This window comes from Bidens hawaiensis, unplaced genomic scaffold (assembly GCF_021521415.1).
Source record: "Bidens hawaiensis isolate Kalapana, Puna unplaced genomic scaffold, B.hawaiensis_p1.1 tig00009543_1, whole genome shotgun sequence".
Classification (NCBI taxonomy): domain Eukaryota; kingdom Viridiplantae; phylum Streptophyta; class Magnoliopsida; order Asterales; family Asteraceae; genus Bidens; species Bidens hawaiensis.
This window is the reverse complement of record NW_027491711.1, coordinates 425524-497612: the sequence shown is the minus strand read 5'-3', so window position 1 is coordinate 497612 and position 72089 is coordinate 425524. Positions and strand designations below refer to the sequence as shown.

At 36.9% G+C, this 72089-nt stretch overlaps 3 protein-coding genes and 1 pseudogene across 4 annotated transcripts; 1 reads left to right on the top strand and 3 right to left on the bottom strand.

Annotated features, from left to right (window-relative positions):
• Positions 1-5508: 5508 nt before the first annotated feature.
• Positions 5509-7560, bottom strand: LOC143532804 (3-ketoacyl-CoA synthase 5-like). The gene is made up of 3 exons (XM_077027748.1): positions 7114-7560; positions 6325-6668; positions 5509-6166 (listed from the first exon to the last, which is right to left on the bottom strand). Exons 1-3 carry the CDS (start codon positions 7317-7319, stop codon positions 6054-6056), a joined length of 663 nt encoding a protein of 220 aa, XP_076883863.1. The 5' UTR covers positions 7320-7560; the 3' UTR covers positions 5509-6053.
• Positions 7561-20428: 12868 nt separating this feature from the next.
• Positions 20429-21849, bottom strand: LOC143532779 (3-ketoacyl-CoA synthase 5 pseudogene; annotated as a pseudogene). The gene is made up of 2 exons (XR_013135245.1): positions 21018-21849; positions 20429-20949 (listed from the first exon to the last, which is right to left on the bottom strand). The product of XR_013135245.1 is annotated as a 3-ketoacyl-CoA synthase 5 pseudogene (transcript).
• A 37414-nt stretch (positions 21850-59263) lies between these two features.
• On the top strand, positions 59264-65529 carry LOC143532803 (alpha-L-fucosidase 1-like). The gene is made up of 3 exons (XM_077027747.1): positions 59264-59963; positions 60047-60286; positions 64812-65529. The coding sequence occupies exons 1-3, from the start codon at positions 59422-59424 to the stop codon at positions 65515-65517; spliced, it is 1488 nt and encodes a 495-aa protein (XP_076883862.1). The 5' UTR covers positions 59264-59421; the 3' UTR covers positions 65518-65529.
• A 487-nt stretch (positions 65530-66016) lies between these two features.
• LOC143532827 (cytochrome P450 704C1-like) lies at positions 66017-69058 on the bottom strand. The gene is made up of 5 exons (XM_077027763.1): positions 68708-69058; positions 67656-68156; positions 66611-66946; positions 66336-66536; positions 66017-66243 (listed from the first exon to the last, which is right to left on the bottom strand). The coding sequence occupies exons 1-5, from the start codon at positions 69056-69058 to the stop codon at positions 66061-66063; spliced, it is 1572 nt and encodes a 523-aa protein (XP_076883878.1). The 3' UTR covers positions 66017-66060.
• Positions 69059-72089: the final 3031 nt, after the last annotated feature.

The following is a 72089-nucleotide window of genomic DNA, read 5'->3' as shown; positions in this document are numbered from 1 at the left end:
AGAAGTATGTGTGTACAGAGGTGAACTCATGCTCAACATACACATTCATTAACTGATTAAAAGCTCCAATATACTTAGCAAATCCCCTAACATCATCATCACTTCCCAAAGCTCTAAGCCCCCAATCCAATTCTGAACCCGGTACTACATAATAGTAGAATCTAACCTTATCTGTATGATAGGATAATTCAAGCAAGATTCGATCAAGCTCGTGAACTGAAAACTTGTCAATATCTAGCATGTCAACAAAATGGACAACGGCTCTGTTATAAACCCGTCCAGGAAATTTAGTGAAACTGCCACCATGGTGCATCTTGATCGTGAACAAATGTGGATTATTTACTACACAAACAAGATTAAATAGCTGTTAGTTAAATAAACCCAATTATAAACCCTAAAGTTTTAACTTACCATAAAACGCATCAGCATTTGATTGTTCATCAGCTTCACGAATGTAGAATCGAGGAGGAGGATCATCCATCTTACGTGTTTAAGTTTTGAGAATGATGTGCAATTTAAGGTATTAACTGTCGGGTTGTTGAGTCGAGTCGGATACGAGGGTTTTTAATCGCCGGGAATTGAATCGATTGAAAGGGAGGGGGAAGACTGATAAAGGGTTTAGTTGCAGAGATATATGAAAGGACAAAACTACCCTCACATGCGCCTCACGTGATGGGATTTAACTGACTTTTTCTAACCCAGTTAGCGTAAAGGACAAAACTTGTAGGAAAAAAAAGTTTAAAGTACACCGCCTGCAAGGAAACTTAGAAAAGGACACGAACCGTAATTCGTCTTATTTTAAAGGACAAAATTTGTAATTCTGTCGTTAAAATAAGAAGTTACGAAGGAAATGTGGGAAAGCTTGAGATAAAACACAATCATCCTACCAATTTTGATAACTAAGGAGCTTTTAATAAAACACACATATCCCTTTCAACACCATTATTGTGTGTATGTGTTAGTATATATACGGACACACATTCATGTATATAGTGTGTATAGACTTTGCATGTAGACTTGAATTCACTTGAAGATATGAAGTCTAAAGTGGTCATCTCAACATATGAAATGAACATTTTTTTGGTTTCCTAAACGAGTTGGCATTTATTGTTTAAAACTCGAACATCATAGATGGTGTTAATGCTTAGTATTCGTATTAAAAGAAAATATTTTTATGGATATTTAAGCTATGTGAAGTTGGTGAGTGATATGTATGTGAAATTATGAATACTTGGCTGGCTATGTTAGTTGGTTTTTTCAACTAACCCATTTAAACTAAGACGTTAAAGCATTCACTACTTGGACAACGGATAACCACATGCGACACGATTTTTGTTTAATAGCTCCAAGTCCACCTTTCACTTTTGAGCACCGACTTACTCTCTAATCATATTTTATTCATAAAACTTGTGCGGGCTAATGGCAACACATGGTATTATTAAGTATTTAGGTCTTGGTTCTGGTTTGACAAAATTGAATTTGATGAGTTAAAGATTTCAAGAAATAAATGACAATAGATTATTATCATTTTATATATAGCAATTAACACATATTGTTGGCAAAATAACCCCTAACAAAAACACAAACACAAATTAAAATATCAATGTATGGGAGGAAAAATAGTACTATTTTTAATACATAAGCATCAAATCAACATATGAATTGTTGGCATCCATTATCACATATTTGGCATTGGAAGTTCATGAAATAGGTCATCAAAAAAGTTAGCAGGTTGGTTTAGAAAGAAAATGAAAAAGGGTATTTCGAAAGAGTTTAGTTAAATTGGATTTTTAGGATAATTATCGACTTAGTTTTTGAATATTTTGCTAGTTTATCTAGCTATTTAGTCTAGTATGTTTAGGAAGTTAATTAATATAAATAGATACATTTGGGTTTCTGGCCCCTGAGGCTGTGAATTTTTTGAGCAGTGTTCAGCGTGTCGTACATGTTACTTGTTCGGCTTCTACGGCCCAACGCTTCGTTTTTAGTAGGATTGGTTTTGCTATTCAAAAGAGGGCTGCGGCGTAGCTTGTTGCCCGTTTGCCTGCCACTTTATAATCGTTTGATTTTAATGAGAAATACATATATGAATATGAAAAAAAAATGTTAGGGACTTAGGGTATGTAATTGGTGTGTTAAGATTATAATAAACAAAAATAAAACAGTAATAGTTTATTTTTCCCGCCTGTTATTATATCAATCATATAAGATGATTTCAATTAAATTCCTAACAAATAAAAAGTTATGCTTTTCAACTTTTTCTAACCACGAAAAGATAACTAGTTCCAGAAATCACAAATAACAGACTTTTAAAGTAAAAATCCATTGATTCAAAAGCTAGTTTGGTATATGAAACAAAATGAAATGAAATCTTAAGACATTTTTTACCAAATATCAGCTTCATGCTTGTGATTTTTCATATGCATATCTTTTGACGATGATTAGTGAAGACATATGTTTTAAATACTCCCAAACATAATTAATCTGAATGTTAAATCGGTAGAAGTTAGACGTGTTTGACTTTTAAATGCTCCCAAGTCTAATAACTAGGATTAAATTAAATACCAATTCATTTTAATGGGCCAAATATCTAGCAACCCACATATTTCTCAATACTATTGGGCCGAATACCTTGCATCTACATCAGTACATCACTGATCACTACATGTAATGTGGTCATCCATAAACACAAAAATCTAGCACCCATGATTTAACCACCTATGCTTAGAGGTGCACACAGAACCGTTAATCGGTTCCTAACCGAAAAACTAACCGGTTACTAACCGGTCGGATCCTAACCGGTTATTAACTAATCCTAACCGTCGGTTAGTAACCGCCTAACCGGTTTATATTCTTGATTTCAAAACTGGTTAGTACCCGACTAACCAGTCTAACCGGTTATTTCCCAAAAAAAAAAACCTGGTTGGTAAAAAAACCGGTTTTCAGTTAACCGGAAAGTGCACCTCTACCTATGCTACCTGTTAAAAGAGTATCAAAACAAAAATAAATGATGCCTATCCTTAATACTTACTATACAGACATAAGAATTTATTTTTATACATGAGTAATGCTTGATAAATAGGTATTATATTTGAGGGTAAAGTTAAAATATAAAGGCCAACAAAAATAAGAAAGGTGAGAAGGAATCTAATTTGTTATTCTTAGATTTGAATTGTGGATATTAATTTAAAAAAATAAATTGATGAGAAGGTCATAAAGGTAATAACCTACTTTTATTGACTTTCTCTTTCCACATGCAAGTCACATGTCAATTCCTTCATTATTTTAAAACGTTCATAACTTTTTCATGCAACATTATTTTTTTTAAATAATTTCACCAGAGTAACAAGCGTTTTTTATATTTAATATGAGTATCATATTTTTATATAAAAATAAAAAAAATAGTGTTTTTTATATTGTGTTATTGGTTGTTTATTATGATTTTCTATGCATTGTATTATAGATTTTGGTCATTGTGTTATCAATTGATACTCAGATTAAAGATAGCAATTAAAACAAAAATTACGTCATTGTGTCTTTTTGTTTGTCATTGTGTCTTTGTGCTCATCATTTGTCTTTCTACTTATCATTGTGTTTTAGTTATTGTGTATTATGTTCATGTCATTGTGTACGTAATATGTAGTTTCCATTGTGTTTTACGTTTCAGGTCATTGTGTTATATGGATTCACCATTGTGTATTACGTTTCATGTAATTGCGTAATATGTATTCATCATTGTGTTAATGTATTAGATAATTTGTTGTTATTTTATCATTACATTTACATATTATTATTACACAACCGTATTTTTAGCATTTAAAAAAACACAATGATGATTTGAAAGACACAATGACGAAAAAACACAATAACAAACAGAAACAATGACGAAAAGACACAATAACAAACAGAAAGACACAATGACGTAATTTTTTTTTAATTTTCATATAACAAAGTCATACTCATATTAAAGATTAAAAAAACGTTTGTTAATATGGTGATTTTTGTTTTAAAAACTCATATCATATTAAAAAGTTATAGACGTTTTAAATGATAAGGAATTGACATGTGGCTTGCATGTGGATATTACTTTTATACACTTTTACCTTTGGTCCTCACTTGACACATGCCAATCAAGGCTTCTCAAACTTCTCATTTTTGTTGATTTTTGTAGAATAACCCAACCCTATAATTTGAACTCTCTTTTGAAGATAAAACACAAGTAAAAGGGATTACACATAAAACTGGTCTTTATGTGAAGTCTATATTATTATTATCAATCGGACCATCTAAACCCGTGGCTTATAGTGGTGACTGCCACATTATTAAAACATGGCTTCTCTCTATTTACACCATCTTTCCAAATCAAAGCTCCAAACTCGGGTTCTGTTCCTTTTGGTGAATCCTAGGACCGACGGCTCCACCTTCACATCAACACCTTTGAACTGTGAAACCCATAACTTGGTAATTTGAGGTGTGCAGTCGGGGTTGACTTTGAAACCATCTTCCCAAATCAAAGGTCCAAACTCGGGTCTAGTGACTGTTCTACGGCATTGTCACAACTGAAACTGTTTTATCTTCCGGAAACACAGCTGATCATAGATCCGGGGAGTTCAAGTTACCTAAATGCTGGTACGTTCGGTTCTTGAATTTGGCAAAAAAACGTTAGTTGTGTACGGGTCAAACCCTGTGTGCATAGAAAATCAAAGTAATCATGTGGTCCAATATCATAAATCAAACCAGGATCAAACACTTGAACAGGCCTAATGTGATCATACTGGTTGGACGATCATCAGTTGAAGAATCTTTTAAAGGTTTATGAGTGTTATTTTGTATAGGATTTGGATCAAATACAAATAAGTTTTATCGTAAAAAATGTACAAATAACTAGAGTAATTATATTAACAATAGAGCATTTATTATTACACCATAACTTTTGAACTATGATTAGAATAATTATTATTACACTACATTATTTTTTATAACACAATTGCATTTGTTCAAAATTGTAACTACCCTAGTTATTTTAGCATGTTAATTTTCTTTGTACTGGATCCCACCTCATTGTGTATATATGCGGTTGTCATCAATGCAGAGTTCCATGCTTTATAGCGGCTGGACTCCAATAGGGTTTCATGATCTCCAGAGAGATTCAATTAGGTGCTCGGGACGAAAAAGGTCACAACCATCGGTGACGGTCTTATTCCTAACTTGTTCCCGTAAAATGCTAGGTTTGTCGTCGGGTTTGGGTTTGTCACAGCGTGTTGTTTTATTGGCTTGCCTTGTTTTTCCCTAATAGCTACTGTTGGGAGACGGTGGCAGTCTGCCACGAGCTCCTCTCCTGTACCGTCAGCTACTTTCGCCACTAACATCTTTTGAACATGAGGACTAATGTCGTGGTCGCGTAGAACGATTTTTAGGTTAAAATAGTACAGATGGACTAATACTAATAGTATCTAATTAAAAAGTTTATCCTAAGACAATTAAATACTTATAGAACAAGGTGGTTAACTTAAGTAGATTAATATCATTCTATTATTTTCATACACCATAACCTTAAATAGTTTAATAATACCATAAATAATGTACGACTATACATTAGCAAACTAAAAACACAACATAACAAGAATGGTAGTAGCATTTACGTACTATCATCAATTAATTTAGACAGGATAGCAATTGATACTGTCAGCCCATGGGCCCTTATGGGCCTCATTAACAATAGGTCTATTACACTCCCATATCAAACTTGTACACTTGGGCCCAGTCCCCATCCCAAGCTGCAACACTCTCTCTCCAACCTTAACTCTCTCTTTTCCTTCCATGTAAGCTAACTCATACCACAATGAAGAAGATGATTGGTTCCCAAACCTATGCAATGTCATCAATGCAGCCTCTATCTCCTCTTCCTTTAACTTCATCTTCTTCCCGATTTCCATTATCACCGACTTCCCGGATGTTGGTAGACAATAATGTTGTACCACCTTCCTAAAATTAGGCACGTACAGTTCAACCGATTTATCAATAAATTTCCTTCGAATGATTGAAAACCCGTATCAAATTTTCTCTTCTAAGGGAAGTATATAAGACCCGAGTATTTGAAAGTTTGACCGTAGCAATTCTCCCGCGACATGCAACACATCTTTTCTAAGAGTAACCCCGGTGATACCTACATAGAGAACAAAATGGTTTGTAAATAACTTGTTATTTTAGAAAAAAAATTCAATGTTTAGATTTCATCGAAACAGAAGGCAAGCGGGCAACAAAATGAAAACCTAAAGGGCATGTCGGCTAATAATAATAAACTTATTATATATCCAATAATACCTTCGTCATCTTCTTCACGAATTGCGGAGTTATAAGCTTTGTCATCGAAGGCACCTTGTGTTCTTAAAGAGTATATTAATCGGTATTTGGATATCTTTTTAGCGGATGGGTTGTTAGTAAGGAGAACGGCTGCACTGCCTGATCGGAAGAGGCAATTTAAGACCATCATCGTTCGATTTTTTCCTGCATACCAGCCGTTGGATAAAAGTTCTGTGCTGAGGATTACGGCGTTGGAGTTTTTATGGACTTTTAAAAGGTTTGGCGCCATGTTAACTGCCATGGCACTCGCGCCACACCCCATACCGCTTATGCTGTAGCTCTTTACATCTTCTCGCATCGAGTACCTGAGTTAGCATAATCAAAAAATAATTATTTTAATATTTTTTTAACCAATTGTCTATCTGAGTATTATTATAAAAGTATAATGAGCCCTACAATCCATTTTTCTAGTTCTTGGACAAGAATTAGACATCAAGACAGCTACGAAAAACAATAGCCACAATGGTCATGTAATGACGTGGCATTTTTGAAGGCTAAAACCGGCTTATTGGTCTAATCAGCTAAAGGTAATGACAAACAAACGTAGCGAACGCAATCTCACTCATTGAGGTGAGATATATAGGGCAAGGCTTTTCTTTTTCCAAGAAGATAGAGAGGTCGCTCAAACTAAAAGTCTAGCAAAGCGAGTCATAACAACAATAAAACGATAAATACTAATAATAAAAGTGGTACCATATCAGTAACATAGAGTAATGCAAAAGGACACATGATAACCTCGGTTAACAGTACCTGTTGACAATGATAGCCGATAGCGACGGAGAAGGACAAAAGCCGCTGCAGTTGACTATGATAATGTCGATATCTCGAGGGTGGAGTTTGGTTTTGGTTTGAAGATCTTCAAAAACTGTGAAGAGAACTGTTTGAGCTTCTTGAATGGCGTCTTTATGAGTTGATCTTGGAGGTATATAGTGCAAAGCTGAAGGAATATATGTCATTTGACTTTGGCCCGAAGACACCAACACTTTAGACAAGAAATCAACACTTTCTTGATCAAGAGAGTGAACGATGCGTGAGTGTTCAAGGAAAGACGAAAAGGGTACTCTCCAATAGTTTGGTGGCTTAAAACATGAGTAGTCTACAAGATAGATTGGTGGAGAAGAAGACAAGAAGTATGTTTTGAACACAATCAATAAGATAATAGTGAAGAGTGCCAAAAATATTGGTTCTTGTAGTGGATTTGTGTTATGAAAAGTGTGGTTGAATAAGTTGACAAGGTGTTCCATTTGTTTTGTGACTTGTGAGATGATAACTATGAGTAAAGGTGGAATTATATAGAGTTATGCATGGGAGCAGAAGGATGAGAAAGGTGACCCATTATCAATGCTAGTTATGGCTTTATTATCTGGATAGTATCATCATCGATTATCCCCAAAAAGAGATAGATTTTATCTTAGAGTAACTGGACTCGTTATTATCTATTATTACTATTATCGTAATTGGCAATTCTGGTCCAATGACACATAAGTAATGGTTGAAGTATTAGATTTTTATGGTCTCAAGTTCAAAACTTGAATTAAAGGGGTTTTCTCATGGTGACGGGGCCCTCTTTATAGTGTTCCTAGGTAATCAGATATGGAACGTTAAAATCAGTATATATGGACGTTTGACATCATGTTTCAGGAGTCCCACTCGAAGAGGTATTTTCAAACGTTATAAAAAAATATATAGTATCTATTATGCATTTCTTTCTTAAAAAAAAGAAACAATATTTACTAAAATGGGTAAATCTGAAAAATATTTATTAAAAGGAGTTGTGTTAATCCTTTATTTTAAGTAGTATATTATAAATCGTTTTGTTTTTTATTGATATTTTGTTCTCTTTCTTCAATCTGTTCATTATTACTCTTTCTTAAATTTTTGGTAACATTTTTTTCTCGAGTAGCTCATGAAAAAGTTATAAATAAAAGAAATTATGATAGGTTAGTAAAAAAAAACATAAGAAGAAGAAGATTAAAGTAAAAAAATGATAATAGGTTGATTGAACAAAACAAATAAAAAGAAAATAATTATAATAAAGAAAAAGTTAATTTTAATAAATGTTTTTCAAATCACTCTTTCCTAAACATATTTGTTTCACCAGCATACATTAGAAAAAAAAAAGGAAAAAAAAAGAGCTCGCGTGGTTATTATCTTATCGAGTTATCGTTCATCTATCTCATGCAAGTGTTAATCATTTGTTGGTGTTTATGGACGGCAAGCTGGTCTATCTCATGCAAGTGTTAGATCATTTGTTGGTGTTTATGGACAACAAGCTGGTCTGTCTTCAACAACAAAAAGGCACCCATTAACAAGTTATTTTGGATGAGATCAAAGTCACGAGCTTTTAACGGGTCAAATTCAAAGCAAAATTGGAGTCTGTAACTAGAATGGACAGACTGTATATCTTTGATAATAGTTTATATATGAATTTGAAATTGTGTAAAGATTCACACTTATCATTTCAACCTCAAAGATGATTCTAGTGAAAAAAATCGTCTAGATTTAAAAAAAAATGGGGAAATGATAATGCTAAAAGCATGCATTAAATTGACTGATAGTAAATGAAAGCAGTTGGTAGCTTCTTTCAATTATGGCAGGCAGGGGTCAAGTCAATCGGTGCAGCAGCATTCATGATCAAGATTTGGGTAACTGGAAATCGACATTTCCCACACGTACTCTGAATCTTCCTGCTTTCAGTTTTCTAGAACAAGAAACAACTGTTTCAATTCTAAATTTTTATTCATGTGATGCAGATATAAAACATGTAAATGGTTTGCTTTGCTCTATAGTTATATGTTAATTGTTAAATGTTCTTTAATTTAGAGCACTTCTCAATTAAGTAGTCAATTGTCGACTGAAAGTCTGAGACCTTGTGCTTAAGCAGTGGAAGAGGTGCGAGTTTGGTTTATTCTAGCAGTTGTAGTTTGTTGGTTTTGTTTTCCCTGATATGGTCATGCATGGAACTACGCCTCTAAATATTAAAGCATTTATTAAAAACATCGAAAGTCAACTTTTAGTAATTAGAAAAAAGGTTGATAGATTTTACAATAACATCTACCAATCTTATTAAAGCAACACAATTTTCACATGTCATGTGCAAATTTTCATTTTTATAATTTATCCTTCATGAAGGATAAAATAAAAATTATGTTGTTAGCAAGAATCGAATTCACTACCTCGCTATTAAAATTTAAGTGGATTACCAACTCAACTATAATGAATTGACAACAATTTTTTTTTCTTAATTGATATAGATTCACAACCTTTCATTTTGATATCTTTTAAAATATAAATACAAGTAATTCTTACTAATCTATGGATTATAAGATATGTTATTATGCATATTATTAGATTTAACTTTTTTGTTTTATTTTTTTAACCACCTGTGTATCACACAGGCTATATCCTAGTTTATTAAATTAAATACACAAAAGTACAAATATTGTCTTATGTTTGTACGTAATTTCGCTCATTGTTCTTTATCTTCATAATTGATTTGTTTTATCCTTTACGTTTACAAATCCAATAGTGTATGCCCTTTAGCCCTAACCCAGTTAGTTTTTCTCGTCAAGTTAGGTCATATGCCTTGCACACGAGGGCAAATTATAAATTTTACCCACATTTTACAATTAAAATTAACTATATATATTATATATGTAAAAAGATAAACACCCCCTTCTTCTTCTTCTTCTTCTTCTTCTTCTTCTGCTTCTTGATGTAGATGTCGTGCTTTAATAATAAACAAGTATTTATTAAGTTTAAAAACCTATAACTAGTACGGGTAAGTAAGGTCATCTCCACAGAGAATCGGTAGAAAGCGCTAATCAAACTCATGACTTATTAATTATTAAACTAGGGCGGAGAAACGATTTCAAGCAAGCTTTTGAAAATGATTTAATTGTGAAATACTTTGGAAAACAAGTAACTTAATTTGTAAACACTTATGAGAAAAATAACCAACTCCATGTTTCAGGTTGCAAATCATATTGGATAAGTTAATTAAACCTATTCGGAAATCACTTTGTTTAAATAAATAATCAGAAGATTAAATATTTGACCTTACTGATTGTTAGAACTTAATCCGAACAATTGGTTTGGATGAATAAAAATCTAATTGATTGCCAAATTTAAGGTTTGATAAGTGCAATCGGCTTAATGGTTAAAGATAAACAGGTCAATGACTTTAAGAACCTAATCCTAAAAGTTGATGACCACAATCAATTAACTGATAAAACTTATAGCATTTAATTACGAAAAACTGTTCAACCACATAAACAAACATAAAGATTCAACTAACTGAATGATTAAACAAATCCAAATCCAAAGTAAAGGTTTAAATCAATAAACTCCAACTACAAACACAACCCTGCGCCCGGAGATGGTCACGCGCGGTTTAGCCTTGCATCTTGATCAAGGATGTCTCGATTCTTGGGTGGAAGGATGATAGCATGGTTGATTATGATGATTGAAAGGTGTTATGATCGTGGAGAATTGCTTCAGAATCATCCTTGGTGGCTATGGTATGAATAATCATCGTTATAGGGTTTAATCGGGCTTAAATATAGAAGAAAAACAAGAAAATTTGGTTTTCTCATTAGTTCTTTGAAGCCTAAGCCCTTTCTTTTCTAGTGTGCACTTTAGTTTTATTGCAGCTAGCGCACTTGACTTAGAAGATATAAAGGCCTTTCTCACCTGGTTAGTAAAGTCAAGTTTTTGGTCTTATCTTGCAGGTGACGACGACGTCGGGTTGACGGCAGAGAAGGATTGGGCATTCAGGCGAGCCGCCCAGTGGTGTGGTACATAGTGGGTTTAGTAGCCTACGGTTAGCCACTGTAGCTTATGGTGGGACCGTAGGCTACAGTGGTGTCTCACTACCTTATAGTGGCTACAGTGCTAAAATAACGTTTTCTTCGTAAAACCTTCGTTCCAACTCAGTTTTCTTCCCCGTTTTTGGCCACGTCTTTGTATTTTAATTCTCTATCACATCATATATCTTACTTTCATTTTCACTCCATCCTAAATGCTCCAAATTAGTTTCTTTAAGCTCTAATCACTTACAATCATAAAAGCAATGAAAGTACTTGCGTTCGATACGTATAAACAATTAAAGCACACCATATTGAGCACTTAGAACACGTTCTTTCACCCACACATCATCTCTCTCCCTACGTCCCTTCCTCACACCACCTCTCCCCCGACCCTCGCTAACCTCCCTCTCTGCCAGAGTCTATTGTTAAATCCAACCACCCGATTTTGTTTGGAGTGGTCGTAGTGTACTATCAAGCGGCTCGAGACAACCGTTCATGAGTCCTTCGTATTGGATTCTTCCTAAAGGCACCCGATTTTGGTGTCCTAAAGGCACCAATGGTTACAGTCGAAAGTATCCCTCATAGTTGTCGGTTGGCTTTCTTGCAATCGTTGTTAACAACACTCCATAAAGTTGTTGCTCAACCAAGTTCTGTTGATGTGTGGGTTAGGCTGCTACTTCTTTCTCATTGCACTTTACAGGTATTCAGCCCAAAAATAGCCAGGATAGCAGGTTCAGGAATAGGAAAGCCTTGCAGCATCGTTCAATAATTAGTTCTTTAGTCACATGGGGAAAAGTTGTTAAATGGTTCTGGTTCGGGTTCCTTAGACCAAGGTGACAGGGATATTCAAAAGTAGGGGATCTTATAAACAACAACATTAAACAGTGTCTTCGAAAAGTTAAAAATGTTCACTTTACTGTGGTAGTAAAGGTGTTATGCTTATCCGTCAACACTCGTGTTTTACTAACGCCAAAGTTTTACCAACCTTTTTGTTTTAGTTCTAGTAATGTAACGAACGTAGCCAAAACTGGCCGAATTCTTGTCGATTTACCGCCGCAACACTCAGGTTTTACCAATACCCATTTTACTGACTCACCGCCGCAAAGCCGGAGAATGGGAACGCTCGGGTTTTACCAACACCCAGGTTTTAATGACCGAATAAACGTCGTTTTAATATTTTATATTTTTTATATGTTAATTTGACGAAATTATTTCGGGGTTTTGTAAGACCCCGTTACCGGTAACCCTACTTTCGTGTTGGATTTACTCATAAACACAGTTCTAAATATCAGAGTTAATTAAAACATTTACGCGGAATATAAAACTTTCATAAAACATTACAATATTTCATAACTTGTCTCAAAACATCCTTTGTTTTTCACATTAAAACATTAAAATTAAAACATCATAAGTCCTCAGATGCCAGACTCTTGTTCAGTGCCACGTGTCTCCTCAAGCGAGCTGCCTCATCCTACTCAACTGCGTGCATACTAAAAGTCAGCTACGCTGAGTGAGTTCTAGATAATCACATAATCATACCATTCACATAACATTATATTCTTTCATTCATACTTTCATACTTTCATACTTCCTTACTTTCTTACTTTCATACTTTCTTTTGTATTAACTTACTTTCATATTTTACGTTATAAAGAGCATTACGCCCTACATTCCTCGAGTATTATTAGGGCTCGGTACCCTCCTTCCTCGAGTATTATTAGGGCTCGGTACCCTCCTTCCTCGAGTATTATTAGGGCTCGGTACCCTCTTTCCACGAGTATTATTAGGGCTCGGTTTCCCTCTTTCCACGAGTATTATTAGGGCTCGGTTTCCCTCTTTCCTCGAATATTAGTAGGGTTCGGTTCCCTAGTTCTCGAATATTAGTAGGGTTCGATTCCCTCTTCGTTACCATACAACCATACATCGTACCTCGAGTGTTATTAGGGCTCGGTACCCTTTTCGTAACCATACAACCATCCTTTCCTTCTTTTATTAACTTTATCACATTCATACACATAAGCATACATATCATACTTACCTTAACTTAGCGTTACAACCTGACAGTACGTGTAATATCCGAAGATCGTTCACGTACCATCAAGCAATCATTCATACATTTCACATTATCCACATAAGGCATACACTTATCTCTTAGGATAAGTGTATTAACAAACGTATTGAGTATGCACACAGCCCCGAAAACGTAACACATAAATGGGGCTAGAAACTCACCTGAACACGGTTACGTTCACCGTTAATCGTAATCCCTTTCTTCAGTTGTGCACGGCTGACTGTATAACCAGTATACGTATCAATTAACTATCACTTCTCATAATGTATCTCTATCTTTATATGACCCACAACGAACGGGGGTCCGGGGGCAGCGCCCCTGGCAGCGGGGTCTAGGGGCGGCAGCCCCTAGCAGGGTCCAAGGGGCAGAGCCCCTGGCTGGGGTCGAGCTGCCAGGTCAGCTTGGAAAAATTTTATTTCCATTAACTGTCTTAACACATTTTTCATTAGATTTTTAATTTATTTTCTAAACGAACTTGGCTTTAGGCGAAGTTAAACCTCAGGCGAACTTAGCTTTAGGCGAAGTTAAACCTCAGGCGAACTTAGCTTTAGGCGAAGTTAAACCTCAGGCGAACTTAGCTTTAGGCGAAGTTAAACCTCAGGCGAACTTATCATCAGGCGAACTTAGCTTGCAGGCGAAGTTCATCAGGCGAACTTAGCTTGCAGGCGAAGTTCATCGCTTGAAGGCGAAGTTGCCCAGATGAAGGCGAAGTTGCCCATATAAAGGCGAAGTTGCCCAGACAGCCTGCTGTTTGGTTTCTGTCCAACATTTCGAGCGATTTTAACACCCCCGCTATGGTTCAATATCACCCACTACGCTTCCCGACCATTTCCGGTCACTTAACACTAAAAAGCTTGGATCTTTAAACTTCAAAGTTCAAGAATCTTACCTTTTTGAGCTTGTTGGATCTTGTTTCCTTGCTAAATCACAACCAACCGCTCTCTCTTCTCTCTCGGATCTTGGTCTCTCTCTCTACGGCTCTCGGCCTCTCTCTCTCTCCTCGGATCTCGGCCGCCGGTCGGCTTGTGTATGGGGTGTGTGTGTGTGTTTTGGAAGTGTGAAGGAATAGATGTAAATGAAGATATTTTTGGGTTTAGGGGATATTTATATCCCTTGAATCCCATTCTCATTTAACCCATCTCAATTAATCCAAGTCCCTGATCCGCTCATACCCGATATTAATAATTAAAAACGCGAAATCACTAACATAACTTTCTTTATTCAACATTATAAATTTTAGGATGTTACAGGTTTTCAACTGTTGGGTTTTACCAGAGCCGGCCCTAAAGGGTAACCAGGTAAAGCTAGGGCTTTAGGCCTCTTAAAATTTAAGGCCTCAATTTCGAAAAAAAAAACCCAAATGTTATGCATATAACATATATGTAGTTTGTACTTCAAAAATGTCATCATTCTCTTGCTTTAGTGTGGTGCAAGGACTCCTGCTTTGCAAACTATCTTCTTGCCCTGGTTCGATTCTCAGTGACTGTAGTTTATCTTTTGTTTTTTTCTCTTCTATATTTCTCAGTGATAGTATCAATTTTTCTTTTTTTCTTTTCCTACGAGCTTTTATCTTGGAAGCGGAGTGCGGGACAGCCTTTTTAGGCATGTTAGTAACTTAATATTAGTTTGTTTTGAAGATCTTCATCTAGAAATTGCTATAAGTTATTTTATTTATTTTCTTGTGATGATTTTCTTCTTTTGCCAATGGCCTAGCATTTTTTTAATTTACTTTTTCCTGTATTCTTTGTAGCATTTATACTATAATGCATTTATTGGGACACGTATTTTCTTCTGTTACGCAAGTATGTACCAAGACAATTTTGTATTAAAGTTACCGAACAGAACTTAAGTTGGACTTTTTTTTGTTTTTGTTTTTTTTTCCGCAAATTACTTGCAAGTTGTAGTTGCACAAAAAGATAGGTTTGAATTGTGTTTTATAGCTAACGAATCAAATTTTGTTAATGGGTTAGTTAATTGAATAAGTTTAAAACTGTTAATCGAATACAGATGATGTAAAAGGCCTCCTGAATTTTACACTGCTTTAGGGGTATGTTTGGCATGGAGTAATGGAATGAATAAGGGAATGAAATAAACGTGGTAATAAAATGAACAAAAAATTAAATGAATCATTATATTCTATTGCCATGTTTGATTATCATATAGAAATGAAATGATTCTTCACTTTATTATTATTATTGGTAAATATTATTCTTGTTAATAATAATAATATTATTTACTAATAATAATAAAATGATAATATTTATTATTATTATTATTTACTAATTATTATTAGTAGTAGAAAATAATAATAATAATATAATACGAATATTCATAATAACTAGTTTTTAAAATTCGCGCATTACAACGAGATTATTTAATCGAATAAAAATAATTGTAAAAACATTAAATGACGCATGCGCGCTGTGAAATATTAACTCACCAAATTTAAATATAATAATAATAATTCTAATATAATAATAGTTATATTATAATATACAAATCAATAATGATATTAGTAATAATAATATACTATAATAATATTGACAATATGACAATAATTATAATATAATGTCACACCCAGCTCAGGACCTGGGCGTGACAACCCAATGTTGGTACTTGTTTTGTAATTACATCAGAGTTAAAGGTTGTAAAACGGAAGACTTTTAATAAAATATTATTATATTCAAATCACGGGGTTTGAAACACCCGTTAAGTTATAAAAGTGTTTGGATATTAAAACCATGATTTACATTATTTTAATATTAAAACATCCTTTGATTCATCAGATCGTCTAACGGCTATCCTCTGTTTCCAAATACCTATCCTTCATTACCTGTAAAATAGTTATAAAAAAAATACGTCAACAACACATGCTGGTGAACACGCTGACTCAAAATATTTAAGTTGCTTAATTATCCCATTGGGTATCTTGTGACCCGGCCCATCGTGGCTTATGAAACAACCAAGTTAAATATGCTATTATAAACCTCTAGTTATACTTGAAACCTCTCAGCGATACCGCAGCATCGAGGTCTTGGCAACTATTCAATATACACGAGATAATCCCCTCTCGGACATTACTTGGGTCCGGCCCAACGTGGCGGAGGCATTAGCAAGTGTGATGAGGTGTGCCCACCGTCTGCCCACATATGTAAGGATCCAGACAAACGTATATAATAGCCTGAGGGCCAGTATTACTTTTGCTTATAAAGTTTTAGGGATATAATCCCATGCAAACATTAAAGACTTTGTTTTATAAAAAGTTGGACGTATTCACCTTTCTTCTTGGTTGGTGTTTCTCACCAATTTGTCTCGTTACCTCGGACCTATAGTACGAGAATAACTTTTTATAAGTACTAGATCAACGATCTAGCTTTAGACCTTTAGTCTGATTGCATAGCCTTTACCTTGACATAAGGACCTCTAGTTCGTTAAGGACCTCTAGTCCTTTCTTGTTAATCACTTATAAACCTTTGTTTCTTTTTCGTGAAGAAACATATATATTTCAACTTTCTTTTATAAAAATATAAAATCTTTATATAAAATAAAGAAGTATTATTTTATCTATAATCTTGACTTTATAAAATCTTATTTCCACTTTATAAAATCAAGGTACGCGGCTATATCCCTGACCAGGGTCTAAGCCATTTATATTATAATAATCGGGCAGAACCCCTACCTTGAATGACTTATTTATAGAAATTCTTGTGCTTTACTTGAACAACACTTCTACTTGAAGGTAAGTCGAGAGGGTATTTAAGTAGGGTTATGGCACGCATTTCGAGGTAAGGCTTGTCGAGATATCGCCATCTCGGGTTGTGGCACGTATATCGAGACAATGTGTAATTGGAAGTGTGAGTTGGATGGTGAGGACCACCTCCCATGGCCGGCCTATTTAAAGAAATTTTTGTGCACCTTTGCGTATCGCGAAGCTGCACTAGCTTCGCTGAGTCGCTGCGTAGGCTTGCCACGTGTCGTTCCTGTCTCCCCACGTGTACTGCATCTTCGCGTATCACGAAGATGCACAACTTGAATTCTTCGCGTATCGCGAAGATGCATAATTTTGAATATGTTCATTTTTAGTCCCTGGTCTTTTGGTAACTTGCCATATCTTGATCTTATCATCATCCAAAAATACAAAGGCGGCTCTTAAGTGGCTCGCGGAGATGCGAGCGTGCAAAGTGCGCCATCATAGCGCTAATCGCCCTTCGCCCTGACTAGGGAGAGTGGTTGGCTACTTAAGAACATTTCTATGGAATGTTCTCTCCTTATAAAGTGCTTTATTTTTCTTTCTTTCTCCGATGTGGGATGGAGTCTCCTTACTCCATTCCTTAACATAAACTACTTCCATTCTTTGTTTTATTTTTCTCTTTACATTTGTCATGGATATTTTTAGTCCTTAAGTTTTATTAATTTGTCAAATTTGAACCAAAATTTTTGTGATGTTACATATAATAATAATAAAAATTATTTTTTTAGTTATTATTATTATTATTATTATTGTTGTTGTTGTTGTTGGATCATTTCATTCCTTGAAGGAATGAAAAAAAAGCACCCCTTCTTAAAGGAATAAAAATCCTATAATTGGAAGGAGTTTCATTCCTTAAGGAATAGCCCATTCCATTACCACATGACAACCAAACATGTTATATTTCATTCCATTGGAAAAATTCATTCCATTCCATCCTCCATTCTTTCATACCAAACACTACCTAGGTCTCCTAATTTGTTGGGGCGCCTCTGGGTTTTACCAGCACCGTTTATATTGTAGTAAACGTAATCGATACGACCGAATTCATGTTGACTTGTCGTCGTAACACTTTGTTTTACCCATCAGGGTCGCGTCGACTCTCAGATGCAATGCTTAGGTTTTACCAACGTCCGATTTTCCCGAATAAACATTGTCTCAAATATGTCAATTTTTTTTATGATGCGTTATAAATATAAAACAAAAATAAATAATTATACACATATTACACTTTTTAAGTAAATTACATGATGAGTCCCTCACTCAATTAAGTTACATTTCTTGCCAACTAGCAATAATTGGGAAACCTCGATGGTCCGATTGCACAAATAAAGTTTTTGGACGAAAAATGCATAAGTGATCAAACCATAAGGACGATTTTGACACTTTACTCTGATTAGTATTTCAAATTTGAAAAGATTGAAATGCCCCTAATCTTAATAGAAAAGTTAACAGAAGTTTTTGAAAACGATCTCCATTTTGGTAAATTTTATATCAGAATGTTCAGAAAAATAAAAGAAACAAGACTACCATCTCAATTCTTCATATTTAATTAGATTCGGGATGTGATGTGGTTCCGAAGGATGAACCGAATATTGACAGTTCCAACAAGATTTCTTTCTTGAACAAAAATTCATTTTTTTTTAAATTTATTTCATCTTTCGTTTTTTTAACTAACATGCATAAATTATTTAAGAAAAATCAAATTAGATGTCATATGAATTTTTATAATAAAGAAAGTATAAAAAAAAGAGTGGGACAAGAGAGTTACTGCAGTGATTAATTTTGTTTGCTTATTTTATATTTTGATATTTAATTAAAATTTTAATATCTGAATTTTAATTATTAGTTTTCATATTGAAAATATATTTATATATTTTGTCAAATAAAAGTTTGAAAAAAAAAATAAAGTTTTTTTTGGATGTTTTGAAGTTTTCTATCTTAGTGGCTTTTGATGTTTTAATTGATGGATGCATTTCTTTTATATTTATTTTTCCCTTGATGGACAAATATACTTTTTTTAGTTACTATAATGTGTTTATTGATTCTAGACAGTATTTAAATTATCTCGCGGCCTTCACAATCCTCAAAAGTATGAATTAGACAAGACTTTCATTCCATTTACACATAAATTAGAGAATGCTATTTGTTTAATTAGAAAACCCAGTCTGCCTTCATAGTAAGAACCACTGTCAAAATATGAGATGTTTTGTCCTGCAATTCTGATTTTAAACGTTTATTTTGTTAGAAGTTTCTAATAAAGTTCGTTTATCTGTTATTATATTTTCATGGTTTGGGCTTTGAAGTGGGCTTTACTCTGAAGTGGATGCTTGCTGTTGATGGAAGATGTGGCCCAAGGCAGGAGCTGCAAAGTCTGAAGCCCATTAATTAGTTGTCTGTTATTCCGGATTAAGTGATTAACTGATGATGTATCTAAGAGACACTTTTCATTCGAGATAATTTCCATTTTTCATCTTCTCGTTTCCTCTCAATATTGTTTAGGGTTTTCATCTGTTGTAACATGGGCGAAGCTTGTATAGGGACCCCGTCTGCTTGTGTTTTCGTTCAAGATTTGTCACTGAGTTGAAGGATGACATGTAAGATTAAGGGCTACCACATTGCATTCTCAACTTTTAAAGAACCAATACTTCATCAATGGCGGCTGAAGGATTAATAGAAGATTTTATGAGTCTTTCTGAAATAGAAGTTGAATATTTTAAACCAAAAGAAGATGCAATACCTTTCGAGAAATCAAGAGGTGTTATACCAACCAACAAACTGGGGAGGAAAGGTTAATCTCAACGAAAGAGAAGGTTGGAACACGAGATATAAGTCGCCTGTGTGTATTCAACATATATACCAACAACGATTCCACAAATGAACAATATCAATTGATTTGCGATTTGATTAGAATTTGAGTATGTTCAGTTGATTATTAGATTAGGTTATTGTTCATTTGTTTGATTGGTGTGATTAAATATCAATTAGGTATTATGAAGTGATTTTGGCATTGTGTAGGGTCCTATTAGGGGACACCCCCTATACGTCCCGAATAACCCTATTCGAAAAGGCTGAGTATTTTTAAACGACTTAGTTTTGCCAAGGGCTAGCGATTATTTTTTGTTTGTCATCTGTTTCAATGCAAACACTACTCTATGTATTTGTTTTCTTTAGTCTTTAAAGTATAAACCGAAAATGAAATTTCAAATAAAAAAACTTTTAAGTGAACCAAATAAATATTCATATATATTGCTTTAATTGTGATACATAAGATCATTGTGTAACAAATTGTGATACATAAGATGATTTTAAATATATATTTTACAGATATATTACAACTTTATACTTAAAATCGATTTTTGCATCGAACGTGTCTGCCCATGGATAGTGTCTTCACTCTTGATCACCTTTGTACCAAATCCCAATGTCCATCATTTTCTATTCTGAATTAACAGGATAGTTATGGAGAGTGTCCGCCCATGGGCCTTTATGAGCCTCACTAACAATGGGCATGATACACTTCCAAACCAAACTAGTACACTTGGTCCCACTCCCTAGCCCAAGCTGCAACACTTTATCTCCAACCTTCACTCTCAGTCTCTCCTTCCCTTCAATGTAAGCTAACTCATACCACAAAGCAGAAGATGACTGGTTCCCAAACCTATGCATGGTCATCAATGCAGCCTCTATCTCCTCATCCTTCAACTTCAATCGTTTCCCTATCTCCAATATCACCGACTTCCCGGATGTTGGCAAACAATAATGTTGTATCACTTTACTAAACTTTGGTACATAGAGCTCCATCGATTTATCAAATATTTTCCTTCGAATTATCGACATGACATATCGGATTTTCTCTTCTAATGGAAGTATAGATGCTCCCATAACTTGAAAGCTTGTTCGAAGTAACTCTCCAGCCGTTAATAATGCATCCGGTTTAAGAGTAACCCCGGTGATACCTGTATAGAGAACAGAATGAAAACCCTAGACGTCTAATAGCCATGTGGGCTAATAATAATAATAATACCTTCGTTATCTTCTTCACGAAATGCACAGTTATGAGCTGTGTCATCAAACGCTCCTTGTGTTCTTTGAGAGTATATTAATCTATATTTGGAAACCCTTTTGGCGGAGGCTTTGTTGGTGAGTAGAATAGCTGCACTGCAGGTTCGGAAGATGCAATTAATGATCATCATGGGACGTGTCTTACCCCCATACCAACCGTTGGATAATATTTCTGTGCTGAGAATTACAGCATTGGAGTTTTTATGTACTTTTAAAAGGTTTTGCGCCATGTCAATGGATAATGCACTCGCGCTGCACCCGGACCCGCTTATGTTGAAGCTCTTTACGTCTTCCCTCATTGAAAACTTATTGACAATGATTGCGGATAGTGACGGTGAAGGACAGAACCCGCTGCAGTTGGTTATGATAATGTCGATGTCTTGTGGGGTGAGTTTGGTTTTGGTTAGAAGGTCTTCAAAAACTGGGAAGAGAAGTGTTTGAACTTCAGAAATGGCGTCTTGATGAGTTGAAGTTGGTGGTAAATAATGTAGAAATGAAGGAAGGCAAGTGTATTGACTTTGACCTGAAGATATTAACACTTTAGACATGAAATCAAGAGTTTTTTGATCGAGAGAATGAACAATGCGTGAGTGCTCTAGGATTAATGCAAAGGGTATTCTCCAATGGTTTGGTGGTTTAAAACATGAGTAGTCAACAAGGTAGATTGGTGGAGATGAGGATATGAAGTATGTTTTGAACATAACCAATAAGAAAATAGCAACTATTATTGCCAAAAAGATGGGCTCTTGTATTTGAATGAAGTTCTCATGGTTGAACTTGAAAAGCTGTTCCATTTGGCTTGAGAATTCAAGAGAAAAAAGGAGCAAGCAAGAGTGATATGATAAGAATGATTTAATGTTCACTTATATAGAGGTTATCAATTATGTTGTACATGATTAAATAAAAAATTGTGTCCCATACTCATTACGCGTCCATTACTGTATACCTATCTGGTTTTGGTGGATCGTAAACATGATATAAAACTAATAATAAAAACCAACTTTGAAAGATTAAAAGGTAAATTAGATTTTAATAATCCCAACTTTCTGTTATTGGCCGATAATAATCCCAACTTAGTTTATTTCCACCAGTGATCCTAAATTTAAAAAAGTTGGCTTTCAATGGTCCCCCGTTAAAAAAAACCTAACGGCATTAAGTTTTTTTCAAATATCAAACTGATTTTTTAAGACTTTTGATCGGAAGGGGGATACGAGCTGCTTGCAGTATTGTTTCGAGCTAAGTTTTACATCAATCGACTCGTATATTTCTTCCGATCAAAAGCCCTAAAAAATCAGTTTGAAATTCGGAAAAAATTTAACGCCGTTAGTTTTTTTCTAACGGGGGACCATTGAGAGTCAATTTTTATAAATTTGGGATCACTGGAGAGAATAAACTAAGTTGGGTTATTATCGGCTAATAACAGAAAGTTGGGATTATTAAAATCCAATTTTCCAAATTAAAAATTTAACTAGAATTCTAATAACTATATAATTTAAAAAAAGTCGACTTAAACAGTTTTATTTATTTATTTATTTTATTTACTAGTTTAGAACCTGTATGATTTTCGAGATGCTTAAAAAACACAATTAAGCTATAGAAATTAAATGATTAGTTTTTTTTTAATTCTATATTTTATCAAATTAAATGATTCTATAATTTCAAATTATATTTTCTAATGAAATATTCATATATGCAATTTCTTCATAATCATGAAAAAGATGTTTTTAGTGATTTTGTAAGTTGTAATTTGGCTGGATACGTGAAGTTTTTATCCGAGGAAAGGTAAAAGTATTTACCAAAATAGTTGAGTTGAAAAGTATTTACAAAAATAAGTTTTTCTTTACAAAAATAAGTTGAAAAGGTAAATATGAGCCGAGGCAAGTTCTTTTTTTTTTGAAAATTGACTTTCATTAAAAACAAACACAACCAACGACTATCATCAAGACGGAGAAAGACGTCGAAAGCCACAAACCAAAAACAACAATCACGTTACATCAAATAAACACCATCTTTTCCAATCCACTACCCCTATCTTAGATCTATTTTTGTACCAAAGAAAACCCAAAGATTTTATATCCGCAACCATTTCTACCACCTTAGTGTTCTTGCCCGAAAAAATTTTTTCATTCCTAGCCCGCCAAATCCTCCAACAAGTAATGATGACAATGCCATGAATAATCAATCTCTTGTTCCCCGTCGCACCACTAACCTTATGCACTTCCACCAAATCATTAACATGGAAAACAAAAGATCTAGGGATGTTGCACCATGAACCAATCGCATTCCAAACGGCCATAGAAATGAAACACCCGGTTAACAAGTGCTCGAGCGATTCCTCATTACTCTCACATAAAGCGCAACTATGATCATCACAATGCAAATGACGTCTAGCTAAAGCCTCCTTGGTTGGAAGACAATCCAGAACGGCCCTCCACATAAAAATATTACATTTTTTCGGGACCCAATCGCTCCATTGAAAACCGAAACTCCCAGCATCCACAACGGACCGAACCATCCATCTTTTAATCGACGAAACCTCGAACTCTTTGCAGCTACCAACCGCCCAAGACCATGAATCTTCACGGTCAACCATCACCACCCCTTGAAGGAGATCTTCCAACTCTTGCTTCTCGATCACCTCCTGTTGGGAGCAAGGAACTCTAAGCCAATCCCACACAATGCGACGAGAGGATCCAGTGACCACCAACCGATCTGCTAACAAGACATTTTTATGTTTTTCTACCGCATATAAGGACGGATACTTGTCCATAATCGGCGCCGAACCCAACCACAAATCCATCCAAAACCGAACTTGGCGACCATTCCCAACTGTGGCCCGGATCACTCTATTAAAACCCACACCATCAACCTTAAATTTGTTCCAAAACATAACACAATTCTTCCAAACCCCGGGAACCCCATTATTAACCGGAGCAAGCCCCCAACCGCGCGAGGACCCATGAATAGACAACACTACTCTTCTCCACATCGCGTGATGATCGTTTAGAAATCTCCCAAGCCATTTAGTAATCAGCGCTTGATTATTAACCTCTAAACGAGCGATACCTAAACCCCCTTCTTTTATAGGTTTGGTGACTACCTCCCAAGCCACCCATGACATCTTCCTCACTTCATCCGAACCGCCCCATAAGAACCTTCTCATCAAAGCTTCTAAATCATTGGTAACCTTCTTGGGTGCCTTAAAAAGCGAAAAATAATAAGTGGGAAGACTATCCAGCACCGATTTAATAAGGGTTAACCGACCGGCAATAGATAACGAATTAACTTTCCATTTAGAAAGCCTCTTCTAGAAATTGGACACAACCGGTTCCCAATTAACCACCCTATTCATGTTAGCGCCAACCATAATCCCTAGATAAGAAAACGGGATTCTACCCGGCTTACAACCCATGAAACCAGCTTGGATATCGATCTCACCATCTTCTACACCTACTCCAAATAACACTGATTTATGAAGATTAATCTTTAGCCCCGAACACAAGTAAAATATGCGAAGAATACGCTTCAAGTTATCAAAATTAAAAGAAGACCATTCTCCCATAATCATAGCATCATCCGCATAAAAAAGATGGGATAAAGTAGGACCTTCATTAGGAAGAGTAATACCATGAAACGCACCTATATCACAGGCTTGTTTCAACATACCTGAAAAAGCCTCCATCAGAATAATAAAAAGAAAAGGCGATAGCGGGTCACCTTGACGAATGCCTTTATGACACCCAAATTCGAATGTAGGAGATCCATTAACAAGAACAGATGATCTGGTCGCCAACAAAATACCACTAATCCAATCACACCAGACCGAAGGAAAACCCATCTGAGAAAGAACCGACAACAAGAACTCCCAATTCACATTATCATAGGCTTTATCGAAGTCAATCTTGAACATAAAAATTCTTCTCTCCCTCTTCTTAGCCCAAGCAATAACCTCATTAGCCACCAAAGGGCCATCAAGAATATATCTCCCGGATAAGAAAGCCGACTGATGCTCTGAGACAATCTTATTCATAACCGTTTTGAGTCGATTCACTAACACCTTCGACACAGTCTTTAAAATACAACCAATGAGACTTATCGGTCTAAAATCCCCCAAAGATGACGGATTGTTTACCTTAGGAATTAAGGTGATAAAAGACGATCCAACCCCCGAGCAAAAACTTTTAACACTATGAAAATGATCAAGAATATCCGCAAAATCCTTCTCGAACAACTCCCAAAAAACCCGAATGAACCTAAAATTAAAACCATCCGGCCCAGGAGCTTTGTCACTACCGCATTCAAAAACCGCCTTCTTGATCTCATGCACGGAAAAATCACTGATCAAAAAATCCACCTCCACCGAAGACAAGACCGAAAACCCATATCCAATCAACCGAGGCCGATGTGTAATAGATTCTTTAAACTTACCAGCAAAGAAACGCAAAACTTCCTTTTTAATGAGAACCGGGTTTGTTTCCCACACCCCATTCACTTCCAAACCCGGAAAATAATTTGAAGCTTTACGTTTATTAATAAAACCGTGAAAAAATCGAGAATTTTCGTCTCCATGAATCGCCCAATTACACCGAGCCTTTTGCTTCAAATCCCGGTAATAATGATTATCCAACTCGCCTAACCGTCTTTTAATTTCGCTTAAAGACCATGTCTCTTCTTCCAACAAATCCCGAGCCTCCATGGTTTGGTCCAAATCACGCAACTCTTGCTCCAATAAAACCCTTTCCTCCTTTTCTTTGGCTTTACAATCGATCGCCCATCTAGAGATAGCATCACGCAAAGCTTTAAATTTATACAACAATCTCGCGTCCGGAGAACCATGAAACGAGCCATCAACAATCGTCTTCTTAACCAACGTCCCAAAATCCTCTCTACCAAGCCATGAATTGAAAAACCTAAACGGTTTGGGACCATAGTTCTTGGAAGAACCAATTTTCAAAACCAACGGACTATGATCCGGCTTATTCCTTTCGAGAGCAATATACTCCGCACACGGCCATTCCATAAAGAAATCCCAATTAACGAAGATTCTGTCAATACGGCTTAATTTATTTCCTGCAACAAAAGTAAAACGCCTCCCTTTCAAGGAGTACTCGTGAAGATTCGAATCATCAATGAAATCGTTAAACTCATTGGCCTCACCCACATTAAACAAAGAATTCCGCCTATCCTCGGCACAGCGAACCGAGTTAAAATCTCCTGCCACAATCCACCTCCCATTACCCTCCCCGATCAAATCACGAATTTCCCTCCAAAGAGCTCGTTTAGTAACTAGATTTTGAGGAGAATAAACATTGAGAATATGAAACAAGCTACTATTTCCTTTCACAGTGCCCGAAACTAGAAGCCAATTATTATTCTTGACCACCCTTTCCATACGAAAGACTTGGGAATCCCAGATCGATAATAACCCACCCGACCTTCCAGACGAAGGAACCCAATCAAATGAATACTCACCATAACCCCAAAACCGTCCCACATCCACAGAATCCAAGGAAACAAATTGCGACTCTTGTAAAACAATAAAACTAACCTCATGATGGACTCGAAGACCTTGAATCCAATCGGCTTTGCTAGAACTCCCTAACCCACGAATGTTCAGAGAAAAAACATTCATTGAACACCTTCTTGATAGCCTTCAGAAACAAGAACCTCTTTAACATTAGAAACAAAATCTTGCAAATTCTTAACACCTAACGCCTTACTCAACTCAATGGTCTTCTCCAACTCCACCTCAATCGGACCTTGGTGTTGCACCGGATCAATACCTCTACCAATCATCGAGGGCTCCGCAATCTCTCCCTCGATGTCTCGAACCACCTCCGTATTAGTAGACAGCCCTTTGTTAAGATCCGGTGTTAAGAACTCTCCTTCAACACCTGTCTCGATACCCCTAGTAAGATCCAAAGGCACGTGCATAATACCGATAAACCTATCAAGATCAAACATATCTTTATCCTCCCTTGGTCTCTTCTTAGGACGCTCCCTAGAACCACTACCCCCACTCCGATTAGAAAATAAAGACTTCCGTCTGAACTTCTTATGTCCCTTGCCTTTCAACACAGAAACATTTGTACTATCAACGTTACCATTCTCGACCGCCTCCTCATTAGAATGATCACAAGAGTTCGAAAACTCACCGACCATCACGTTAGAATTATCGTTCACACAACCATCCAACCCATTAACAACATATTCCCTGACAGAAACTTCATTAGCTTGAGAACATTCGCCCTCTTCACGATGCACATTATGAAACTCATCCTGCACAATATTATCATCACACTTATCCTCCTCCGGTAAAACGGAACCATCATCCTCTTCATACTCTACTACACATTCCGGTATCCATTCCCCAAACATCTTCATCCACCCACACTTTAAAAATTTTTCCCCTCCAATTAATGTTCACCCGATCCACAATCCGTTTGCACTCTTTACTCAACACACCGATGAGAGTATACGATAAGTTATTCTCTTCACCTGATAAGGAAGCCGATTGAACCACCTTGCCAAATCTGCTTCCAATCAAATCGAATACCTCGTCTAACACCAACTGAGCCGGAACCCCATGAACTTGGAGCCAGGCGATCCGACCCTCCTCCACACTAGTTCTATCAGACCAAGGTTCTAAAAACTCAAACCAGTCTGACCATTTGTCTTTGTCATTCAGGAAGGCATCCCTATCCCCACTAACGTAGAATACCAACACCACTGAAAGCCCTCCCAGATACTTAATATCTAATGATCTCCAACCATGCTTCCGAACCAACTTTTTCAAAGAAGTTAACGTGTGAAGATTCACCACCCTCCCCGTAAGAGCACATCCCTTCCAATGAGAAAACCGTTCCACTGAATCATCCACCTTAATCTCATCTACTTTGTTCCGATTTAACAAAGAATCAACAAAGGAACGCCCATTACCAACTGATGCATAAAGAACCCCATTCCTATCGGATCCTTCGGAACTAGGGTTTGCTTGACCACTAGGTTTTGCATGGCTATTAACAGGAACATAAGCCGTCTTCCTCCTATTACCAGAATCGGGTCTATCTAGATTCTCACCATCCACAAACCGAGCAATCGCAATAAACAACTTATACGAACCGATCCATACATCTGATAATTCATCTCCCAACCGTTTGACATCTTTCACCTCGGAAAACGATACGAAAGCAAACCTCTTGCCCCATTTATCCAACTTCCTAGCTATATAGGAACCTTCGTAACGACCAAAGCTACCCAAAACATCTTTTAAGTCTTGCGAAGAACACTTTGGGGGAAGATTTGAGACAAAAAACTTCGATAAAACCTTGTTATTACCTTGAGCCTGATGATCATTCCGTTTCCCTTTCCGATTACGTGGTTGTTCCCATTCTTCTGAATCCATGCCGCCGTGGATCGCCCGAGATATTCGGAGCTAGGGTTCTTGGCCGCCCATTTTAATACTAACGGCGTGTTGACGGGAATGGTGGTGGTTTGGACGCCGGAGACGGGGGATGACGGTGACGGAGACGGATGGCGGAGATGATGAACGACGGGGCTGGTAGGGTTGAATGCGACAGGACGGGATGGTGGTGTTGAATGCGACGAGGACGGGTCTGGTGGTGGCGATGACGGGATGGTGGTGGTGGTGTTTGGACGGGGACGGGGGACGGTGGTGTTGAATGTGACAGGGACGGGGCTGGTGGTGGCGATGATGGGATGGTGGTGGTGTTTGGACGGCGACGGGGACGGTGGTGGTGATGACTTAGGAATATAAATGGGACTGATTTGGGCTACCCAGTTTACAGACACATTTAGCCGAGGCAAGTTCGCTAATAACTTTATTTTGATTTTAGTTTTAATTTAGGCCAATATTAGATTCGAAGGAACCATCGTATCTACAGTATTTATTAAGTAGTTCAATTTAATTATTAAAGGCCAGTCATTAATTTTGATTTAACCCAATATTAGATTCGAGCAGTCCACCAATATTAAGTTAGTTTAATTCCTTAAAGCCCAATCTTAATTAACTCTATTTGCCCAATAAAATCCTTGATTGATTCTCTAGAAAGATATTGTTAATGAATGCGGTCGGCAGGTTCTTGCAATTATGATAGGCACACCAGAATTCATGAAGATTTAAATTATTAGAGTGGTTGGGGAGTTTGATCATCCCTTAACTTTAACTATTCCCCACAGTCATTACTGCAAGTTTTGCAAGTTGAAGAAATTAGACAAACAACCGGTTAAACCCTAAAGTCACAGCTTTAGAAAAAGAAATTGATTAATCGTCTGTAACATCTACGCATACCGCGTTTGCAATCAGCGAATGCATTCTTGGATCATTTTTCAATTCAACTAATAAGAATTAGGTCGTGTAATTTCGTTTTAAAACAAAACTCTTTTCGAATCATTATGGAATCAAATTAGAAAATTATTACTATTTTTTTTATCGAATCTATTTTCAATTTTAGAGCGAGCAGTAATCTTATAAAACTTTTACTTTCATTTTAACTAATTAGATTTCGTAATAGGTTATAATATCTTGCATATAATATCTTGCATATAATATCTTGAATGAATGAGAACAAAAAGTGATCACACGATCACTCGAAAAAAAAATAGGTGTTTTGGTTCAACTATATTATAAGACTAGTCATTTCTATTCTCTTTTGCTTTAGAAGTTCTAGTTTGTATCTTTCCTATTAGAAATCCGCCTCTTTGTAGTTAGGTCAAAAAAGAACCTTCAGATTTCAGATTTCGATCTAATACAACAATGCATGCATTAGTGATTCCAATTATTTCATTCGTTGTTCTTTTTCGTTTATCGAAGAAAATTTCCTATTATTCCTTGTTACTGGACGACTAACCAATTCCTAATTCCTTAAAAGATAAAAAAAGATTCCAACAAAAAGCGCTTATACAACTATGAATAACAAAGATTTATAGATCTAAAATCTACTTACATTTGCGGTAATATTCTAATCATTTCATGAATTATTAGAAACTCACTTATCAGATTCGCATTTTACCCTATCATTAGTTTATAGCCCTAAACTCATAATGGCGAGAAATAGATTATTTGAAATTCAATAATTTTCTATTGAATGGGACATTCTTTTACATCGACAAACAACAAGAAAAAAATTATTTAGCACCTTTTTCCAATACTTATTGAAAGTGCATTGCTGTGTCAGAAGAATGATAGCTATACTGATTCGGTATACTCTAAAGACGCCCTCGGTACAATATTGACGATCTCACAAAGATTTTTTCAGTGAATTACATTTACTGATCCAATCTTTTACGGAATCGATCCCCTTTTGACTTTACAAGAATATGTGGAGCTCAGCATGTCTGGAAGCACGGGAGATTCCTTGATTTGTATGCCAAAACATGTAAACAACCATATTTGCATTTTTTTTTTTGAAAAGCATAAACTTTCATTCAACATAATAAGGATAACATACTGGTTTTCTATTCAATGACAACAGTTGTCAGTTGCCATGGAGTTGCACCAATTTTTGGCGCATTAAATGTTTCCATGGAATTACACCTTTGAATATTGACTGCGTTAAATATTCATGATAATAATATATAAAGTTGTAAAGCTATAAAAGTTGATGATTATCTTAAATTATATATATATACACTTCCCATATATATACACACACACATACACACATATATATACGCGAAAAATAGTGATTTGGCTGGATACGTGAAGTTTTTATCCGAGGAAAGGTAAAAGTATTTACCAAAATAGTTGAGTTGAAAAGTATTTACAAAAATAAGTTTTTCTTTACAAACTTATCTTTTCTCACTCTTAATCTTATTTAATAAAATAATTTTTATTAAAAATTCCATATAAAAAGAATAGATAAAAAAATGAAATCAAAATAATAATATAACTTCTATTTTTGTTTTTCATTTCGTTCAAATAAAAACGTTCAAGAAATGTTTTTTAATTATTCTTTATTGCTATTTCTTCAAGTTTCCTTCTTATACAGGAGTGTTTAAAAATTGAGTTGGATTTAATATCAACAAGGTCTTAACGCGCAGGTGTGTAAGATGTTATACCTGCCCGTTGTGGCGTGCTGGCATGTTTTTAAGCCTATAAAATAATTGTTTATCTTAACGCGAAACCGAGTAAAATACAGTCAAATAAACTACTCCTGCCATTTTGTAAGCCAAAAGATTGTTTATATTGACTCGAAGCTATCTGAGAACACAGTACAATATTGTTTTAGTAAAGTACTGCTACCATTTGATTCATGAACATAACGCTTTCAGAAACTTGGTATCTATCATATACATGAACCATTATTAGTTAGGTTTTTTTTTCTTTCTTCTTTGTTTTTTTCTTTTTGGCTTGAAATAAACATGTTTAGGAATGTAGGCGTTGTATCTTAAAACATATTTTACTTTCTCCATGTTCAAATCTTAAAAATCAAAATGCAGCAAAAAAAGCTTATATCTTGAGGACCCCTTGCACATAATTCATCAAGTTGGGTCCAAATCATGAAGCAGGTCAACATCTCTATAATGATTAGGCCCGTTTAGTGAAGGCACTTGTAGGGTTCACTTTTATTTTTCTCTCACACTGGTATATGCGGTGCTGACATGATCGAGTAACTCAACTTCCCATGGGCACACGTTAAAGCATCTGACACTTGATTTCCCAAACTTATAGCACCTAGCAAGTGTTTCCTTCCAAATGCCATTTCAATATGCTTTGAGATCTTTAATATCCCACCTTTAGAAGGCTCTCTAGTAACCTGAGACAAAATCTTTCAATTATGTAACTATTTAATATCCCCTAGTTTAAATCAAATTGCAGACAACTTTTGTTAAATTTGAATTCAACTTGCAAAATAAAGGGTTAGAACTTGCTGCTTCATATATTATTCACATATTTGCTCCAAACACGCCTTCTTTTTATAATCCTACATAATAAATGAAAATAATGAGCTTATGGAAAGTTTATATAAGTTGTAAACAAAGAGATGCTAAAATTCAAATTGGCAATTTCTCGCCGTATAACCTGCTGTCGAAGTCTTGTGTTTAGCACATTGATTTCTTGCTTAATTATCTCATCATCAACGTCATCCAACCTAGGCTGTCATCCACATAAGAAACAGAAGTTGAATTAAAACATGTAATGATCAGAAACAAATAGGATATAAACAGACATGGAAAGCATGTAATGATATATATAACCACAAATCAATTAATTGAAACATTACTCTCATTTCCACTAAAATCAATCCAAAAATAAAAAATAAAAATAAAAATGAGGGTTTTATAACAATCAAGAACCAAATGTATTTATTACCTTGCAAATAGACAAACACATCTCAGGTGAGGATTCCCCATCACCATTGATGCTAGACTGTCGCTATCTAGTAAAAAACAAGTAAATCAATGTCCTAATCACCTTAAGCTAGTCAGGGTAAGTAGGGTGTCGAACCACGAGGAGTATGTGGTCAGTGTGCAGTGAAATCGATTCCTAACATTATGAAGTGAATTCTATCAAAGTGCTGATCACACTAGCAAACAATTTAGTTGTATAAGAAACGAACAAGTACTCAAGATTCAGTCAATCAAATAAAGCAAATCACACCCAGGAATCCAAGTATGCAATCAAACAGCAATCTCATGCAATTTAACAGATTAACTATCTTGTGTCAACTACAGACTGACTAACCGGTTAAACCTTAGGCATCCACGCTCGCTAACACACGGCACTGGTTATCAAACGGTCCCTGCCAGTGTGACTCAACTAAGGGCAAGCGTATGCTTTATTGCAATTAACAGGTCAAACAATCCTATGAGCAATTATTATAGCAATCGACAAACTAATCGTTCTGATCGAAATAAACCTAAACCGACTGATTGTACGAACATACTAAACATCAATACTGATAGATTAACATCAAAACAATTACAATTAGTTGTTCTAGTACATGAGAAATAAATTGAAAAATTACAAACTATACATCCCGGGTACGACTCGAAGGGCCGCGTCTCCGCATCTCTCGGTATTCGATTCGTATGATTTGAATCATATCTATGGCCTTGAGATGAATAGGAATGAAGGTTTTCTCCTCTTGCTGCTCTAGAAACTGCCTGAAACTGAATGGGGGCGTCTCAAGTCGTCAAAACAAGATATAACATCAAACCTTAACTTTCCCGTCGGTGGGGACCATCGCGTAGACCATCTTGCTACGCGATGGTCCAAGAAAACTTCATATTTAGATTCCTATCGTCGAGAAACCCAAAATTCATATATTATGGGTTCCGTAACTCATTTTCTAGCCTAGGATATGCTCGTTTTACTTCCTGGTCGATTTTTGTGAACCCATCTTGTTCAGTTTTAGCATCGGCTTTAGGTTTCTCATCCAAACTCTTCCCGAATCCTTCTAACACTTCCTAAGACTTCAATTTATGCTTCGGTCTTCCCGATATATCATTCCATGCTCGTTCAAGTCTCCAATTTAGCATCTTTAACGATCAATGACCTGAAATACAAAAGCACGTATGAAGTACCAAAGTTCTAACAATACACTAAACAAAACTACATAATTAACACACTAATATATATACAAAATACCCGAACATCAACCATCGATGAATATACCAGAAAAAACAAAGAAGCAACTCCTGCAAATCAAGAATAGCATCAGCACCAAAACAAAGCTACATCTCAGTTGAGGATTAGAAAGAGGGAAAATAAACAGCTGTTTAAGGTTTATACCACAAAGATGAAGGCACTGGGCCTAGGACGGTAAATACGACCACCTGAGCATTGGACGACGACACTGCCTCCGTCCGCTGCCACCGACTGTTTTGAATCGGAACCCGCAACGCCAAAGGCCGCGATAATCGGGCAGATGAAGTACAAACACTATCACCGAACCACCACACCATCTGGCGCCACCAATGGGTGGGTCCGAATCGGATAGAGGAGAGTACACATGAGAAATAGCCGGCGAAGAGAGGGAACTAAGAAGAGTAGATGATTGATGACAATGTGATTATTATGATACTAGGTTAGAACCCGTGTATTATACGGGTTGGTCTTAAAACAAAAACAAAAGGAAAAACTAATAAATATAATAATATTAATACTTAATAATTACAAACATTTTTTATTCATACCGCTAAAAATTAATATATACATGGTAGTAACTAATAAATAAAACAAAAATCCATATATAACATTAATATAAATAATACATAGGTAAAAAAAATATACAATTTAAAATTCTCTAAATGCCTTATTGTATACAACATTTGTAGTTGTTTTCAGGCGGCTGCCTATACTTGAAATCAGTTTCTTCAAAAACAAACATACTATATGTTAGGCCCTGTTCTGTATAGTTAGTCTTTTGTATTGATTAAGTTATGTATTTGGCCGATGGGTCATTTTGTACATTGTTGGGCCACGGTCCATTGTAAAGAAGCCCATTGGGCATTTGAAGTACTTTACTTCTCATGCATGCTTCCCTATAAATAGGAAGCATGCCATGAGAAGCAAGGTTGTTGAAGTTTAATATACAAAAGAAAACCTTTTGCAAGAACTCTATCATTTTCTCTCTCTCTCTAACCTCTCCTTTCCTTGACCGAAAATAAACTCAAGATCCGAGACCTCTTGGTTGCTTAGTGTGATTTCCGCTAGCACTAAGTTAGGTTGATCCAAAGACGTTGTTAGATCCACCCGAATCGGGACCTACAATTGGTATCAGAGCTTCAGCTCACTAGTTGAGGGTTTTTGGATCACAACCTTGGGTTTTGATCTTGAAAAGAAGAAAATAAGTGTTCAAGTGTTATTGACAAAGAAAATTATCAAAAATACAAAAAGAATTGGCAAAAACTTCATAAAATATCTTAGAATGTGTTCTTGGTGAAAGTCTCAAGTGTTAAAGGTGGTGTTTACGGGTTTCAAGTTTGTTAGTTTGAAAAGAAAAAATTGTGCTTCGCACAAACATTGTACCAAACATCGTACTTGTACTGACAAAAGTGGGTGGAACAGATCCCAAGGAAGATTTGCTTTTTTTGGATTCTTTCGCTTCGCTTAAGAATCCTTTCGCTTCGCTTGGATTCTTTCGCTTCGCCTGGATTCTTTCGCTTCGCCTGGAATCCTTCGCTTCGCGTGGATTCTTTCGCTTCGCCTGGATTCTTTCGCTTCGCTTGGAATCCTTTCGCTTCGCTTGAAGCCGTTTCGCTTAGTTTGAAGCTATTTAAGCGAAAAAGTTGACTGTTTGAGGATTAAACTTTGTTGAAGGCTTATACCATGGCTAGTACTGATTCAGAATTATTGAAGGGTTATTTGCTGTTGGAAAATCAAGCGGGAACACCTAAAAAACCTTCTAAGTTTATGACCTTAGATGATAACTTTATTGATTTCAAATGGAGGTTCATGAACTTCATCTCATTAACTAAAACTGATTTGATGAGATGTTTTGAAGATCATGTTCCAGTAACTCGCACTGATGCTGGGGAACAACCTAAGGCACCTGAGAATTATGATCAAGATGATATGGATAAGCTAGCACAAGACAAGAAAGCGTTTCTGTTGTTGACAGTTTGTCTTTCAAATGAAATCACAGAGACACTACAAGAACACAGAAGTGCCAAGGGATTATGGGAAGCTCTTGTTGAGATGGTTGAAGGAAATGCTGAAATTAGAGAAAACAAGAAAGCACTGTTGAAGGAAGAATTCAACATGTTCAACCATCGTCAAGGTGAGGCTGTGCTAGACTTAGTAAAGAGGTTTGAGAAGCTCATGGTCAAAGTAAGAGCTGCAGGTGTTAACATTCCCAACTCTGAGGTAAATCACAAGTTAATGAACTCTTTGCCTTACAGTTGGAGTGTAAACACAATAACTATCAAGAGAACCACAAATCTAAATGAGATGACAAATGGTGAACTAATATCCACTATCAAATCATTCGAAATGGATGAACAGATGAGGATGAACAATCACATGAATTCTCTGAATCAAGCCGGAGTAAGTACTACATCCTCAAGTGTGCCAACAGATTTTGTCAGCAAAACCCAACCGAATGTATATCCCGTGACCAATCCCAAGTACTCACCAACTGTTCCTTCACAATCAACAGCATTTATCTCCACCAGTAACCCATCAACTCCATCCGGTGCAAGTTCGTTTCAAAAGGCAGTTGACAGTGCAGTTGCTCAAGCTCTGAAGGCACATGGAATTTCTGCAACAAAACCTCAAGCAACAAGCCCTCCAGCTATTGTGAAGCAATTCCCATGCTGAATGATTCAAATGTTACACTCGTTAAAGCTTTTCTGTCTTGTCATGAAGAGTTGTTGCAAGGGAATTTGTTACCAGCTCAGTTCGAGATAGGTGATCTGAAAGACATCAATCAAAAGGATCTTGAGAAAATGGACATCAAGTACCAGATGGCCATGGCTGTGCAAAGGGCCACCAACTTCATCAAAACCTACAGAAAAGACAGCTTCAATGATTCGGATCGAAAGAGAATTGGTTTTGACAAGAGCAAGCTTCGATGCTACAACTGTGCAGAGATGGGTCACTTTGCCAGAGAATGCACAAATCCTCCCAAACCAGCAAACGATATACAGGTGACAGAAGTAACTGATGAAGAGAATGCAAAAGCTGCTGGAAAGAGGACTGAGGATCAAAAGGCAAACAACTCAGCTCCAAGAATCGGGAATCATCCACACAAGGGCAGCTCAAGCTTAAACTCAAGTGCCCTTGTTTCTCAAACAGAAATCCACACTGGTATGGATTGGGACGAACAGTTTCAAGAGCTACAGAATCCTCTAAATATGGCTGGCATGGCGTTCACTTCAAATGATGAACCCTCTTCATCTTCTGCTGCCGATTCTTGTGCATCACACCTTGATGAGGTAAAACGAAATCTTTGCACAGAAGCATGTGTTAACAAAGTTACATACTATAGATACTTGCAAGACGAAGTTTTGAAAGAAAATGCAAAACTTCGTCAACACTGAATATGTAAAAGCTGATAAGATCTACATTGAAAAGATCAAAACTCATCACGATGATGTCGCTAATCATAGACTTGAAATTTTTCGAGAAAAACATAATGTCATTTACTATAAAGACATAATCAATGATTTAAAAGAAGAGATTAAGAAATTAAAACTCGAAGTTACTAATAAGAAAGAAATGGAAAAACAAGTCGAAAGGTTTGAGGTATCATCTGAGAAATTAGATGATCTTATTGGAGCCCAGAGAAGCACTAAAGTTAAAGCGGGGTTGGGGTACGACTACATGGCCGTACCACCACCATTCAATGATAACTACACCAATTTTCCCCACTTTAGCTATGATACTTCTCCTGATGAAGAAATGGCATACGGTGTTGGTAGGATACCAAAACCTGTGACATTTATTCCCGCAGCATCTCAGACTGCTGCTCCAATTCAATAATTTGATAAATCTAACGTCAATGTGTCTTGTGTAGCAGGTAATATAAACAATGGTGATTGTGGGAAAGTTAATCAAGGTTTTAAGCAAAATGGAGGATTAGAACCACGTTTTGAGTCATGTGTGGGTCTAACCAAAAGTATTAATAACCCTGTATGTAACAGAGTTTGTGAATCCATGTTGGAATGTTTAATGTCGGAATCAAAACCTGTATTTTGTGAAACCACTTGTGCAGAAAATTGTAAAGAAGTATGTAATGAAAGTGAATGTTCTTCATCTGATTCTGAGTGTGAAACAATTTTTGATGAAACAAATGTGGCTAAAGTTGATGAACAGACAAGTTCTAGTTGCTCGTCAACAGATCGTGATTTTGAGGACTTACGAAAACAAGAAATTGTCTTTGAGAATGAAAAATCAAGCACGTCGTGTAAATATGTGCCTTCAAGGAAAACTTCATTTTCACAAAATACTACTAATAGAAATAGTTCTCAATTTTATGATCAATTTGATAGTTCCTATTAATACTCTGGTCATAAACCTAGGCAGTCAAATTACTTTGCATCGAATCATTCAAATGTGTTCAAAGATAGAGGTTATCAATACGTTAACTCTACCACATCACCTCACCCCACATATTTCAGTGATCAACATGTCTACGATTGTAACAAAAGAAAATGTTGTTTTGTGTGTGGAAATCCGTCTCATCTTGCGAGACACTGCAAGAATTGGCATAAGCAACAAAGAGACGCCAAAAGCAAGTTTGGTCAGACATTTACTGAGTTAAACTTTCAACCTAAGAAAATGTCTTATCAAACTTGTACCTTAGCCAGTAAGACGGATTCAAGAATTAAAAGAACCGACAAACCCAACAAACCCTTCTGGCTAACACAAAGAGAAAGGAAGCGGTTAGCCAAAGGGTCAGAAGCTAAAAACCCTAAAAACCCCTCTAAACCGTTTTCAAAAGCAAGCACAGAAGATTTAACAATTAAACCCAAACCAAAACGAAGGCAATCAAGAAAATCTTTTCAAAACCGAGGGAATCTTAACACAAGTTCCTCGAGTGATTGCACTTCAGATTCAGATTCACCAAAAGATTACATTTTCAAGAATTATAAATAAAACTGGGTGATTTTCTGTTTGTTTTACCCGAGACAAATTCGTCTCGGGGCCCTTCTACTAACTAGCTGCTCATGTATGTAGGGTCAGCCTGGAAGGCCTGTCAACAGTATTTGGTACTTGGACAGTGGCTGTACCCGACATATGACAGGAGATGAGTCCCTATTGTTTGACATTAAACCATTTGATGGTGGACATGTTTCCTTTGCTGGTGACATAGGAGGAGAAATCACGAAACAAGGCAAGGTCTCTAATGGCACATTGACCTTCGATGAAGTCAATCTTGTGGAACAACTCAACCACAACTTACTCAGTGTCTCTCAAATCTGCGATAAGAAATTTTCAACTCTTTTCACTGAAAATGAATGTCTTATTCTTAAACCAGGCTTCAAGGTCCCGGAAGAGTGGATTATGTTGCGTACTCCGATGCACAATGACGCTTATATTATGGACATGAGAAGCAATTATTCCATGCAGACTGCTTCTTGTTTGATGTCCAAGGCCTCGGAGAACGACTCATCCTTATGGAATCGACGTCTAGGGCATGTCAACTTTAAGAACTTGAATAAGTTGGTTAAAGGTGACCATGTGAGGGGCTTGCCTGTAAAATCTTTTCATTGTGCTGAAAAATGTTTATCTTGCTCTAAGTGCAAACAGCACAAACTCCCTCACCGCCCTAAGATTGTCAATTCCATAAACTCCACTCTTCAACTGTTGCATATGGATCTTTTTGGTCCCGTTCAACCAATGGCAATAGGTCGAAAAGCCTATTGTCTGGTTATTACTGATGATTACTCACGTTTCAGTTGGACCTTCCTGCTAGGTCACAAGGATGAGACAACTCAGTTTCTTATCAGATTCATCGTGTTGGTTGAGAATCAGACGGACAAACGAGTCAAGTGCATCAGAAGTGACAATGGAACAGAATTCTACAACAAAGCCGTCAACGAATTCTGTCACAACAAGGGGATTCTTCGTCAATTTAGTGCACCCTACACTCCTGAACAAAATGGGGTGGCTGAGCGACGAAATCGTACACTGGTTGAACCTGCAAGAACCGTACTGTCATACTCCAAGCTTCCCTTATTCTTCTGGGGGGAAGCTATCAACACTGCTTGCTACACTCAGAATCGTGTGTTGCTGAACAAAAGACTGAATAAGACACCTTATGAAGTCTTTTATGGAAACAAGCCAAGGGTTAATTTCTTCAAGACATTCGGTTGTGCTTGCACAGTTCTTCAACCAAATGTTGGTGCCACTTCAAAGTTTGCTGAAAAGGCGGATGAGTGCTACTTTGTTGGCTATTCCGCTGACAAAAGTGCTTACCGTGTGTTCAACAAGAAATCCCAAGTGATTTTGGAGTCCTACAACATTGATTGGCAAGAACTGAACCCTACTGATGCACACAGTGGTCCTGATTGGATGTTTGATTATGAAGGCTTGTTCAGGCAGTTTCGAGGAATGTATGTACCACCGTCTGCACCAGTGATGTCTCCTGTTCCTGCACCATCTCCGACAATTGTTGATCAATCAATCTTGATGCACGCCGTTGTGAAAGGTCTGACGGGCATTCAGATTGCTACACCTGCACCCGCACTCAATGGTCCACACGAGGCTAATCAACCTGTCCCGGAAGTCAATGTGCAAACATCTGCAGAATCTACTGAAATGCCCGCTGTCGAAGACATAGTGTGACACCCGGTAAATTTCTTAATCCTATAAACTAAGTAATCAACCTAATAATTAGGTGATTGTAAATATCGAGCGCGCCATGTTAGTCAGCGCGTGCATTTGTTATGTGCGCCCTGCGCGAGCGCGCCATGTTAGTCAGCGCGTGCATTTGTTATGTGCGCCCTGCGCGAGCGCACCATGTTAAGAACCAGCGTGAGCGTATGTTATATGCGCCATGCGTGAATGTTTTGGCTTTATGTTTTCATGTAACTTAACGTTATGTTGTCTATGGGTTGACCATCCCGCATAATGCTAAGGCGGGTGCATCCTACATCGTTTATGCGCGTGCGGAAGGGAACTAACCTCCCCGCATGGCGGGAACGTTGAGAACTAGTTTGTCTGAAGCTCCAAGATGGAATTGACTTCAACATGACTGATCACTATGTTGAAATACCAAGACCACCTGGAGAATCTACAAATGAAACTCAAATGTCCCTAACTGCGAGAAGGTTACGTATCTACCCGCAGCAAAGAAATGTCCTACACGCAGAAAGCTATGCGCACAAAGTTATACGCGCAGAACACTTAGTCTATTCTCCAGTTATAAGGAGATTACTCCCGCCCGAAAGGAAACAGTAGCGTGTTTCAGAGATTTTCCACTTTTTACTGTACACTGACAAAAGTACCTGAAAAAGCACACTGTAACATGAAAGGTCAACTGTCAGCCACCCTATTCTCACCAACCCCAGACCTGCATGTTCTGTCCAAATCAAATCAAAATCTTTTATCCACCACTCCACTCTTAAATAAATAATAATAATTTCCATACTTTATCATCATTACACCTAGATATGAAAAGATTTCAATCCCCTAAAGCAAGGGATTGTGTTCCCTTGAGTTTGCCTATAAATTTGTAACCTAAATTATCAACCAAAACACACTTCAAAGAATTACAAACTTGCACTAATCCTCTCCCAAGCATCCGTTGTTTCCAGCTCCGATCCTGTTACTAGGTAAGCCGAGAATATAACCTTGAGACCTACTATCCAACCCTTATATTCTCCTATTTCTTGATCTTAATATATATACTTCTTGTTATTTAATCGTATTCTAGACCTTCGATTCCGAGGCCAACACCAAGAAAACCCGAATCTCGATTAATCCCTTAACAAGAACCACAGGTGAGTCTCACAGCCCCTATTCTCGCTGTTTTCACTGTTTTTAAACTGTTTTCGGGGCGAGGGACACGTACTTAAATTACGATTTATCATGTTATACTTACAAGTTATGCAAACGATTGTGTTTAAATTACATTTTTATCATGGTATATTTACGAACAATGCAAGCGATTATGTGTTTAACTTATAATTCATTATGGGAAGTTTTCGAGCAATGCAAACAGTTATCTATGGTTTTCGATATGAGTGCGCAAGAACGAGTAAGTGATCACTTTACCATTGGAACTCTAAGGGTAGGGACTGCTGGTTTGATCCGCCCACTCGTAGGGGTCGCTCCTCTTACACAGACGAGTGCCTAGTATGGTCATGGGGCAGTACTATGGGTTTGAGCCCGCTCGTAGAGGTCGCTCCTCTTACGCAGACGAGCGCCTTGTTTTCCGGCACAACGTCAGCGCGTAACCCGCGGGACGGTATTATTCGCTCGTAGTGGCAGCGCCACTTACACAGACGAGCACGATTTTTCAGAAGTGTCCGCGCGTAACCCGCGGGACAGTATTACTTGTTTCGCTCGTAGTGGCAGTGCCACTTACACAGACGAGCACAGTTCCCAGAAATGTTCGCGCGTAAACCGCGGAACAATTTTATCAGAATATGTTGATAGAACTATGTTTTACCCAGCATGTGTTTTAATGATGCTACCAGAATTATGTTTCAGAATGATTATGATGCAAATACGATTTATCAAGTTACTAAAACTTGTGAACTCACTCAGTTTATACTGATTCAAATATTTTTACGTGTCTTTCAGGAGATAACTAGGTAGCGCATGGAGTCACACTTAGAGCACCTCACGCTGAACATCTAAAACTAGCTTTTTGGAAGATTTTAGTTCTATCCCTTCGATGCGCGTGGTTGTTCCCGCCGCGCAAAGGGGATATGGCGTGGAAATCTTCAACAGTTTTTATACTTGGATGTTTTTATGTAATCTTTAAACAATGTAATGTATTTGTATTAAACATTTCATGCGCAATGAAAATCTTTGAATGTTTGCAATGGCCCGTGCTTAATTATCAATCCCCGCTCGCGCGCGCCCGGCTGTTTCCGCCGCTCAGGGCCGGGTGTGACAGATTGGTATCAGAGCACTGGTTATAGCGAACTAGGAAAAGAAGTTTTAACCTAGACTATAACCGTTGGGGAATCGCATGAAATATTTTTCAAAGAAAATATTTTCAAAAGAAACTATACACACACTTAGGAACACGGGTCACACTGTCTAGTAAATAATGATAACATTATGTGCTCAGAGTACATGCGCTAAGTTTAATATATTTCCACTCTTTTAAAGCGAGAATGCCTCCAACTAAAGCCAAAGGAATTACCATGACACCCGAGGAACTCGCGGAAATAATCGCGCAGGCGATTGCGACACATGAGGCCAGCAAGGCCGAATCAAGTCAGGGTCGTCAGAATGAGACCCCAGAACCCGAATCAGGAGCCTTGGACAAAGGATGCTCCTATAAGACATTCATGGCCTGTAGGCCTTGGCCATTCAAGGGTACCGAAGGGGCCATTGGGCTCTACAACTGGATTGACAAGATGGAGACAGTTCTCTCCATTAGCAGATGTAGTGAGAACCAGAAGGTCCTTTACGCGACCTGCATGTTCCAAGAAGCAGCTTCGTCTTGGTGGAAGCTTCAAACGAAAACCTTGGGGCGAGAAGTTGCTCTCCACAAGACCTGGGAGGAACTGAAGGAAATGTTGATGAGAAAGTTCTGCTCTCGCGCAGAAATCCAGAGTCTGCAACAGGAATTCTGGAACCACACAATGGTAGGAACGGATATCGACGCCTACAACAACTGGTTCAATGAGCTTTGCCAGTTGGTGCCAGACATGGCAAACACGGAGGAAAAGAAGATCGAGAGGTATATTTTTGGGTTACCTCCTGTTGTTAGGGTTCCGCTCAACGCCGCAGCGCCTCCAACCTTTGATGAGGCGGTAGCGCGGGCCATCACCCTTACAAGGGATACGGTCCGTGCGGGTTTGTTAACTACGCGCGGAACCGAGCAGCGAACCTCTGATCCCAAGAGGAAATGGAACTCTCACCACCGAGGGTCCGACTCCAAGCAGCCACCGTTCAAGAAGCAGGAAAGCGCAAGGATTTACGCGATCCAAGCCGCGGAGCCACCAAGGAAAGGATACAGTGGCCCTTACCCATGGTGCAACAAATGCAAGTTTCACCACGAGGGTGAATGCGCGAGCGTCACGTGCGCCAAATGTAACAGGCCAGGACACAAGACGGTGAATTGCCGTGCTAAAGAAGCTGGAGCCAGTGACAACTGCTACGCATGCGGAAAGCCAGGGCATTTCAGTCGGGATTGCCCGCAAAGGGGAAACCAAGCTCGCGGGAGAGCTTTTGTGATCGGCGCAGGCGAAGCTAAAGAAGAGCCGAATGTGGTAACCGGTACGTTTTTGCTTAACGGACATTTTGCATCTGTCTTATTTGATACTGGCGCTGACCTAAGTTTTATATCTGCTGAGTTTAAAAACTCCCTAGGCTTAGCAACCAGTAGGCTAGACACACCTTATACTATAGAACTAGCCAATGGTAGGCAGTTATGCGCGAACGAAAGAACTGAAGAATGTGTAATAGTCATGGGAGGTCACGGGTTCAATATTAACTTGTTACCAATAGACTTGGGAAGTTTTGACATTGTGGTAGGTATGGATTGGTTAGTCGAGAACCACGCGGAAGTTATTTGCCATGAGAAGCAGGTTCGGATCCCACTGTTGAACGGAGAAACCTTGGTAATTCAAGGGGAAAGAAGGGGAGTTGCGACGAAACTGATTTCGTGCCTAAAGGCGCGTAAGTGCCTAAGGAAAGGGTGCTACGCCTTCCTAGAGCATGTAGTAGAGAAGAAAGGAGATGAGCGAAGAATTGAAGACTTACCAGTAGTGCGCGAATTTCCAGAAGTTTTTCCTGAAGATTTGCCCGGATTGCCGCAGCCGCGACAAGTAGAATTTCGTATTGATTTAGTCCCAGGAGCTGCGCCAGTAGCTCGAGCGCCTTATCGACTAGCTCCATCTGAGATGCAAGAGCTATCCAATCAGTTACAGGAACTATTGGATAAGGGTTTCATACGCCCAAGCTTTTCACCTTGGGGAGCTCCAGTACTGTTTGTTAAGAAGAAGGATGGTTCCTTCCGGATGTGTATTGACTACAGGGAGCTGAACAAGCTGACAGTCAAGAATCGGTACCCTTTACCGAGGATTGACGACTTATTTGACCAGTTGCAGGGATCCAGTTATTATTCGAAGATAGATCTACGGTCCGGATACCACCAACTTAGGGTCCATGAGGAAGATGTGCCGAAAACAGCCTTCCGAACTAGATACGGCCATTATGAGTTCTTAGTGATGCCTTTCGGGCTAACTAATGCGCCGGCTGTATTCATGGATCTGATGAACCGCGTGTGCAAACCATACTTGGACAAGTTTGTGATTGTGTTTATAGATGATATTCTGATTTACTCTCGGACCAAGGCCGAGCATGAGCAACACCTGAGATCGATTTTGGAATTGTTGAGGAAAGAAAAGTTGTATGCGAAGTTTTCCAAATGTGAGTTTTGGCTTAGAGAAGTTCATTTTCTCGGTCACGTTGTAAACGAGAAAGGAATACACGTTGATCCTTCCAAAGTCAAGGCCATCGAAAACTGGGAAGCGCCAAAAACCCCAACTGAGGTGAGGCAATTCCTAGGACTAGCTGGCTACTATCGACGCTTCATTGAGAACTTCTCCAAAATAGCTCTACCTCTGACCGCGCTAACTCAGAAAGACAAGAAGTTTGTTTGGGGCGAAAATCAGGAAACAGCATTTCAAATGTTGAAACAGAAGTTATGTAGTGCGCCAATTTTGTCTCTGCCCGAGGGGACGGATGACATCGTCGTTTACTGCGACGCTTCACATCAAGGACTCGGATGTGTCCTTATGCAGCGAGACAAAGTCATAGCGTATGCCTCGCGCCAACTCAAGACCAATGAAAAGAACTACACAACGCATGATCTGGAACTTGGAGCAGTTGTCTTCGCGCTAAAGATTTGGCGCCATTACCTCTATGGTACAAAGTGTGTAGTCTTTACGGATCACAAGAGCCTTCAACATATATTTGATCAAAAGGATTTAAACATGAGGCAACGAAGATGGGTTGAATTGTTGAACGATTATGATTGTGAAATCAAGTACCACCCTGGAAAGGCGAATGTGGTAGCAGACGCGCTAAGTAGGAAGGAGCGAATAAAAACGCTACGAGTCAAGGCTCTAAGGTTGACCATTCACGCAGATCTCTCTACCCGCATCCGAGACGCTCAGCAAGAAGCCTTGAAACCAGAGTTTGTTAAAAACGAATGCCTTGGGGGTATGGTTAAGAATTTGGAACTAAAAGAGAACGGCAATCTATATTTCGCTAACCGCATATGGGTCCCTCTCAAGGGAGGATTGCGCGAGCAGGTATTGAACGAAGCTCACAAGACGCGGTATTCCGTACATCCTGGCGCAGACAAGATGTACCAAGATGTTAAAACGCTGTACTGGTGGCCCAATCTTAAAGGCGCCATCGCGACGTATGTCAGTAAGTGCCTGACGTGTTCAAAGGTAAAGGCTGAATATCAGAAGCCGTCGGGGTTACTTCAGCAGCCAGAAATTCCCATGTGGAAGTGGGAACAAATCTCTATGGACTTCATCACCAAACTGCCAAGGACACCTGGGGGTTATGACACGATCTGGGTTATTGTAGATCGGCTAACTAAGTCAGCGCACTTCCTGCCGATCAAGGAAACCGATAAGATGGAAAAGTTAGCCAGATTGTATATTCGAGAAGTAGTTTCAAAACATGGAGTCCCAGTGTCCATCATTTCTGATAGAGATAGTCGGTTCACATCAAGGTTTTGGAGATCGTTACAAGGGGCTTTAGGTACTCGTCTGGACATGAGTACGGCATATCATCCTCAAACGGATGGGCAAAGCGAGCGAACAATCCAGACATTGGAAGATATGCTACGCGCGTGCGCAATCGATTTCGAAGGTAGCTGGGATACTCATCTTCCATTGGTTGAATTTTCTTACAACAATAGCTATCACACAAGCATTAAGGCTGCGCCGTTCGAAGCTTTGTATGGGCGCAAGTGTAGATCCCCACTATGCTGGGCTGAAGTGGGTGACAAGCAAATGACTGGTCCAGAGTTGATCCAAGAAACAACAGACAAGATTTTTCAGATAAGGGATCGCCTTAAGACAGCACGCGACAGACAGAAGAGCTACGCAGATGTGCGAAGGAAACCATTGGAGTTTCAGGTAGGGGATAAAGTACTTTTGAAGGTCTCTCCATGGAAAGGAGTCCCCCGTTTCGGCAAGCGAGGAAAGTTGAATCCGCGCTACATTGGACCATTTGAGATCCTGGAAAGGGTCGGTCCGGTTGCTTATAAACTCCGTTTACCCGCCGAACTCAGTGGAGTTCATGATACGTTTCATGTGTCCAACCTCAAAAAGTGTTTATCTGACGAAACGTTGATTTTGCCGTTGGAAGAGATTCACATCGACAAACAGCTGCACTTCGTAGAAGAACCTATAGCAGTAACCGATTGGAAAGAACAAAAGTTACGCAGAAGCAAAATCAAGTTAGTAAAGGTTCAATGGAACTCGAGGCGTGGGCCTGAGTTCACTTGGGAAAGAGAAGACCAGATACGCAAGAAATACCCACACCTCTTTCAGAGCATGGCTTCTGCCAGCAACGTCTCCTAAATTTCGGGACGAAATTCGTTTAACGAGGGGAGAATGTGACACCCGGTAAATTTCTTAATCCTATAAACTAAGTAATCAACCTAATAATTAGGTGATTGTAAATATCGAGCGCGCCATGTTAGTCAGCGCGTGCATTTGTTATGTGCGCCCTGCGCGAGCGCGCCATGTTAGTCAGCGCGTGCATTTGTTATGTGCGCCCTGCGCGAGCGCACCATGTTAAGAACCAGCGTGAGCGTATGTTATATGCGCCATGCGTGAATGTTTTGGCTTTATGTTTTCATGTAACTTAACGTTATGTTGTCTATGGGTTGACCATCCCGCATAATGCTAAGGCGGGTGCATCCTACATCGTTTATGCGCGTGCGGAAGGGAACTAACCTCCCCGCATGGCGGGAACGTTGAGAACTAGTTTGTCTGAAGCTCCAAGATGGAATTGACTTCAACATGACTGATCACTATGTTGAAATACCAAGACCACCTGGAGAATCTACAAATGAAACTCAAATGTCCCTAACTGCGAGAAGGTTACGTATCTACCCGCAGCAAAGAAATGTCCTACACGCAGAAAGCTATGCGCACAAAGTTATACGCGCAGAACACTTAGTCTATTCTCCAGTTTATAAGGAGATTACTCCCGCCCGAAAGGAAACAGTAGCGTGTTTCAGAGATTTTCCACTTTTTACTGTACACTGACAAAAGTACCTGAAAAAGCACACTGTAACATGAAAGGTCAACTGTCAGCCACCCTATTCTCACCAACCCCAGACCTGCATGTTCTGTCCAAATCAAATCAAATCAAAATCTTTTATCCACCACTCCACTCTTAAATAAATAATAATAATTTCCATACTTTATCATCATTACACCTAGATATGAAAAGATTTCAATCCCCTAAAGCAAGGGATTGTGTTCCCTTGAGTTTGCCTATAAATTTGTAACCTAAATTATCAACCAAAACACACTTCAAAGAATTACAAACTTGCACTAATCCTCTCCCAAGCATCCGTTGTTTCCAGCTCCGATCCTGTTACTAGGTAAGCCGAGAATATAACCTTGAGACCTACTATCCAACCCTTATATTCTCCTATTTCTTGATCTTAATATATATACTTCTTGTTATTTAATCGTATTCTAGACCTTCGATTCCGAGGCCAACACCAAGAAAACCCGAATCTCGATTAATCCCTTAACAAGAACCACAGGTGAGTCTCACAGCCCCTATTCTCGCTGTTTTCACTGTTTTTAAACTGTTTTCGGGGCGAGGGACACGTACTTAAATTACGATTTATCATGTTATACTTACAAGTTATGCAAACGATTGTGTTTAAATTACATTTTTATCATGGTATATTTACGAACAATGCAAGCGATTATGTGTTTAACTTATAATTCATTATGGGAAGTTTTCGAGCAATGCAAACAGTTATCTATGGTTTTCGATATGAGTGCGCAAGAACGAGTAAGTGATCACTTTACCATTGGAACTCTAAGGGTAGGGACTGCTGGTTTGATCTGCCCACTCGTAGGGGTCGCTCCTCTTACACAGACGAGTGCCTAGTATGGTCATGGGGCAGTACTATGGGTTTGAGCCCGCTCGTAGAGGTCGCTCCTCTTACGCAGACGAGCGCCTTGTTTTCCGGCACAACGTCAGCGCGTAACCCGCGGGACGGTATTATTCGCTCGTAGTGGCAGCGCCACTTACACAGACGAGCACGATTTTTCAGAAGTGTCCGCGCGTAACCCGCGGGACAGTATTACTTGTTTCGCTCGTAGTGGCAGTGCCACTTACACAGACGAGCACAGTTCCCAGAAATGTTCGCGCGTAAACCGCGGAACAATTTTATCAGAATATGTTGATAGAACTATGTTTTACCCAGCATGTGTTTTAATGATGCTACCAGAATTATGTTTCAGAATGATTATGATGCAAATACGATTTATCAAGTTACTAAAACTTGTGAACTCACTCAGTTTATACTGATTCAAATATTTTTACGTGTCTTTCAGGAGATAACTAGGTAGCGCATGGAGTCACACTTAGAGCACCTCACGCTGAACATCTAAAACTAGCTTTTTGGAAGATTTTAGTTCTATCCCTTCGATGCGCGTGGTTGTTCCCGCCGCGCAAAGGGGATATGGCGTGGAAATCTTCAACAGTTTTTATACTTGGATGTTTTTATGTAATCTTTAAACAATGTAATGTATTTGTATTAAACATTTCATGCGCAATGAAAATCTTTGAATGTTTGCAATGGCCCGTGCTTAATTATCAATCCCCGCTCGCGCGCGCCCGGCTGTTTCCGCCGCTCAGGGCCGGGTGTGACACATAGATGATTCAGAAACCGACTCATTTATGTCAGCTGACAATATGGGAAACGACCAGACCATTCAAGCGGCGGATCAACAAATCCACCAAATGGAAACTTCCCCAGCTCATGATCCAAGTATAGTTGAATCAGTTCCTACATCTTACTCTGAAGAAGACGTTCATGGATCTGCTGAGGAAGCTATTCAAGAGAATGTGAAGAATGACACCGCTCCTGTTGGATCTTCTCGCACCACTGACTCATCGTCGGTACTTGCTGTCGTCGTACCTTTCTACGACAACCTATGGGAAGGCACCATCGCTCAGGATCATTTGGTTGATCAAGAAGAAGATGCAAGAGACCCCCAACCAAATGCCGCTGTCGATGTGACCGCGGTCTTTCATCCCATAGAGAGCCTGACCATTGAGCTTGAGGCAACACCAGCAGAGAGTGTCGAACAAATTCCACAGTTACAAATTCATCGCCGACATCCGACTGAGAACATCATTGGAGATCCATCCGCTGGCATCCAAACACGCAGCACCTCTGGTAACATTAACAGATGTCTTTTTGCTTGTTTTATTTCGCAGGTAGAGCCCAAGGACTACAGAGTTGCTTTGAAGGAAAACTCTTGGGTTAAAGCAATGTAAGAAGAACTGCTGCAGTTCAAGAAGCTAAACGTTTGGAGGCTAGTAAAGAAACCAGATCACAAGAAGCCAATCGGAACAAAATGGGTGTTCCGTAACAAGAAAGATGACAAGGGGTGATTATAAGAAATAAAGCTCGGTTGGTCGTACAAGGTTTTTGGCAACGAGAAGGACTTGATTACGATGAAGTTTATGCACCGGTGGCCAGATTGGAAGCAATTCGTATCTTTTTGGCCTATGCCTCGTACATGAATTTCAAAGTATATCAAAAGGATGTGAAGACTGCTTTCTTGTATGGGAAAGTAAAAGAAGAAATTTATGTGAGCCAACCTCCAGGTTTTGAAGACCCAAATTATCCTGACCATGTTTACCGTCTTGACAAAGCACTTTATGGTCTTCACCAAGCTCCTCGTGCTTGGTATGCCACACTGGCTGATCATTTAGTGAAGAATGGATGCAAGAGAGGCATTGTTGATCAAACTCTCTTTGTCAAGAAAGTGAAGGATGATTTGATTCTCGTTCAAGTGTATGTTGATGATATTATCTTCGGGTCTATGAATGAGACTCTGTGCAAGGAGTTTTCTGAGATCATGCAGAAGCGATTTGATATGAGTTCCTTAGGGGAGATGACTTTCTTCTTGGGCTTACAAGTTGAGAAAAAGAAGGACGGGACTTTGATTCACCAAGAGAAGTACGTTCATGACATTGTTCAGAAATTTGATTTTAAGGACTCAACAGCTTTCATGACACCTATCGCTACGCGTCCTGTTCTCACTCCTGATCCATCAGGAAAACCAGTCGATCAACACCTTTATAGGTCAATGATTGGTTCCTTGATGTATCTCACTGCAAGCAGATCGGACATCATGTTCCCTGTTTGTTAGTGTGCCAGATATCAGTCTGACTCAAGAGAATCCCACATGACTGCTGTCAAACGTATCTTCAGATACTTGAAAGGGAGACCATGTTTGGGTCTTTGGTACCCGAAGGATTCTCCCTTGGAACTTCATACTTACACCGACAGTGATTATGGAGGATGCAACTTGGACAGAAAATCCACATCTGGTGGATGTCAATTCTTGGGAGATCGGTTGATCTCATGGCAGTGCAAGAAACAAGTCACCGTGTCTACATCCACAGCCGAAGCCGAGTACATCGCCGCATCCAGCTGCTGCTTTCAAGTGATATGGATCCAGCATCAGCTGCTGGATTACGGTTTGAATTTCTATGGATCAACGATCAAATGTGATAATGAGGCGGCCGTTGCTATTGTCAAAAACCCGGTCCAGCACTCAAAGACTAAGCACATTGACATCCGGATACATTTTATTCGTGATTGTTATGATCACAAGCTTGTCGACATAAAACGGGTCCATACTGATTTTAACTTTGCAGATCTCTTTACAAAAGCTTTCAGTCGTGCCCGAATTTTGTTTCTCGTAAAGTCTTTCGGCATGATTTCCTTTCAGTAAATTTTTATTGTCTATCTTTTAGTTTAAAACTGTAAATATTTTTCAAAGATGTAACAATTTTAAAAAGAGAAAAGGAGGTATTTTTAATCAACAAAAAGATTTTCAATTCATCTTAAGAAAAGCAAAAACAAATCATTTGATTTAACAAAAAAATTTTATTTCTATATTTCAAGAAAATTCAAAAAGCATTATTGTCCCGTTTAGAGGGAGCTCCTGCTTAGAGGGAGTCGGAAAATTAAAATTTTCAAATTTTGAGAATTTGATCTAAATATATGGAAAGTGATAGTACATTGGTTTGTAATGACTCTAGCGCGTTAAAAGAATAGAACAAAAGGCTACAAGGTCATTCATTGATGTGTAGGTAGGCTTGACAAACAAGTAAGTGTCGAGTGATATAAACTTAAACTAATGCCGGTACTAGTGGATATACAATTATGAAGCGGTTGCATGATTCCGTCAAGTCATATTTATGAAGGCAAAAATGTAACTACACATGTCATACCCAAGCCTCTCTTTACCTGATCACAGTCGTCTTATAAAAGTCAGTGTCATTTTTAATTTTTATTGAATCAAGAAAAGAGTCAAGCAAAGCGTCAAGAAAAGCAAGAAAAACAAAAACAAAAGAGTCAGAAAAGAAAAAGAAAAATCAAGAAAAAGAGTCAGAAAAAGAGTCAGTCCTAGGAATTTTAACTTCTGCTTTGTTTCTTCATTTATTTTTGACTCAAGCATTGGATTTTCTACGTTTGTAGTCATACAAGATCTGATTGTTAAGGCCCTGAGTCTTCTGCTTTGTTTTATTTTCTTTCTTTTGTTCAAGCCTTGAACTTTCTCTGCGCGATAATATGGTATTATCCGACCTGATTGATATGGCCTGAACTTCTGCTTTATTTTAATCTTTCTAGATCGAGTCAAGTGTGCAAAGCACAAAGTGTTATGTGTACAGTAAGTCAGTCTGTCAATAAGTGTACTGTGATCAACTAAGAAAGGTCTAAGTCAAGTTGAGGTGATATGTTAACACAAAGTAGACCTGAGATATGATGGAATCAGTAACATGTCTGTGACATTCGTCAATTTCGGGTCTTGTTTGTATTCGTTTTTGTATTTGTTTGTGTTAACATATCAAGGTGTCGTTATAGCAAGGTGTCGTTAACGTAATGCAATTAACGATAACTATAAAATCCTAGACTATTTGGCATCCCCTTATAGCTAGGTGTCACTAATGTGTTTAGCGATATCTATTTATCCAGATTACCACTTTTATTTATCGTTTCGTATGCAAGTTTTGTGGCTATCTTTATTATATACTAATATGATTAAACTTATGAATTGCTCACCAACCTTTGTGTTGACAAACTTTATTTTATGAAATGTTGCAGTTTGCATCTTGGTTGATTTATGATTCTGAAGAAAACGACATCAAAGACCTTAGGATATTAGTAAAAATGAACAATATCAAATTTACCATTATTTTGTGATATCTTGTTTATGGTTATTTTATGGATAATTGTTATGTGATATTTTCGATGTTGTGAAATGAAATGAGTTTATTAAATACTGTTACTTTAATTAGTGTCATGTGCTTATGGACAATCATTATTATGTAAACCGACCCGATTTGTAAACCGAAGCATATGTTATAATCAAAATGATGGATTTATGTTACAATATTGTTTCACACTTGTTGGGTCTTGAAAACATCCTATCTTTATTTTTATTTTTATTTATTATTTATTTATTTATTTTTTTGTTGTTTTGTGTTTTTGTCTTGATCCATTTTGAATGAAAACTCTTGTGTCTCACACCCATATTTGACCACCAACATTACCTTATATATACACCACCTTTCCTCTTCATTTTCCCTTGCTACAACTCAAAAAAAAAAAAAAACTCTCTCAAACATCAAAGATTCAAGGTTATCTTCTTAAGTGTTCTTGAAGGTTTTTAGTCTTTTATCTTAATTAGTTTATGTAGCCTTATTAATACTTGTTTATGGTTGTGCAACATATATATAATATACACCCCTTGTTTACCTTTGGTAGTTACTTCTCCGATTCCGGTCGGTGAGGTTTCGGACATCATAAGGCAAGGCTTCATGGAGGACTTCGTGTCCTTGATATATATACATTTATATAACTTGTTCATACATATTAATCTTGCTTATTTTAGTTTGTTGGTCATGTTTACAAGTTCCATGGTTATGGGTTTTTAAGAGTCTATGCTTCGGTTTAACCGTAAATAGCTCTAAACCGTAAACCGAACTTTGTTACTAGTTTTGTTAAATAATTGTTTAAACATACTTATTGTTAGATCTAAGTTTCTAAAATCATTTTTACAAATTCTATGGTTATGGGTTTGTAGAATCTTACCTTGGTCTTAACCCGAAACACGATCCGAACCGAAAACTGAACTTTTGTTTAAAGACTTTATTGTTAACTTTTGATTGTAAAACTTAAAGTATTTTTATTTGTACATTATTATACAAGTTCCTTAGTGTTTGGACATGTGGAAACCATCTATGAACTTGTAGTGAGATGGAAACCGAACCAAACCGATTCTTACTCGCTTAAGACACACAAGTGTGTTTTTTTTAAGCCATCAAGACTTGTATATTTCTTTAAAAATAGTTACAAATTGATTTTAAATATTTTCTTAGGTACTTGGAAATGTTGGATCCAACTTGATCTCATAACAAAGTTTGGACCGACAAAACCGAACACTCGCTTAACGTGCGTTGTTAGTTCTAAAACAATGGAACTACATACTTGGTTAAGTCTTATTAAATTTTATTGAGTTATCTCATAACATTCAATATTTTGGAAAGTTGACTTTGGGTTTGACCAATTATCAAGACCCGAACCGACAACCCGAACACTCGATAAAAAAAAACCGTTTTAGTATCTTCATTCCAAAGGGATTTGCATTCTTGCATTTTACCCACCTTATTACTTAACATAGGTTGAGTAAATATTAAGGTTAGATACTTTAACCCGGTTTCGAGCAAACTTACATTTTTAAAGGGTTATTATTATAAATTCTTAAATAGTTACATTTTAAACATTGAACTTTAATTATTTACATTTCTCAACATTTATTTTGTTTAAAAACCTCCAAGACAACCTTTCTAAATTCAAGACTTCTTTTCTTTTTAGGCATTGTGCGTTAAACTCGTCGTTCCGACAAATCTCCAAATTATCATCTTTCAAGTTTACTACTTGAAGGTGAGTACTTCATACCCCATTTTCCATCTTTTATTTTGGGGGGTGACATTTCATACATATTCAAAAAAATGCTTTATATTTGAATCTTAAACCACAAACGTAATTGTATACTTTACCTAAATAATTGCTCGATTTGGTGTTCTATGCTTATATGCCTATGTGTTTATCGATTTTGGTTGGTGGAACTATAAAATCCTAGACTATTTGGCATCCCCTTATAGCAAGGTGGCGTTAACGTAATGCAATTAACGATAACTATAAAATCCTAGACTATTTGGCATCCCCTTATAGCTAGGTGTCACTAATGTGTTTAGCGATATCTATTTATCCAGATTACCACTTTTATTTATCGTTTCGTATGCAAGTTTTGTGGCTATCTTTATTATATACTAATATGATTAAACTTATGAATTGCTCACCAACCTTTGTGTTGACAAACTTTATTTTATGAAATGTTGCAGTTTGCATCTTGGTTGATTTATGATTCTGAAGAAAACGACATCAAAGACCTTAGGATATTAGTAAAAATGAACAATATCAAATTTACCATTATTTTGTGATATCTTGTTTATGGTTATTTTATGGATAATTGTTATGTGATATTTTCGATGTTGTGAAATGAAATGAGTTTATTAAATACTGTTACTTTAATTAGTGTCATGTGCTTATGGACAATCATTACACCTCGGCATGTTCCGCCGCCTTTGATCAGGGTGTGACAATGTCCGATTAAGTGGGGACCACATACGCACCGTGCCTAATTATACCCTAAATGTATCACCTTTGGCATCAAAACACTTGTCAAGTTAAAAAGGAGGACAATATCTACAGTCAATGATGAACTTGTGTCACAATAATTTCAAAATGGAAACGCGATGTAGAGCTTTGCAAATCAATATGATTCCATATCGTGATCATTCTTTGAAAATTAATCAAAGAAAGTACTACGTAAATTAATTTAATATTATTGCTTTTAACTTTAAAATTATTTTTAATTTAATTTTATATTAATTTTTATTTATTTTATTTTATCTCTTAATTTTAATTTTATTTTTATTTTTTTTTTGTCTTCTTTTATTATGTTTTGTTTTGACTCAAAAGATCGATCGTGCAAATGTTAACAGTTACGGACCAACAAAAGAAAATATTATAAACAATCTAGTGCTTGGATTTAGTGGGTAACTGTTTTTCGGGTTTGAAAATGCAAATATTTTTAAAGACCGAGGACTGAGAGTGTATTTTCGGTGAATACTCACGATGTTTTGACCTTATCGCGAGATAGGTTGACCCTATATATAAGGGAAACCTAAAATATCTTTCACTATTCACCAAAATCTTTTGAGTTTTCACTCTCTCCTCTCTCAAATCTTCAAACCTTCAAAACCCAGACCTTCTTCAAATCTTCATAGCATCCGGCCCTCATAATCACAAATATACCGTTGAATCCAGAGTATCCACCTTCGGTATAACATCAAAACTTCATGAATCATTCATCTTCATGTTTTCTGGGTTCTCATGGATCGAGACGACGGTTCAGATGAGCCGTCGGGTCGATTCATGATTGATCTTCATATGAAATTGGTTAATATGTTATGAATAATCTGTTTTTGGACTTGAAAATCTTGAGTATCATCATTAAGTATTGGCATTAGGGTTGTTTGTATAAAGTTTGTAGATTTAAGTTCTTGTTCATATTTTCTAAGGACAAATTGACCTAGTAATCATAGGAGCTTCAAGTTCAAACCTTCCAGAAACCTAATTCGCATAAAGGCGATCTTGAGTAAAGAAAGAAGTGGACAAAAAGGGGCTAAGTACAGGTTTTCGCATGAAAGAGTCTTTCGCTGCGCTTGACCATGCGAAGCGAAACACTTTCTGTTTCGCTTCGCTTGACCATGCGAAGCGAAACAATGTCTCATGCGAAAAACTCATACTTAGCAAATTTTTCAAAAACCCAAACACAATGCAACTGATCTGTTTTTACTCAAACACACTGTTTGGACTTGTGGACTGTTTTGAACTTAATCTTTGTACATTATGATCCAATTGACTTATAGATTGTCTAAAATTAACTTATTAACTTATTACATCTAGAATGTACATAATGGTAGTATTAAATCTAACTTATCTAATATATAAATTATTAAAGTCCATGTACATATCTAGTTTGTTTTGGTCTGTCTTAATGATGATTCTCATGATCTTTTGATTTTCAATTTCAGGGTCATAACAACTTTTGTGCTCTAGCGTTGCCTAAGGCTAAGGCTGACAAGGTATTCACTCCTATGGTAAAGAGGCTCAGGCAATCGCCCCTTGCATATGCCATCACTGTAGATCCAGCCATCTATTACAAGTGGATCTTAGATTTTTGGGCATTCGCCAGGTTGCAGATGATTCTCTATCATTTACAATGACTGTTGCAAGACAAGAATTGACTGTCACAGAAGATGACATTAGAAGAGTGTTAAAAATCGATGACTAGCCCAACTACAAGTATGAGAGAGGAAACAAAAAGATGCTGGAAGGTTTCGTTGCACAAATGGGGTATGACACAGAATGGAAGAGCTTAGAAAAGAGCCATCTGTCACCATATTGGAGATTCCTCTTCCATATCATTACTCATTGTTTCACAGATATTAGAGGTGGTTTAGACAGCATGAGCACGGATTGGGTTCGAGTTATGTACGCATTGACCAACAAAGAGAAGTTCAATTACTCAAGACGTATATTCTTGTGCATGCTCGCGAACATCAAGAGTGGGGCCACATGGTTGATATACCCAAGATTCGTGCAGATGTTACTGGATGATATGATCTCAGATGTTCAAAGGCCTGGATTCAAGAAGGCAAAGTAGAAGAAGTCTCACCCAGAGCCATTTCACGTTCACGAGATTAAGAAATCAATTTTTGGTGTGCTGTTGAGCACCAAGGGCAGAGGTCATCAGTATACAGGACCACGACCTGTTGTAGGTCCCGATTCGGGTGGATCTAACAACGTCTTTGGATCAACCTAACTTAGTGCTAGCGGAAATCACACTAAGAAACCAAGAGGTCTCGGATCTTGAGTTTATTTTCGGTCAAGGAAAGGAGAGGTTAAAGAGAGAGAGAAAAATGATAGAGTTCTTACAAAAGGTTTTCTTTTGTATATTAAACTTCAACAACCTTACTTCTCATGGCATGCTTCCTATTTATAGGGAAGCATGCATGAGAAGTAAAGTATTTCAAATGTCCAATGGGCTTCTTTATAATGGACCGTGGCCCAACAATGTACAAAATGACCCATCGGCCCAAATACATAACTTAATCAATACAAAAGACTAACTATACAGAACAGGGCCTAACACTATAGGTTAGAAACACGTGTATCACACAAGCTTGATTATTAAAAGGTCTCACTCTTGTAAGTACCAACATACTTTCTTCAGATATTACTATCTTGATAAGACTCAAGTCTCAACATAAATTTCCAAAGTCCTTTAGATCATTGCAATGGCAGTGCCTGCAACCTTGCTTGGAATTTCTTTAGTGTAGAGAGTTACGCATGCCTCCATTTCCTTGTAGCTAAACTATATGTAAAGCAAATTAGTAATTTTTGGGAAACCAAATCACATGTTCACTTGCCTATTCAATCACAAAACATAAGTTAATATATCACATACTGCATGCATGCTTACACATATCTTCAATTTAGCTCACATATTCCACATCCTGCCCCCTAAACATACATAAGAAACTCTAGTGATGTTAAAAATGTTGAGGCTCCCACATCATAAGCCCTACTGGAGTATCACACGGTCTCTATCCTAATTAATATACAAAGAACTAATTAATTTAAAAACAAAAACTATTTCACTTAAATACATTAAGAAGTTGTCTGGTAGTCTCTTAACAATCATTAAGATGCTACCTCTTATTGGTTTATAGTCTTTTAATGGTTAAGAGGTAGCATTAAGTTAATGGTTTATAGCCTATTAATGATTAAGAGGTAGCCTTAAGTCGACTTAAGGCTACCACTTAACTATTAAAATCCTATGAACCGTTAAAAGGTAGCCTATTAATGACTATTAAAAGGCTACCAAAAAGCACCTAGCTAAATTGTTTGATTACCAATGAGTTATGGTTTATTGCCAAAGGCAAAACCTTTAACACCTTGGATTAGGAGGGAGGGTTTGCCGGTTTGAAAAGTCTTGAGTTCAAATCTCACATGTACATACGACAAGAATTAAAAGAAATTTGTCAAAAATGGCTTAATTATAAATCAATATATGGCTTTCAAGCAGCAAGATAATAAATGAAAAATACTTGAAATGTTGTAATAAGAAGAAAGATATATACGATGCATGTTATAAAAATGATACCCCGTGAATGCATGTGCAACAAATAACGTAAACGACAACATCCAACACTTTACAAAACTAAATTCCATTCACTAGTTTTCTTCCTTTCATCCCCTTTCTTTTTAGCTTTGTCCCCCACTCCATTATTTATACCACCACCATCACCCACCACATCACCGCCACCGATGGCCAATCTCTACCACCTTTTATTCTACTCTCTCATTATACTATCCAATTTCCTTCCATCCCACCAATACCAATTTGCCACCACACCGCCATTACCGGTCCTGCCGCTCCCATCATACTCTCAACTCAAATGGCAACAAAGAGAGATAATCTTCTTCCATCATTTTGGTGTCAACACATTCACCAATTCCGAATGGGGCACCGGGAAAGAAAGCCCGAAAATATTCAACCCAAAAGGCCTTAACACGACCCAATGGGTCGATGTGGCAGTTCAGACTGGTGTTTCGCTCTCTATCTTAACAGCGAAACACCATGATGGGTTCTGCCTTTGGCCTTCAAAATACACAGACCACTCGGTCATAGGAAGCCCATTGCAACACGGGCATGCGGATGTTGTAAAAGAGTTCGCCAACGCCGCAAGGGCAGGAGGAATGGATATTGGTCTCTATTTGTCACCATGGGATCGCCATGATTTTAGATATGGTAAAACTATAGCTTATAATGAATATTATATGGCACAGTTACAAGAACTACTCAAAAAGTAAGATTTATTATAACTTTATAACATTATGATATGATACTGTAACATTATTAAATTATATAACTTGTTTGGTGCATGTCTAGATATGGAAGTGTGAGTGAGATATGGTTTGATGGGGCAAAAGGTCCAAATGCACCAAACATGAGTTACTTTTTTAATGATTGGTTTTCAATGGTGGGGGAGTTACAAAGCACTATCAATATATTTTCCGACGCTGGTCCCGGAGTCCGGTGGGTCGGAAATGAAAAAGGGTTTGCCGGAAGTACGTGTTGGTCCACTATTAATCGGACATCTCTATCCATTGGCAATGCAAGCATCGTCGAGTAAGTTTTGATATATATTTATTTATTTAAGTGCTATTGCATTGTTGATATTAGGGACAAAACCGAGGCCATCTTACATAATAGGACACTACACTAACGTTGCTAATTACTTTAATATTAATCATTATGAATGTTTTCCTAACTGGACAATTTATTGACAATTATGTAAGATATGTGTCTATATATGATTTAAAAGAAAGTTAGACTAGTTATTTTGTGCTAATTTACAATGCAACTCAATAGGTATACAAAATATATATGGAAATCTAGATTAATCATCAGCTCCAACAAAATGTCGTATTTGTCGTTTCAACTTGTCCAAGTCATAGCTAATCAAACTACTTTAAAGTAGGGACTTTAAGGGTACTTAATTAACCGAATCTGTTGTCTTGACGGTTTTCGATCTGACTGGTCCGATTCTAAGGACACTAGTAAATGTAGCATAAAAATATTATTATAAGAGATTTCATATATTTTATAAACATCTAAGAAGGGCATGTGATGAGTTTTTTTCATTTTAAGAGTTTTGTATGTTTCTATTTCTGTAATAAAGCACTTCATACATTCACTTTAAGTAATAATAATTTTTTAAGGTAAAATTATCTTTTGCAAAAACGAAGAATTTATTAGTATGCATTATTTAACAATGCATATCTTTTTCTTTTTTGAATGGCATTAACAATGCATATCTAATTCTCTACATTAGGTAATGTATATTTAATTAATTACATTTTTTTTAACAACAAAACCTTTTTTACCCCAGCCCTTTAAATATACACCTCCCCCCTTAGTATTAAACTTGAGCATCCGCCAAAATAGGTAACACCTCTTATCCCATGCGTATTGATGCTCGCTGCGAGCTTTGTTTTGGGGTAAAACGAGGCACACGCCACCCCTCCCTCGTTGTGATGCTCGTTTTGGGTTGCATTATTGTATATACAACAGTGGCTTGTGAGATAGAAGGAAGAAATGGTAATGATTGCAAGGTGTTTTGAGGCTTTTTTTCACTACGTCATTTTTTACAAAACTAGTCATTGCTGACTGGGACACTACGTGTAAGACAACCCTCATTTGTGCTTAGTTACCATATGCATTGTCTTACCATCGGCCAAGGCCTCGGTGGCAATTCACCACATAATAATAATAATAATAGCCAAATATAGTCAGTGTTTAAGATAAGTCGCTAAACCCGAGTAGACGTCAGGTTAGATTTAACTTTTATGATCCGTCGTGAAGCGCGGGCTACCCATCGTGAAAAAAGACAAAAGGCGATATCTCTATTTTAGATTACTTCATCATTATCATCATCATCGTACTCAATATATTCCACCAATAGCAAAACTATTGTAGGGTCTGAGGAGGATAAGATGTAGACAACCTTACATCTACTTTATAGGAATGCTGCTTCCAGCGAGACTCCTGGCTGATCAATAGTGGTTTTTCATTAAGCCTTAGACATTAGGCACATAACACTCAACCATCAGGGTAAGATCTAGACAACCTTACTTGAATATATTAAATGTTTGCGAGTTGATCATTCTTTGCACCGTCATCGTTCATATATTATTTAAGTAAGCACATATTCGTTTGTAGAATCGTTTTTAATAACATATCTTGGCGTTTGCTTGTCCTCGTACTAATTAGTAATTAATACTAATCTATGATTGTTGGCAGTTGGCACTGATGCAATCTTAACAAAAAAAATATTAAAAGAAATGGCATAGACCACAACAAAATCTAATATAATATAACTCTAGTATTTATAAATCACAAGAGAAAATAGGGGTTTTTTTTAAACATATCGTATTGTTTAATTTGAGAATTATTTACAAACGATAAAGTATAAGTCGATTACGAAAGTTATCAAACTATGAGTAAATTACAAAAAAACATTCTTTATCTTTGTACATACTTGCATTTTGGTCATGTATTTTTAATAATGAAACTATACGTCACTTATATAAGTGTTTTGTAACATATTAGATCATTTATATTAACCGGAGTTAATTTTTTATAGTCAAATAAATGACATGCTGGTCTTTTTACTATTTTTGTAATTTTAAAAAGTTTGATCTACTGATTATTTTAGTTTATATATTTATAAATTATAATTGCTTATATATATATATATATGTATATATATCTATAATTTTTATACAACATAATATATTTTATTTAATTATTTATCATCATAATTTTATATGTAAAAACAATTTTTATATAAAATTATATTTAACACATTAAGTTAAAATATATATTTTGGCATTTACAACATTAACCCTGTATAATTTAACGTCAATAATTTTTACAAGATAGTTTTATATAAATCTAAAAGTTTTCCATAAATGTTTGTTTATAGTTAAAAAAATATTTCTTAAAGAACGGACATGAAAAATAAAATATGTTCATTCAAGTATCCATGTGGGTCCTTGTATTCGGTTAAACATCTAATCTAACTTTACTAATAAAAGAAAATAATAAGGATGGTGTGTCAATCTCATATTCATTGTTGGTCTAATCTATCCTCTCATTCATTTTACCTATTCATGGGTTATGGGCAAAACTATTTTGACAAATGGGTTATAATTTCCTTTCTAATCTTTCATCTCATTCATCCTATCTATCCATAGGTCATCGGTCAAAATAATTTTAGAAAATGAGTTATAATTTCCTTTATAATTCTCTAATTCCTCATCTTATTTATCTTACATATCCATTGGTCACGGGTCAAACAATTTTAACAAATGGGTTATAATTTCCCTTCTAATTTTCCAATATCTCATCTCATTCATTATAGTTATTCATGGGTAATGAGTCAAAACAATTTTGACAAATATTGTATATTATTGAAATAGGTTATCTCATTCTAATTTGTAAATTTGAGATTATAGACCTCTTGCTATTTGTAGTATTTATTTTATTTTCTTCTTACCTTTAATTTTGTTCTTTTCCTTCAAAAAACGTACCTTATTTATTTTTATTATTTAACAAATCCCGTCTAATACACGGGTTCAAAAGCTAGTCAACAAATAAACATATACAAACTTCGATGGTTTCATCCGTTTTATCTATCTTATATAATTTAACTTTAATAACTTTTTGACGGACTGCATATATATATTTATAATTTTTTCACACACATGTGCGCAAGCACGTACACGCTCATTTCTACACGAAGAAAACCAAAGAAGAAAATTTGTTGGTTAGTCCTTCGAACTCATTCGCGGTAAATCTTAAGCGTTTGAACACAATCAACAAATAAACATAATCAGGGTTGTTTGTGTCTATTTGTTTAAGATTAATCGAATAAACATCATACGAACACAAATAAATAGACGAACAGATTTTGTTTTCCGTTTTGTTCGTTAACAAATATTGTTCGTGTATGGATTTAATATATATATATATATATATATATATAAATGAAGGTGTAAGAAAGAATACAAATATATAAACTATATATAAGCTGCCATAAAACATACATACCTGTATACCTTTCTTTTTATTTTATTTTTCTTTAATCTTATGTAATAAAGTAAACTACTAACTCTATAACTTTGTAATATATATACGTGATAGTACCCAACACATGATAAGTAATCAGGTACCCGATGAGTTTAAAGCCGAATGTGAGACACGATTTTAAAATCGAATACAAGAGTGAATTATCTATCAATACCATCCTATATGCAGTGGCGGACTCAGGATTTTTTGTCAATGGGGTCCCAATTTTTTCGGTTTACAAATTTTTTCGGGTCGGTCGTTATTCGGGTCGGGTCGAGGCGAGGAACATAATAAAACACGGAACTATGGTGTCATTGGAAACGAGTAAGTAGAAAGAATCTACATTAGAAACTAGATGAAACATACACTTTTAATTCATACCCGAAAAACATGAACGTAATCTATATATATGGTCTTACATAATTGACCAAAACATGAAAAAATAACTCTAACACAAATAAATGATTAATTATAATATACATACACAAGGTAAATAATAAAAGAATATGCAAAATCCATGTTAACATTATATATGTTGCATGGTGATAATGACTATATGAGAGAAACTAACAAAAAGCACAAATACCCTAACTGAATAACTAAGACTAGGATATTAAAAAAACAACAAAAAAAGGAGTATGGTGGGGCTTGAACCTACAACCTCTCACAAGTAAAATAAGGGACTTTCCACTGTACCAGTTCAATCCTAATAGTATGGGTTCCAAGTATTAATTTTTATGGAGTCCTTACAAAATTTAATATTGTCTCTAAGTAATTTTTAAAAAACATTGGTGTCCCGGGACCCCGATCGGACCTATGTGGGTCCGCCCCTGCCTATATGCATGTTCACTTATCTTTAAATTCATATAAAATTTTCTGATTTGATACCGTATGAACCCAAGACCCTACATATAAGTGGTCACATTCATAATTATTGGTACTTACATGACTTTATATCAAAGGCCAGCTCTTTATTTAACATTAATGGAATCTGATTAATAAAGTTAACTTGGTGACACAGCTATCTGGCCACCGGGGATCCAAAGGGGACCGATTGGCTACCAGCTGAATGCGATGTCTCTATCAGACCCGGTTGGTTTTGGCACAAAACCGAGTCACCGAAAAAACTCAGTGAACTCCTCAAAATCTACTACAACTCTGTCGGCCGCAACTGCGTCTTGTTACTCAACGTGCCACCCAACACCACCGGACTAATCTCCCAAAACGACATTCAACGTTTGAAGGAATTCAAAGACGCACTTGACACAATATTTACAAAAAATTTAGCGGAAACATGTTCGGTAAAAGCAAGTAGTGTCCGGGGTGGACAAGACAGTGGGCTCGGGCCAGAACAGGTTTTGGACAACGATCATTTATGGACGTATTGGGCCCCGGATAATAATAATAATAATAATAATAATAATAATAATAATAAAAAGGAGCATTGGATTGAATTGACTGCGGCAAACGAAGGTGTGAGGTTCAACGTTGTCAGGATTCAAGAGGCGATTGGGCTGGGACAGAGGATTAAAAGGCATGAAGTGTACGTTGATAACAAAAGGGTTGCGAAAGGGACCACTATCGGGTATAAGAAGCTACATAGGCTCGAAAATGGGGTGGTGAGCGGGCATCGGGTGAGGATACGGGTAGTTAGTTCGAAAGAGGTTCCTTTGATATCTTCTGTTGGACTTCACTTTGATCCGTTTTGGAATCCAGTTGGAAGATAAAAACAAGTTCAATTTGTTCGTTTATAAAGTAATTTTGACATCATAAATTAATGAATGCAATGTGATGGATACCCATTTTATGATGCTAAATAGAACATACCACTTCACAGTTCACATTGAAGATACAACTTAACGTATATGAAAATATATAACTTTTAAAAAGAGTGAATACCCGTGATTAAATTGTACGAAATTGTAAAAATGATACGTGAAACGATAATTATTAGGGTCTGTATATTTAGCCCATAGTATCCTGACCCGTTGGTTGGGTCTACCCACAGTATTCCGGTCTATGTAGCAAGTTATGTGAAATGCATCCTAAATCACTACCAATCACATGTTCAGTAGTTAGGCTATATACTTTTGAGGGCCACGCTCTTTTGAGAGTGAAATGTAGCGACATCTGGCATTTACACTCAGTGACAATCAACTAATGTCTCATAATACTCATTCAGTCATTTGCTCACTTCCTCAATTATAACCGAAGAGTTATTTAGATTCAACCAAATAGAAGCTGAAATCAGTAACCTTCCATTGTTGCTGTTAGAAACGAGGAAAAGCATACAAATGAAGCCCTTCATCCATATGAAGATTGAACATGGTTCTATACCTAACTTGTTTACTTTCATCCACTAGTTTGAACTTGAAGAAGTAAACAAGAAATGCAGCTAGTATCTTCATTTGCCTGTAAGCAAATTCCTTCCCTAAGCATATCCTTGGCCCACCCTAAACATACCAAAAAATAAAAACAAGCAAACATTGTCTCAATATCCCAAAATAAACCATAACAATCCTCAAACTGGTCACTGATTACATACCTGAAAAGCAGTGAACTTGAAAGGACTTTCAGGTTGAAAAACACCATTGTTGAGCCATCTTTCTGGTCTAAAAACCTCTGCATCTTGTCCCCAAATGTATGTCATCCGTCCCATTGGATAAGCCATATAACCTACACCATCCCCTTTCTTGATCTTGAATCCATCAGGAAGAACATCATCTTTTTCTGCACTCTTCCCATCCTGATAGAGCGATTCATGGTTGATTTGTAAAAGAATATATATATATAAGTTTTTTATTAATGAGCAAAACTTACTAAAGGGACTGCAGGATAGAGCCTGAGAGTCTCTGTCAGTGATGCATGAAGATAATGCATGTTTTGAAGCGCGGATTCGGTCAACTTGAGTGCGAAGTCGTCGATAGATGTATCCTTATTAGCTTCAGTGACTGATATAACTTCTTGTCCAATCTTTTCTTGAATTAATGGATGCTTGCAAAGCATGTAAAAGAACCATGCGAGAGTGCTTGCAGATGTATCCTTTCCTGCGATCACAAAAGTTAGTGATATATCTCTCAAATACTCATCGCTCATGTTCTCTCGATCGATTTCACTTTCCATTAAAAACCTTGACAAAATATCTTCTTTATCTCTCTTTTACCATAAAAAAAAGTCAAACGAACAAACAAACGTACCTTGCAAAAGCCTACTCACAACATGAAAATAGACATCTCGACCCATATTTTTACAAAAAATATAGACATTAACTTCTAACCCTTTCAAATAAAAATATCAATAACAACCAATAGAGAAATGCCACATAAGTGAACTGACTAAGTAAGCTGAAATTTAGCCACCTTAGAGAAGTACAACGGATCCACAAAATAAATTAACCAACAATATATAGCATAAAACGCGTAAAGTATCAACTGTATCTTAGATAATTTTGAAAAGCGTCAGTTGGATATTAATCGAATCAGCAAAGCGTTGAATCAATCTTAGTCGACTCTGTAAAGCACCGATGAATCTTAGTCGGTGCTTTTCTGAGTGTGCTACAATTCAGTTGACACATTACATGCATTATGCTATTATTGGGTTACTTTATGGACGTTATTGTGTGTTTCAAATATTTTTGTGTCGACTAAATTTCAGACCATTAGCCGCTGTGCTTAATTGACCTTGTCTGGACTGTTGGTTTTGTTTCGGATATGCTAGTCAACGCCTATTTTTTAAATTCTAAAATTCAAAGCCGACCTTTGCAAAATATTAGGTCAAAACGCCTGTTTTAGTAGTAAAATCACCCTGAAAATAATAAAAAAGCCAACAAAATAATTAATTGATTTGAATAGAAAAGGATACGCACATAAAGATCTTTGTTTTTCATCTGGTCCCTCTTATTATTTATCAACTCATAAACAAAATTGTCAATGATCCTGATGTTATCCTTAAGAGCAGCTTCAGAACCAATATTAAGAAACCTCTTCACCCTCCATAAAAGATCAACAAATCGCCAATACACTAAACCGTTTGAATCATCAAATGCTTTCATAAACCGGTTACTAGCCTCATCTGACCCGGACAGAGTGTCAAGATCAAACCCGAATCCCACCTTAAATATCGAGTCTAGAGTTGATTTCATTAGCAAATCTTGCAAATTCATGGCTTTCTCAGTAGCTGCTATTAAAGAAATCTTTTCCACTAGTTTAACAGTGCTTGACTTGAAGATAACAGTGTTAAAATCTCGTAAGACTTTAGTTGAAAACTCAAAGCTTGCAAGCTTTCGTTGATGGCGCCATTTAGCTCCATCCACCGCGAAAATCCCGTTTCCAAAAAGATCTTTTATTATACCAATATTGTACTCACCCTGTCAATAAAAAAAAAACAAGCGAACATAAAATAAAATAAAAACATCAAATTAAACTTAGCATGTATAAGTGGTTAATAGGAACCCAATGCACCTGAAACGCGAAAACATATACTAGTCCCAATTAACCGAAACCATAAACCAGTTTACCCAAATCATATATCCGAAATCTTTTTTTGGTCTAGTAAAGCTTCATTCTAGTGGTTTTCATTATGTTGAAAATGAACTTTTCTTTTTATGTATTTTGATTATATTATTTATATTTGTATGGTATAAAGTACGGAATTATCTTTTAAGATTTATATTTTATATCATCTTGAATTTTATGCATTTTAGATATTTCAAACATATTATGATAATAATGATATCTATATAAATTATCATATGCTAGTTTTGTAGTTGTTAAAAACATAAAAATATTTAAAAATAAAATGGAAACAAAAAAAAAATACTTGAATTACCCGATAAATACATGACAGGTATTGGATCAGATGGGATAGTTTATAATCGAGTATGAGACTAGATTACCAATGCCTTAGTGTTATGAATACCTTGGTGTAGTTTGCAAAATTGGTCTTGAGAATGTACTCAACATTCATAGGGTCAACAGTATAGACTTCACTATGTGAAGGTGTGACGAAACGAAAAGTGGGATACTTTCTAGCAAGCGACGTCATATAACCATAAAGTGTTTGGAAGTGTATGAGTTGGTTGGATATTGGTCCAACAACAGGTGGCCGGTGATCACAAGAGATCAATTCTATGAAGTAAGGTACAAGCACCACAGCCAAAAGTACAGCCACAAGGGAAGTAACAAGCCCACTCAGCGCGAGCATTAAAAATGGTGAAGCACAATATCCGGTGAGAAGGAGGATGGTTGTAACAAAGAAGGGAGCCTTCATGGTGGTTATTTGAATGAGCACCTTTTGGTTGTTTCTTTATAAGGGGTTTAAGAAGATAATGCTGGAGATTTGACCTTTATGGTTAAGAATTGAGTATGGGGTCACTTGTTTGTTCTTTTATTTTTGTTTGGTTTCGCATAAACAAAAAGATCATGGATATATAAATGAATTGGCTATATATAATATATTAATGACTATGAAATGGCATGTATGATATTTTTAGTTTTGTGTTGGTATATTTGATATTTTTAATATTTATAAGGGTATATATGAAATTTGTCCATTTATTAAAATGGGTTTCCAGCAAATTTCATACGAAATCCCTTGTAGAAAGATATCTCGTTTTCTAGTGGTGACTATTGTATTCTTCATTACACCAAAACTGCTCCGAGGATCAACCTCTTTACCATTTTCTATAACCACCACAACCACCGTCCAGGGCCGGCCCAATAGTATAGAAAACTAAAGCACTAGCTTTAGGCCTCTAAAATTTAAAGGCCCCATTTTTTAAGAAAAAAAATATATCCATTCCTTTAATGTTCATATTATTATGTACTTAGCATCTTTATCAAATAAGTTTGTTGTGCTGCAATGGTACACATGCATTATGTTTTCTCGGAGGTATAGGTTTGAATCCTGCCGCCATGCTTTTATTATCCCATTTCTGGTAAATTTTCCTAATTCTGTTGTTATATATAATAATTAAGAAGTTTGGTGACGTAAACGTTGTCTCATGTGGTTTGTCAGCCTTTTTATTTGTTTTTTGATTTTAAATTCGTTTCAGTTCGCTGCCGTAAAATACGAGATTTTTTTACCGTTGATACCGTCAAATTGTTCCCGCCAAATTCACGCCAGCTCACGATCGCAACCTAAGGGTTTTTTTTTTTCCCGTGAGATTTTTTTGTCCATCAATTCTAGACGAACTTGCGTCAGGTCACGGCCACAGCGCGCATATATTTTTGGTTTTCGCCACGGTCTTTTTTATGTAAATATGTTAAGTTGTTGTATTTTGAGTGTTGACGAATTAACTTATTGCTTTAATTTCGGTGTCGTAACCTGATACCAACCGAACTCGTGTCGGTTCACCACCACAACACATGGTTCTCTGCGTACGATTTAGTGCCGACAACTTTGATTCCAACTGAATTCGTGTTAGTTCGCAAACGCAACGTGCAGGTTTTTTTATCACTTGTTTTGTCCCTCGATTTCAGAATCAACGAATTCGTATCAGTTCACAACTACAACGCTTGTGTTTTTTTGTTCGCCACATTTTTAATATATTTTAAATATGTTAAGTTGTTGTATTTGGATGTGGACGTATTTATGGTTTGCTTTATTTTTGGCTTCGTAACTAGATACCAACCAAAGTGTATCGGTTCGTAACCGCAACGCATGTTTTGTTTTGTTATGTTATGTTAATTTGTTGGATTTGTGCGTTAACAAAGTTATTATTATTTTTTTTTTGGTGGTGGTGGGGGGGGGGGGGGGTTATTACTGGTTTCGTAACCCGACACCAATCGAATTCACCTCGACTCACAGAAGCACCGCACGATTTGATAACTTGTACGCGTACGACTGTCAATAAATCAACCCGGTGCAACGCACCGGGAATCTTCCTGGTTTACTTCTAAAAATACCGTGTATTATAATGGTTTACATTTATTTCTAGATATAAAATGTTGTGTTCTCAATATATTCTATTGAAAAATTATTTCCTAATAAATCAGCAAAGAAAACAATATATACAATAGATGAAGGTAATATTATCTTTAGCGAAGTGCTTGTTCCCTATTTGATTAGAATACTTGCTCATTATTTGATTAGAAAAAACAATTTAGCATGTTGGTTGTTTCGAATGTTTCTATTTAAGAATAATATATTATTATTTTTATGACATACATCATTGAGTTTGATTTTGTAAGAGTTTTTTTATGACATACATCATTGAGTTTGATTTTGTAAGAGGAGAAGAGACAAGAATCACCCACAGTTTCAAAATAATTGACACTCACAACTCACAATTGGTGGACATTCATGAATCGTCAAGGTTTAAAAAGTTAGATTTTTTTTATCTTTCAATTTTTATTTTCACGATTTAAGGTTTCATTTCCTTTCTTTCCGTTGTTGCTAAAGTTATGCTTGATTTTCATTCGATTATGCTTGATTTACGCTTCGCTGATTTTTGGCTTCTTTCCCCCCTAGTTGAATCCGCTAAGTTCAATAGTTCGTTTATGCTAAATGGTCGAACTTGAGTTGGAGTAACTAATACAATGTCCCACGTAACATATTATTGGTTGATTTCATCATATTCCGCATGTTAGGTTCGTAAGGGAAAAAAATATTTTTTTGGAAAAAGACCCCACATATTTTAATCCGCTTTAGGCCTCTAAAACAGTTGGGCCGCCACTGCCACCGCCTCCGCCTCTAGAGAATCTATCATTCCGCCTATCACCACCACCACGTGAGAACCCAGCACCGCCTCCACGTCCACGCGAGAATCCACCACCACCTCCAAATCTTCCCTTCGACTGCTCTTTTTCTTGTAATTGTGGCAGTTCTTTTACCACCTCTAATCTTATACCATAGCATTCTCCTGACTTACATATGCCGTTCACCAGTTTTTTTAAAAAGTATATAAACAAACAAAACATTTTTTACAAATTGATTCTTGTACCAGCAAGAAAAGTTTCCAGATATTCCTCTGCAGATTCGAAAACCGCACCTCGTTGATCAGTCGTCATAGCAAGACCTTGAATCAACTCCACTTTCTCTTAAGGCAGAAACCTTCTCAAAATACCATCTGCAAATCTGATAATGTAATAATGATTTACTCATCATAAATTAACAAACACGGCGCAAAATAATAATAATAAAATGGTTTCTGAAACTCACAATACTCTTGGCAAGTGCCTTAGTAAGCAGTTCTACTGGTGTTAAACCAGAAGAACTTAACAACTCCTAAGCAGCTGACTTGGAAATAGGGATCACACTACACAGTGAAAAATATGTATTCAAATGTCAATAGCTTCTG

Coding starts and splice junctions, on each gene's coding strand:
- LOC143532804 (XM_077027748.1), bottom strand. CDS start 7,319: ATGACATATATTCCTTCAGCTTTGCACTATATACCTCCAAGATCAACT. Junction 6,669..7,113: donor TCGGCTATCATTGTCAACAG/GTACTGTTAACC, acceptor ATGCTAACTCAG/GTACTCGATGCGAGAAGATG. Junction 6,167..6,324: donor TCGTGAAGAAGATGACGAAG/GTATTATTGGAT, acceptor TTCTCTATGTAG/GTATCACCGGGGTTACTCTT.
- LOC143532803 (XM_077027747.1), top strand. CDS start 59,422: ATGGCCAATCTCTACCACCTTTTATTCTACTCTCTCATTATACTATCC. Junction 59,964..60,046: donor TTACAAGAACTACTCAAAAA/GTAAGATTTATT, acceptor GTGCATGTCTAG/ATATGGAAGTGTGAGTGAGA. Junction 60,287..64,811: donor GGCAATGCAAGCATCGTCGA/GTAAGTTTTGAT, acceptor TTGGTGACACAG/CTATCTGGCCACCGGGGATC.
- LOC143532827 (XM_077027763.1), bottom strand. CDS start 69,058: ATGAAGGCTCCCTTCTTTGTTACAACCATCCTCCTTCTCACCGGATAT. Junction 66,947..67,655: donor TGAAAAACAAAGATCTTTAT/GTGCGTATCCTT, acceptor TTATGGTAAAAG/AGAGATAAAGAAGATATTTT. Junction 66,537..66,610: donor TCTATCCTGCAGTCCCTTTA/GTAAGTTTTGCT, acceptor TCGCTCTATCAG/GATGGGAAGAGTGCAGAAAA.